Here is a 65,343-nt window from a genome sequence, read left to right as displayed (position 1 = left end):
TATATTATTATATATTGAAGACATAGAAGCTCCAAATGTTTTTATTTAAAATTTAAAAGTAGTTTATGCCATTTATCTTTTAAATTATTACTTCTTACAGTAGTTCTCAAACATATTTTTCAGCTTTCGGAAGGATAAGAAAAAAATATATATAGCCTAAATAAAATACAATACACAAAAAAATAATATAAGAAAAAATATATAGGCCTATATAATGCGAAATTTTAAACCACTCAAAAAATCCATGTAATAAGATTATAACGAGCCAAAAATTAATTAAAATTTCTAAAAAATTCATAAAACGTTATTTTTGGAATTTTTGATTTAATTTTATGAATAATCAAAAATAAAACGTCCAAAAATATATTTATAAAATGAAATAAAATATTTTATTTTTTATAAAAATAAAATATTTTATAATAAAATATAATAAATATAATAAAATATAATAAAATATAATAAAATATAATAAAATATAAACTTTGTATTTCTTTTATAAGTAAAATAAAAGAAATACAATTCTAAAATTGTTTTAAATATATTTTAAATCTAAAAAATCAACATCTTGTTTACATTTACAAAAAAAAAAAAAAAATAATAATAAATTATAATATAAAAATATTATTTGTCTCATTTATGTCTGTTCAAGCAGAGATAAAACTTCAAATTGTCTATTTTAATTGGTTTAACAGGTAGAATTTATAATAAATTTCTTCAAAGTTGAAACAAAAGATATTACAAAATTTTAAAAAAAACTGTAAAAAATTTTAACTTTATATTTTTAAATATATTTTTAATTTTTTAATTTATTTTTCGAATGTTTTTATGAATTTTTTTTCAACGTTTTATAATGTGCAATAACGGAACATTTATGTTATGTTTTATTCTTTACTAACTGTTACCCGCGACTTCGCCAGCGCGGATTTTGCAAGCAAACACCATTTTATATTCAGTATTTCAACAACCATAGTAATTGTTATTTAACACCTACCGCTGAGAATGATGAGAATTGCTGAAAATCAAACGAACTGTTTTCAATTCGATCAATTTTCTGGAACGTTTACAAACATTCTATAATCGAACCAATATGCAATAACAAATTCGGATTTAAAACGGTTCGAAAATTTGGCTAAAATATCGAAATATATAAAAATATTTATAACAGTGTCTGAAATGTTATCAATTTAATACACCTAAGTACTCAATGAAGACTAAACGTAGTTAAAAACAAAAAATCGCATCTAAAATAGTATAGTAGAAGCCGTTTTTCATATTATGCCTTAATGCTCTCCCTCTCCTTCCGCGAGGGAATTTCTAAAAATCCCTTCTTAGTGTGCGTTTTAATGACGTACCCTAACTGTATACCAAATTTCACTTCTTTAGGTTCAGCAGTTTGCTCTGGGCGATGATGAATCAATCTGTCAGTCAGTCAGGACAAGTAATTTTATATACTTCGATTGAAAAATATTTTTAAAAATAAAATATCTAAAAATAATAATAAATATAAACATTTAAAAAATTTTAAACTGAATAAAATCTTTTAATTTACCGAAATTAATTACTTTTATGCCATATTTTTGAATTGTGATGAATACTTTTTAAGCTGTTTTTATATTCAGAATAATTAAAGATAATGAGTATTTATTTATTTGTACAAATAATTGGAAAAGACTCGAAGGGCAGTTGATATCCACTCCCAAAATTAACAAATATACATAAATTGCCATAAAATTACAAAATTTTATTATTAATTATAACTAATGAATTCTTTTTAAAATAAAAATAACGAACGTATTTTATTATTTCATAAATAATAATAATTAAAAAAAAATTGCTTGTAATCAGTTATTATTAGTTGGCGTTTTAGGAATCAATAGAGAGAGCTAAAATTTTCCAAATCGCCGCGCCGTCTGAAAATTAAGGCAGAAACAATTTTCAATTGTTTAATCGATAATTTGCCAAATGTTTTTGATATTAAAGGCATTAAATTTTAAACAATAAAGTATAGTATAGGATACGTACAGTACATTATTTATTATTTTTGTAACTGCTTTATACATGTAATACAGTATTTACATTTTATCCAAATGATACGCTTTTTCTTGCAAAATTTCTAGAATTTTTTTGTAAAATAAATATTTTAAAAATAATTTATTAAATTCACTTACAATAATCCGAGGATTAACATGAACTTCGTCTCCCTTTACCCGTTTTATCTTATACGTCGAGTGACATTTTTCTGCAAGAAATCAAATTGTTATACTATTTTCAATAAATTATTAATATTAAGAATTTGCATTATATATATATTTCATTTTTATCGATATTGTACGAGAATTCTTTTAGATAATTATTTAATCTTACATTCAATACTTCCATAGAAAAATTCATATTTCATTGTTTATCATGAGTAGCGACATCTGTTAACGACGTTCGTAATTTATTAATATTTTTTGCACTATTTTTGGCTTTATTAAATTAAATAAGCGACGGTAGGAATATTAGAAGAGAATTATCCGATAAATTAAGGAAAAATAAAAATTGAGTAAATAAATAAATATATAAAATGCTCTCTAAACAAACCGTTACATAATTTTTTACTTTATATCTATGGCAGGGGGCGGGGAACTTTTTTAGCCATTACCCCAAAATATATTTGTGTAAGTCGACATTACCCCTCTCATTTTGAAATGGAGGAAATCGATACAAATTTAAATTAAACACTATTTATTGAATCATTTTACACTGAAAATAATAAATAATAGACAAACCAAATAAAATTATCATTTTAGAACACAATAATTTCATTGAAAACTTTTACTCTTTAGGTTTTGGAGAAATTCTTATTATCCCCAATAATTTTATTTTTACCCCATTTGGGGTAACTTACCCCGGTTTCCCGACCGCTGATCTATGGTCTAATAAATGGTACAAATGAATCATTACTTAGTGGTATTTCAACTGTTTCGGAAGTCATTTTTAAATATTTAATGTATTATTTAATATTTCAAAAGGAGTGTAGTGAATAATTAGAGACTCTTTTAGATTTTTATAAAACGTTTTCCGCTCTGTGGACTTCCTTACTAAGAAAGCCTATAGTCATCGTTATACAGTAAGACTCCGCTTAACGCTGCCTCGCTTAACGCTGATTCAATATATCGCGGTCTGTTTGATGCCTAAAAACGCTCAAAATTTACGCTGATTCAAATTAACGCGAAATTTCATTGATTCGTATATAATACAACTAGCTGACCCGGCAAACGTTGTTTTGCCATATAAATTATTTCTAGGTAATTTCTAGCTGACCCGGCCACGCGTTGTTGTGGCTCAAAATGTATCTATTATAAATGTATAACACTTCCCCCGTGGGGGGAATTTCAAAAAATCCCTTCTTAGTGTACATTCTCTTGACGTACCCTATTAAAACGCAATCAAAAACGCATCTAAAATAGTATAATAAAAGCCGAGTTCTTCACAGTAAGCCTTAATCCCGTCACTTTTCCCGCTGGGAAATATCGAAAAATCCCTTTTTAGTGTATATTCTGTTGACGTAACTTATTAAAACGCAATTAAAAACGCAAAAAACCGCATGTAAAATAGTATAATAGAAGCCGAGTTCTTCACGGTAATCCCGTCCATCTCCCCCCACTGGGGGGAATTTCGACATGTATATTATATAAAAACACGTGCGTATTCGAATGCAACGTTGTGTCAAAATTTCAAAGGAATCGGTAGGAACAAACGAACGTTATATTTTATTTATATAGATAGATAGAAAATGATCTGCTTCAGTCCATTCTCACAGAAAAGCAGAATGCCTCACAGAAAAACAAACTTAGGTCGTCGGAAGTTAGCGCCATCTGTTGGACATAAAAGCCTTAATCCATATATAAATATATTTTTGAAAGGGGGGAAATGGTGTAGGGGTATGAAAAATAGATAGTAGCCGATTCTCAGACCTACTGAGTATGCATATCAAATTTGGTAAAAATCGGTAAAGCCGTTTCGGAGGAGTAAGGTAACTAACATTGTGACACGAGAATTTTATATATAAGATTATTTCCAAACACGAGCCAATCAACAAAAGATGGCAATTCGTCATAGCGCTGTATGTATTATAAACGACTCAACTGACCAGATAATATAATACAAACAATTCTTTATTAACACAACTAAAACACTTCTACATCCGGCTGGTTCTCTCGAGCGCCTCCCGCTCCGTTTGTTTTTTTCTCCCCTCCTTTTCGTTCCGCCACCTCGGCACCTACACGATTACATTTCGTTTATCTGAATCATCAACAATATATTACATTATATTTAATGTTTATTCAAATCATCAACATATATTACACTGTACTTCCCTTAAATCTATGTTTGTTTTGTGCAATTTTGGGAAAAATATAACATCACGGATGCCATAAGAAATATCGACTTCGCTTGGCAAGAATTAACTGATAAATGCTTAAACGGAGTGAGGAAGAAGTTATGGCTGAAGGTATCCATCGAGAAGAGCCTATCGCTGCATCGTTAAGTTGACAAAATTGTCAACTTAATCGATACAGGAGATGTAGACGAACAGGATATTGGGGAGTTACTGCAGGTTTCTGGTAAGAGCCTTACCAACGACGACCTTCAAAAACTGGCAGAACGAGGAATTCGTGTAGAACTGGAAAATAGAGATTCTGAAGACGAAGAACTCAAAAACTTTTTCTACAGTTTTCCTTAGTAAAAGTTTGGTAACGATAACTGAAATCGTTGATCAAATTGTACCAAATGATCCAGAGTTTGATAGGAATGCCAAAGCAAAACGAGGCATTTGGATGCGATCTTCCGCTACCGACATTTGCTTAAGGAAAGAAAAAGAAAGCGACTAATGAAACTACACGACTTCATCGCAAAAAACAAGAATTTCAGAAGAGCCAGGACCTTCGTCACAAAAAATTAACTTTACGTTTCTGCGCGCATATGTTTATGTGTTATTTAACATATATTATTATGCAAAAATTTATATAAAAATAACTTAAAATTATAGCAAAATTTGCTTATTTTTTTGGACGCGTGTTTCCCTATCCCTATTTACTCTATGTTAAAATGGTCTTGTTTAACGCTATTTCGCTTAGAGCTTTGTCGTCCAGGAACGCATCCCCCGCGTTAAGCGGGGTCTTACTGTATATTATATCTCGAGAGGGCTCCAACTTAATGAAGATTTTATTCGTTATTAGCATTTATCATTTTTTTTTTAAAATTAAAACTCATCATTGCCCTCAAAATTCAGTTTTCTGCCATTTTATAACAATAAAATAGAAAAATCTGATAACAAAATTTCATAACAGATGGCGCAACACACAATTTTATTTATTATGATTAATAATATGAAAGCTATTTTTTAAATAAAATCTAACAACAGCTGGAAAAGACACATAACTCATTGTTGGATTGTTTAACTTTACTCAACAAAAATAAACATCGATAAACATCGATAAAATTTCGATGAAAAACGATCAGCTAGAATGGAATGAATAAGGGCCTTTCAATGGCTGAGTGAATAAAACTACTGAACATTGATAAATGGTCGCGGGTTCGTGCTCTACAAAATAGAGCTGCCAAAAGTTCAAAACTAGAAATCGGAACATTGCAAGAAAGGTATAATTGTAATAAACTTTGATGAATACTCAGCATTAGGTAAGCATTAGCTATTCTGGAAAATAAGTGAATAACTGTAAATTAAATTAATTATTTTGAATTATCAATTATTGAACATTTTTTATTATTTGTTGAACCAATAGTCTTTGTTTAACTTACATATTTCAATTAAGTTATTAGAAAACTTGGATGCTCCCATTGTGGACATGACCGAGCCCATATGAGATGAACAGGGTTAAAAATAAAAGTCCTCTTATTGCCCACAAGACGAAAATAATAATAATAATAATAAGTTACACTAAAGTCAAATATAACCAGTTCGATGATTGCACGAAACCTAGATTCATCAACCATCGATAGAGAGGTTGCGGCCGAAATTCAACCGTTAAACTTGTACGGCAAGCAGAAGTACACGTTTGTCGTTTGGACTCAAAGTAAAATACGTTGCGGCGCACGTTCACAACAATATCCCATGAGTCAGTGCGCGATGTTTACGTCGCGCACTGACTCATGGGATATTGTTGAAAAATGGTGGAAACGTTTAACGACGAGGAATGTTACCAGCGAAGGTAAATAAACAAATTAAACTATTTTAAAGTGTTTATAGGATGCTTAATAACACCAAATAATTATTTTTAATTAGCGTCGTGTCTCCAACCGTATGATAGCACTACCTCATACTTTTGTCGAGGTAAGTAGTGGCTTATGTAAATCCGAAAGCAGCTCGGAAAATAGTTTTAGAAAATTTACGAACGTATTACGCTGTTGATGGTAGAAGATGCTGTGAAAGAACAAACTTACTCCTACAGAATTATGATATGCTATTATGAAGACAAATATATGAGAATTCTATAGGCACTTCACATCTCTTGCAAAAACATTGAATAATTAAATAATTTCTGGGTTAAAATAGTCTGTTTCTTTACAATATTATTCATGAATGCTTAAATAATCATAAATTTTAATAAAATTCGTCATAATTTTAACCCCAAACACAAAAAAATGAAGAAGTTTAGGCCGATCTTCTACTTGCCATGCTAGACGTAGCGAACCCTATTATCAACCTTCTAGAATTGCCAGATGGCGGCGTTCGAACGTCTGACGTACACGTTTTGGGTTGAAAACGACGGCCGCAACTTCTCTGATATTTTGAAGTCATGGTACAGCACTACACAGCGCCAATACAACATGATGTGTGCATCACAAATTACTAAAGGCGTTGATGTGTGAGGACAGGTGATGTATGTATGCACGACATCTGCAGACACCTATCATCTATAATTCTTATTTGACTGCTTTTAATACGAATAGGAATATTTTTGGTAGAAATAGATAAATAGGTACTTACTTCCGGGAAAATTTTCCGATAGGGACGAAGTGTTCCAAATCGGACAATAAGAAAAAATCAGGACGTATGGCGTCTCTACCACCAACGGACTGACCACGAAGAGCCCATGAGTTTTCCGGGTTTTATTCACGTGTCTAACACCTAAATAGAGACCAATTTTTCATAAAAATTAGTCCCGAAAGGCATCTCTTCCTTGGCAGATCGTCCATGTCGTCCCGGAAGGCATCTCTTGGCAGATCGTCCATGTGTTCTGTTGTCTTATCTTACTAATCTAATATCCAATACATGAATTGTGAATTTGAAATAAGATATTGCCATATTTTCTCTAGTAAACAGAGAATCCAGACCAGACCCTATTCTAAACTTTTCCCTTAGATTGTCTCATTACAATTAATTCATCGAGTACATAGAAAAATTCGTAATGAATAAATAAATTATAAAGAAAAAATCCAAAGCTATTAATAAATATTTTACAGAAAAATTTAATACACTTAAATTTCACGCAATCCAACTTTCAGTTTCAGTATGACGAAAAAGCAATACGCACGCACAAAGAATAGTTAGCCACTGACTCAAGGAACAGTACTTTTTTTTTTTTGTAACTCTTTCCGCCCTGTGGGCACTAAGAGAGCCTCTTACAGCAAGCCCATTATGGGTTCGGCCAGGCCCACAATGGGGCGGCCGGGTGGTAAGGGACGGGAACCGACATATCCGGACGGACCACCCCCCGAAAAAATTCCTGTGGATTTTTCGACCTGTCCGGATTCGATCCCGGGTCCCCCAGGGCGGCAGGCTGCTAACCTTGACCGCTCGGCCATCCGGCCAAAGGTACAGTACTGTACATGGTATCCTTTCTTTAATATTATTTGACAGGAGATGTGGAAGGCGGTAAGGGTGCGTTGGAATAGGAAGGGGTACCGCTGTCGCTGGTTTGCAAGGTCAGGCCGCTTTACAGCCACGTTTCTTGGCTTAGAGTGCTTCCGAAAGTTCTCCTCTGTATTTCCAATTAATTTACATAATTTTTGTATACCTTTATATTCTTCCTCTAATCGGCCAGGACGACCCATTTAACATAAGCTTTCAAAAGAGTAAATAAATTTCTATTTTCATACTCGTCAACTACTCCTGCCCTCTGGTGATTGAAAAATAGTTAAGACTAGAGTTTCTCATTTCCCGGTCTTTTGCTTGTCCCGGGATTCCGGAATAAAACTGAACTGTTTCCCGGTATCCTGGAATTTCCCGGGATACCGGGAAACAGTTCAGTTTGGTCGTCCTGGCCGGGAAATTCCGGAATAGAATTAATTATTTTTAAGATATACAAAATATCTTGAAATCAAATTATATAATTATTTTTTATTTTTTAAAGTAATTTAATACGTTATGCAACCTCCAAAATCATATTAATAATGCTGTGTAAGATATATATTAAAAATTACCTTTGAATTACGTAGAAATTTTCACAAATAGAAAAAATTTATTAAAGTTTGTTGGAAAATGCTTACAACAAAAATGCCTTTGAACTGAGTTGAAAATTTAAAGAAAAAAATGAACTTAGATCAAACTTGTAACTTAGAAGGTAATTTTCGTTATTTAAATAAAACAATACAAAATATTGTGAATTTTTATAATAAGATTTTGAAAAGCAGAGGGTCAATACTCCAATCACTCGATCTGGTTCTTATTTTAGTAATGAAAAGTCCTGCTACCGAGAATGCCCTTTCCGATTCAATTGATGTCAGTGGAATCGTCTTAAAGACGATTCCACTTGTACGTTTGCATTAAAGACGATTGCATTTAAGAAAAGACGGATGTTATGTGTTTTTTCACCTGTAGCCTGGAAGATTTCTAGTTCGTTTTCGGGATTGTAGTACTCTTTTGCTCTCTAGTATTCTTGATTTGTCTTCCTCTGCTGCTCTAATAGCAGCACCAAGCTTATAGCACCAAGCCCGATAATTCGGCAATTCGTTTGGTTTAATAATTAGGTTTATTAAAAAAAATTTCATACTTGCATACTTCGTACTCGTTTGTATCCTTGCCCAATTTGCACAATCTTGGTGTTACAGTTATGCAGTTATTAAAGCTACTGGGCATAGTTAAAAACTAAGACAGTATAAGCACAATTATTCCAGATATTACAGGTTCTGACAAATAAAGAATTTTTAGACTCCTGCCACAAATAAGCTACATGATTATTGACCATTTGTGAAATGCCATAACGAAGAAAAATTTTAAAAAACTATTAGTTTTTTTTAATTTTTAATACTTTAAATTTTAAGTAGGTTTAAAATTAATAAATACAAATGAATTCTGACAGTTTGTGAGTTAATTATACTTTCTATTTGCAAAATTTCCTCAATCTTAACACAAAATAAGAAAAATGTGAATTTTTAAGAAATTTGAGGGATTTCCCGAGATGGGAAAAATTTCCCGGGATATTTCCCGGGTTAAAAAAACAACCGGAATTTCCTTTGAGAAACCCTAGTTAAGGCTACATTACCTGCAACACTTTTAACTCTGCACTGTACAGTAACCAAAGTAAACTTAGTTAAAATATTGCTTCTTTTTTTCTAATACTGTAAATAAAATTATAGAAATGTCGAATCATTCATTTATTATAAAATAATGTTATCTGTATTTTTGAAAATCCAAAGAGAAATTTGTAATGATTGTCGCCCTTTGCACCCCAGATAATGCTACCTGGATGTCTTAATTTCGGTACTAACCATTATGTCAGAATACTCAACATGTTCGGAAAGACCACTTCTACAGAGAACATTCAGTGGGAAAAAAATTAAACTGTTTCGGAACAGTTTAGTCTGCTGAACGCAGCATTGTCAGCAAAGTTCCACCCTTCTATCTTAATTAGAAAATTATAACTAAGGATAAAATTATAATTTCAGTATTTGAGAACGTGATACGAAGCAAGTTAATAATCTTCCTTGCGAATATAGGTGAAGCCGTGCTTACACTCCTCTGACAATGGCGTCTGATGCATAAAATTCCGAGCTCTCGTATGAAATTAATAACGTAAAGTTGATTGCCCTTTTGTTCACGACTAAACGATTTCTTGTCTGTAATAATAAACTCGATTTTCTTCTTATCTTCTTACAAAGCGTTCACACCACTTTTATTGTCTACATTGCGCAAAAAACATCTAGAATTTCGTTTTTAACATGTAAATTTGAGCCAGGAATCTTCGATATGTGTTTTGCTATATCTTTAGGGGGGTAGGATTCCACTTGCTTTGTTACAAGTGAAACGTAAACTTATTTTTACTGAGTGAACCTGCGGACGAAGCATCACTGCGTTTGCAGATTGTGCAACAGAAATAATAAAGTGACCAATCGTCCTCCTTTTGTAAGTTCTGTCCTCCCTCGAAAAGTGTCTTCCTACATGTCCTCCTTTTCGATATTCGAAGACTGATCTGTAAATCTCCGTATTCAGTCGACACTGAGTCGATCCATTGCGTGTGATGTGATGTGACGTGCTTGTATTTGACACGACGATTCGTCAAGGCTCGGTACAGTGCAGTCAGACGCGATTATGAGACGCGTGTGCTCCGCACATGAGGCCTTGAGTGAGCGCGCCGCGCGCAAGCTGCTTTGTTTACTTCTTACCGAAACACTACCCGGCACATACACATGGAGTAGAGATTATTATAGTGTATTATTGTTGCAATGAATAAAAAATATTTCTTTTATTTACGATATTTTTTCCCCTTTAATTTATTTGTGTCCTTTTCATTGTAAAAAAGTTGGTTACCTTAGAAATACGTCATCCAACGAATGTTCTCTTTGCTGTAAATTCAAGAATTGCGAATTTAGTCTAACAAATTATTCTATGCTAGAGACTTCGCCCACTTGTTTCCAAAATTTGCAATTTTTAACGTAAATTTCATGACGATTGCTCGATTCTCGGTGCGCTGATTTTGCTTTCTGTCTCCAGACTCGAATCTAACCTTTGCCGAAAGCGAAACGCATAAAACACACAGACACTATTGGAAGGTTAATTACGTATTGGATTATCGCGTGCGACGTTCGGGATCGTTTTACATTCGCAAACGAGAATGTTGGTAATTGTTAACATGTTCGGGAAACCATCGTCCCCAGTGGCGCAATTGGTTAGCGCACGGTACTTATAAGCAGTACTTGTGAGTTATGCCGGGGTTGTGAGTTCGAGCCTCACCTGGGGAATGTGACAAGTTCTTTTTTAAATTGCTTTTCGCTTTCGGTCAATTAGTTGAGCTGGGCGCCCTGCTTTCGCGTATACTTTTTGCGCTGTTCGGTCTTCATCACAGCGAGCAATCGTCGATTTGGTGTCCGGCGCACTTGGCATGGGCGCGCAATTCTTACCAATTCCAGCGAATTTAAGGAAGCACGGAGTTTTTGCAAGCAGGTGAAATGCGTCTCGGTAAATTGGCTCAAAACTATAATAAAAGTGCTAAGGAACGACGAGCGGAGTTTCACGCAAAAGTCCGCCAAATTTTCCAAAAAACGTAAAAAATTTTTTTTTGTGCCTGCCAGAGATCGAACCTGGGCCCTTCCGCGTGTTAGGCGGATGTGATAACCGCTACACCACAACCACTTGCTCCAGATGATCCTCATATCTGATCAATTACGTGCCTCTGGATTACGTCCACCGTTCTGACCCAGATGCATTTCTTTCCATCGGATGTACCGGTTGCGTCGTTAAGCCGCTATTCACGACCTGACACACACCAAGCTTTCAAGCGCATGGCGTTTCGAAATTAAATTTAAACTTAAACGAAAGCGTTTAATAAAAATATCGCTTGCTTGTGATGGTATCTTCTAAATTATACCTCCGTGCCAAGTTTTTCGGAGAATCGAAATATTCAGCGGTGAGGATTACACAGAATATTTATTTTCATTCTTTTCTAGTCCGTATCCCCGAGTGGATAAAATCACTAAACACTGAATCATGTGGTAGTTGGCCGTGGGTTTGCGCCTGACCAATGTGGCGGCGATGTAATGTTCTCCGGGTTTTCTTCTAGTGTCTAACAACTAATAAACAAGTTTCCTATAGAAAGTGTTTCCGAGAGGTTCTTGGCAAATCGCCCATGTCTTGTTTTGCCTTATCCCATCAATCCAGTCCAATCCAATATTTTCCGTCTGGCAATTTTTCACAGTATATATGTTGCCGCGGGTAATTGGCACAAAATTACTATACTTATATACTTGAAAAATGTTTCTTCTCCCATTATATGTTGATATCTGTCATATTGAGCAGAATAAAAGATTCTTTCGTTTCTGCACGGCAAACACTGAAATTGCCTGGAAAATCTAGTATGTTTTAATAAGTATTTTCTCCTGACGTAGGCATATTCGAAATATCACGGACGTACAGTACAGCACAGTATGTATATGGTATTTTGACTGGAATAAGAAAAAATTCAGCAACGAGTTGCTTAACTTTCCCGACAGCATTTGGTGGCGCCATCTATTACGACATTTTATTAGAACAACTTTTTATATTTTTAATTATTTTAAAATGGCAAAAAAACTTAATTTTCAGGGTAGGAGTGTAAATAATAACGAGTAAAATCGTCATTAAATCTGACCCTATTGGAGATACACACGACCCCTTTTACCTCTCTAATCCTCGACCTTCAATGAGTCGATATTTTAAAATATGAATTCATTTCCTTTATTGTTATACTGATTTTGTAAAATCTTTGAAATTGTTACGTTTTGAACACTACAGCCTGCTATATTTTACATAGTAGAGAATGAAACTATTACGATCATAGAAATGGGGAAGTCATAAATAATGGTTCTTTGCACCGCAGTTTTTTAAATAAGATAACACGTAAATCTAAAAATCACTAAATATTGACTTATATTATTCTTGCACACAACTCCGTGGGTTCTCGCCTTGTCAACGGGCTAACCATGTGGAGTTTTTTGGTTTTCTTCATGTTTTTAGCACTTAAACAGGGGCCAATTTTCTGTAGAAACTTCTCCCGGGAGGCATCTCTCTTCAAAAAATCGCTCGCGAGTTGCGTTTCCGCATACCAACAACAAGAGAAAATTTTGCACATATCTCTTTAATTTCAATTATCTGAAGACCGACTAGTGATCGAGTGAATAAAACCACTGAACACTAGTATTTGGTTTCGAGTTTACAACTTATCAACGGGGCTGATCTCGTGGAGATTTTAGGGTTTTCTTCATGTGTCTAATACCTAAATAGGGGATAGTTTCACATACGGAGTTGTCGCGGCCGCGAAGTACTCTTGCGAAAGAACATTAGATCGATCGGAAGCGCTAAGAAGATTAGCACACACAGTGTTAAGAACTAGTTTTCTTCTTGGACTCAGAGGACACAACACAACGTGTGAATCGTGCTTCTCTAGTCGTCGATAGTCCAAACTCTATTAGCTGTTACTTATGTATCTCAGTCTCTTAGTGTTTATAGAATTTAAATAAATATGTGGAGTTAGAAAATATGTTAGGTTCCTTTTTGTATCATGAACCTGAATAATTCCTACTCACCACATACTGGCAAGCATCCACCAAGGACTCTCGAAATCACACACTCTTGGCAGATCGTCTAAAGGTTGCATTACCTTATCCATCAGCCAACAACCAACCAACCAACCACCTAAAACTCTACGATGTCTTATGATCAGAGCCGTAACCAGGGTATGGCCAACGTGGCTCTCGCCATAGGCGCCGATTTAATAAAGGCGCCAACGGTTTCAGAAGGTTTCAGAATAATATGTATTCGAAATTAATAACACAAAAAAACTTTTATATTAATATTTATGTAGTAATTATTATCTGTAATTTTAATGAACATATATTTCAGAAATAAACCACCATTTTTCTTTTTATTTAATAACAAAAATTAAAAAGGCGCCATTTTTATTCTTGGCCATAGGCATACAAAATCCTAGTTACGGCACTGCTTATGATTATGTAGAGAATAGTATTAAATTGGTTAATTTTATAATTATATAATTATTCAAACTGTTACTATTTTTTAGATATATTGTATACGAAAGCTGTCGCATACGCTTAGAAACTTAAACAGAATATAAATAATGGTTTATTGGTGATTCTTTAGTATATAGGATGAGTCACTAAGAATCAACTGTTTCAGAAATTTGTTAATCTTTTACTATATCAACTTTATGAATGAAAATATAGTAGATTTTTGTGCTAGAAAAAGTATACAAAAGCGAACTAGTAGACGTAATCGTGATGTAGATAAGTTTCAAAGGTTAAAATATTAAGCAATGATGATATTACACTTTTAGAGTAAATAGTATTTACTATATTTTATTAAAGTTGTAATTCTTACGCAATTATTTATTTACGTTTTCCCTGTTTATAAACAATCCTAAACATTAGAATTGATATATTTATCTCGAATTTATTAAAACAAAGCTAAATGCCACTGAAAACACACGAAAATACTTCGAAGAAGGTTGAAAATATGGATTCTTTTAGAGACCTTCACGTTTTCAATCCAATAACTAAATAATAATAAATATCAGTGCATTTTAAGCAAAATATAATGTATATATTACTAGTTTTAACCCAGAAAATGTGATATTTTAAACAATTTTCGAGAGAAAAATTACGCAAAATTAAAATTTGAGGATAAGAATTAGACAATAAGTCGTTTATTATTACGAAAATATTACAGAATATAAAATTAAAATTATTTAATTAATTTTATAATAAATTTCTAAGGAATTAAAAACGAATTAATTGAATTTGGGGATATCTATGTAACATGTCTTATGATTCAGCATAATCTTAATAAATGATAAAAAGGATGGTGAGGCGCACCCTGGTATCAAATTATACTACTAAACTGATAATGGTTGACGTTCTGGAATTTTTATTTTGATTAGGAATATCAAAGAAAGAATGGAGAAATTAATGAAATGAAGCGTTGTATCTATATAAAAATTGAACATAATCGATAGTAAAGTATGTAGTTTTATAAAAGTATTGCTTTATTATATAGATTTTACATATATTAACACTCCGTATGTTAGAAAATTAGTCCTAAAGAGTTGCGTAGTAAATTAAAAGCTTGAAAATCTTCTTTTTTAATTATTATTTTCTTAAATACATCGATTTAAAATTGATTTCTGTTGTTTAAATTTATATTTTATCATCTGATAACATTAAATAGATTAGTCATTGATTTAAAAATAAAATTCTTTTGTCTGACTCTATGCATTGGCTTGTATGTAAATCTGCTATTTTTTCGATCAAAATATCCATCTTTATGCTAATTAAACAAGAAAATTAACGTAAATATTTCACAAAGTTGCTTGTTTTTAATTGTTTTTCAGTTATATAACGTTTCTGCCTGGCTGCTTTTTTAGTAAAGTTACAAATTAAAAGTTAATTTAAGTTTAAGGAAACGTTTCAAGAAATTTTGCTTATTTTTCTGTTCTTTTTTATTTATAAGTATTCAAAATTAAGTTAGGAATTAAATCTTTGCTTTTCTGTTTATTATTAATGGTTTTTATGAATTCGTGAAGCTGTTTTTACAATTTACAAAAAATTTTGTGTAACATGTATATGTATGGTATGCAGTGTTGTCTTGTGGTATGGTCTAGTGAAACTAAACTATTTACTAAATATATATGTGATTTGAGAGGTTCCTTTCAGCAAGTGCCCTAGAGGAACTTTTTAAAAATGTGGTGTGTCTATTTAGATATACCTGACCCAACTAAAAGGAGCATAAAGGAAGTTTGGACAAAATATTTGGTAAAACATACTCCTTTTGCTCATACTCTTAGTACAGTATGGTCTGCATTTGTTCTAGGATATCATTGATCTGAAGCAGAGATAAAATTGCTACAGGCCAATGCCATTTGCTAATTTTTAAATTATTTTATAATTTAAATTTATCTTAAAGTGTGCAGAATATAAGAGTTTAATATTGTCTTCTTTTAAAATATATGTACGTTATTTGATTATTAAATTTTTATACGAGTAGAACAAATTAGAAGAATGAACTTACTTTTCAAGAGATACGTAACTAAAATATGTATAGCTTTATTAGTATAGCTTTATTAGTATAGCTTTATTAGTATAGCTGAGTTTATTTGATATTTTTAGTTCACTAGTAAAAAATGTGTTTTCTATACTCATTAGACTACTATGTTTTTGGGTAGGCATTTTATCGTAAAAGGTTGAATCAGATTATGTATTATTTTTCAGTTATGTATTTATATAGAAGAATGTAGAATTAAATACTTATTATTTCAAAATATTACACAGAAAGATACTAAACAAAATATATATAATAATTGTGGTGGAACATAAAACAAAAACATATGTTAAGCAAACAATAAAAATAAAAAATAATGCATATTGATAAGTTGGTAGCTTGCTTTTTTTATGTTCAAAAATATATTTATGCTTATGATGCTATGAAAACATTGAAGGGAATAATACTTTATAACATTTTATGTATTTAAATTAGTAAATTTTATAAATTTGTTGCTAAAATTAATCTGTTTGGAAAAAGTTGAGAATTTAATTACAAAATTTTCAAAGAATAATTTTGTTAACATTTTCATCATATAAATTTATTAACATTTGTATTTTAATCTGTTTTAAAAAAAATAATTCAATTATTTTAACTAAGAACAATGCAAATATAAAGAAAGCAATCTTTCGTAAACAAAACTTCTTAGAAATGATTGACAAATGTAAACATTTACATGCAAACCCTACCATTTAAATATTTAGTCTGGCTAATCTACTACCTCCTAGAGCTCTAGATATTAGAATGAATGGATATGAAAAAATTTTCATTGTGTAAATATATCTATTTGTGATAACAAGAATTTTATTAAAGTTCATTATGAATTTAAAATAAAAAATAAAGCCTAATGATATAGATAATGAATGGAAATTTATAATTAAGTTAGAAGCCGATTTGAAAATGTTTCTGCTGATGTTACTGAAGTATTATTAAATTTAATATATAAATAAAATAGTAAACATTTTTTCTTGGCAACAATTCAAACTTTTTTTTTAACCTTAAAGGAGCAATAGCATTACAATATTAAATTAAAATCCAAATTTTAAATACAGAAATTATTATTGTTACATGTAACAAAATCATTTCAATTATATTCAAATAGTCAATTAAAAACAGAAAAAAATATAAAGCAGTTTAAAATTAATAAGTTAATTTTTGGGAGAGTTTTTACAAGTAGATTATAGAATATAATATAGCATCAAAGCATGGTGGATCAAAGGTGTAAGGTTACATATCTCAGTTATTATTATGATTATAATATGTGGAATTTTTTTACTCAATTTCATGTTTAAGATAAAAATTCATAGTTTTATTGATTGATGTATAAAAAAAGAATGTAGCATTCTATAGCAAAGTTCTTCCACATGTATTAATGTTACTGTCAACTTTGACCCTTAATATTCGTGTGATTAACAAATCATTTTGGATGAAATTTAAAATAGTGTTCCTGATGATTACTATGGACATCTTAAATTTTGAATAAATTCATTTAATCATTGTAGGCTTATGTGATCAGCATTTTGTCACCTAGATTTACAATGAGAGGGAAAAGTGATACCAAACTGCTAAACAATCTAGGAGTCTTCACATGTTTAATAGTTTGTTGAAGAGGTGATTGCCTCCTGTTTTGTCCTTTTTGAAGGTTTTATTTGAAAATATAGGGTATTTACAGGGTGACAATAATTAACCCGTACAAGTTTTTTGTATCGTAAATTTATTAAAGAAATGAAAATTAGCAAAACAACAGCATATAACAGTGACAATACTTTACGTATTAATCAGATATTCAGCCAGTTTCAAAGTGGCCTCCTGTTGCTTTGATGCAGAGCCCCAAACACGTTTTGAAATTCTCAGCGATGGGCCGCACTCTTCTGGAGACAGTTTGTCTCACTCCCAGCGCAAGGATTGCTTCAGCGACTCCAAACTTTCATGGCACTTAGAACAGGCCCTGGCCTCCAAAATGGACACTGTAGTCCATTGGGTTCAGATTCGGCGAATACGGTGGCCATTCCGCAGACGAGATGAAATCGGGAAAATGAGCCTTGCACACTCCCGAGTCTTCTTCGCCCTGTGTGTCAGCGCCGAGTCCTGCTGAAACGTCCATTTCGCACTGCCAAAATGCTGCTGAGCCCACAGAAGTACCACAGCCTCGAGAATGTCAAGGTGGTACACATCTTGATTGATTTTGGCCCCTTGATCGACGAAAACAAGGGGTGTCTTGCCGCTCGCACAAATTCCGCCCCAAACCATGACTGACATTGGATTTTGTGATGTTCGATGACGGCTGAGCATCCAGGAGCCCCCGCGGACCAGTTCCTGTCGTTTTGATGGTTGTACAGAGAAAAGCTTCTTGTCTGTGAAGAGAATGCACTCCCATTGTCGACCTGCGGCCCGACGCTTGAGTTAACGGGATCTTTGGAGTCTCACGCACTTGTTTTCATCGGTGAGGAGCTGAACCTTTTGGAACTTGTAGGGCTTGAATACGAGTTCCTTTTTCGCCATTAACCGCACCGATTCGCAATTGATTCTGATCTCACAAGCAATTTTTCTCATGGAGACCTTCGCATGTCAGTCAACTCGCTTTGTGATGATCTTGTGGTTCCTAGACGTGTTGACAGTGCGCTTTCTTCCACGTTCGGGACGGTCACCATTGTGGCCAAGCTCCTTGAATCGCCGAACTGCATCTGAGACTGTCATTTTTGGAACACCGAGCAGACGAACAATTTCACATTGATGCTTTCCTTGCCAGAATAGCTCCAAAATTGCACAACATTTGTTCGACACCATTAAAAAAATAAAGAACTAACCCTTATTACATTGAAAGTACATCTACACGGGCAGGAAATCATGGAGAATTAAACAATAGTATGTAAATTGGTGACAGTAAAAAAGTTCAGGTGCAGCATTGCTACAAACTTTGTACGGGTTAATTATTGTCACCCTGTATAAAATAATAGCCCATTTTTTAAATTTTGACATATTTATTGGTCAATCAGTTATCATGTGACTGTTGGGTAAATACAGAATTATTGTGAAAGATATTCTGTTATGAAGTTATTGACGACTGAAAAAATACTTGAAACCCCCATAAAAAGACTGGTAGAACCAGATTGAAAGGTAAAAGCTCAGAGTAAACATCTAACTAAAGGAAACTATTGAAAGTTGTGTCATAAGAGGAACACTGGAACTAGATTTGACAGTAAGACTCAACATGTGAATAAAGTGCACATTACATAGACTACAATTACACAAAGTTTTGGATGAAACAATGTCACTAAAATAATAAATCAGGAAAGCAAAGCTTCATTACAGTAAAAAACTTTAAGGCACTAAGCTTTACTTTGTGCCTTAAAGTTCCTTCACTAATATTACTCAAAAGTACTCTGATGTTTAGACAAATTATTGTAGGTGCAACGACTTTAAGGTACTATGTACAGCGTGAAGCCTTTTTCTATGATGATTGTTTTTCTGTTTTATTGTTGTGGTGACATTGCTTCATCCAAAACTTCCTGTAGTTGTAATCTATATGAGGTGCACTTTATTCACATGTTGAATCTTGTTGTCAAATCTGGTTCCTGTATTCTTATGCCACAACTTTAAAATATTTCCTTTATTTAGATGTTTTTACTGAGCTTTACTTTTTAATCTGGCTTTTCCAGATATTTATGGGATTATTGTACTTAATTACAGTGGACCCCCAATATAACGTGCATGTCGGGCGGGAAACAACACCTGTGTTATAAGGTGAACCGCGTTAAACCAAGCAGCGCGGTGTAACATGGTTCACCTCTTTACTTTAGCAATATTGTCAAGCTTTTCTTTCACACTGTAAGCTTTTCTATTACTCATCATGCATACAATAATTAAACACTATTCAAACTACATGCAGAAACTAAATATATGCACAATTACTCAATATGCAGTAACAATAAAATGCGCTACTCACTAACACCGCATGGACCTTATAAACGTGTTTGAGCTTATCATGTCACGAACATCGCCCGCACTATAACCGAGTGGTGGTATAGTGAGCAGTGCTATAACGAAGGTCCACTGTATTAAGCATTGAAGGACTACTGTAACTGGATTAATTTTTGGTCAGTTAAATTATTTGATTTATTTGAATAATAAGGTAACAAGTCATCATTTATGGAAAAAGAAGTTTTATTTCCAAATTGTCATATGGTAACATTTAACAAATGATTAATGTTCCACAACATTACGCCCGTCAAATTGCCTGCATTGGAAATATGTTAACATTTGTCATTGCTTTATTTTTCAAATAACTCAAAAAGTCATATTATCATACAGTGGAACCTTGCTTATTGGGCATCTCTCATAATGGCATTTTTTCAAACTTGTGTTCAGACGTATTACATATAAACATAAACAACCATAGCCCATTATATAATAAATATGCCAAATGATATGCCAAATTCTTGGGCTATGTAAAGGCTATAATTAAATATTAGAAATTACTGTATTTCAAATTTTTTTTTCTTTTCTGCAAATCAAATTTGCATTTTAGATAAAGATGTTTCACACTTCTTAATAATGTATATTGTAAAATTTTTTTTGAATAAACATAACATAAAGTATTTGAGTTTTTTTTTTTTTGGCATGGAACACATTATCATATTTTACATTAATTTTATATGGGAAAAATTGTTTTGCTTAACAAGTGTTTTGCATTACGAGTAAGATTCTGGAATGAATTATGCTCTTTAAGCGAGGTTCCATAGTATCTTATTAATTTCACCAATTTATTATTTCTTAAATTAATATGATAGTCAACAAAGTTATACAAATATTACTTAGTTATTGCAAGGGTGTTAAAATAAAATTTTGGACATACTCTGTTAGGGCTTTAAGTTTTGCTATAAAGATAAAACAAACTATTGTTATATTACAACCAGGATAAACTTTTGACATTTACCAGTTTTGATAATTTATTTCTTTTAAATACCAGTTTGTTTCCTTATGTGATTATGACTTGTTCTTGCTGTTGTTCCTTTATCAAATATATTACAAATTATTAGATTTATTAATAATAATTTACATATTCTTGTCCCTTCTTTAAAAATAATATTGGTCAAAATTTTGCATAGCAAAAGATAAGTCTTCCTCACTGTTAAGGTGAATCTGGAAAAAAATTATTAAAAAAAAGTGTAAAGGAAAAACTTTAAATGTGCAAAGAATTAAAGACATGAACTTTGGCTATTAAGCTCATATCTTTAATTCCAAGCATGTAAGTTGAAAAATTAAAGTCTTAGGGACTTATAGATACCTATAAATATTCTATTATTTTATAATTTGTAAAAGTAAAGAACTTAAAAAGCAGATTGAATATGTTTAAAAAACACATTCAATCTGCTTTTTACTGTAATTTTATTTTTACAAAAATTAAAATAATGAAGATATTAAACAAGTTAATGTTGTCCAATATTTCTCATCTAAGGGAAAAAGCATACCTTCTCTTTTCTAAAATGAATTATGAGTTGTTTTTTTGAATAAATTAGTTTCTAACTCTCACATCACAACCTTTGTTTGAAAGAGGAAAAGTAGAAAATTAATAGAAACTTCTTTAGATTGGTTATAATACCATCTGTCAATAAGAAAATCACTGTTGTGTGAGTGACGCATTTCAAATTTTATATACAAAGTCTTTGTAATATACAATATATCCAGGAAGTTCATATACATCTATATAAATTTTTTAAATAATGAACTCACTGGACTATTTATCTAAGAGTCTCTACTTACTCCATTTGGTCACACACACACAAATTTATATACTTCAGGACATTTTTGTAAGGAACAGGAACATGTATACAAACCTTTATAATCAACTTCTCAACAGAAAAAGAACTCTTCTGCTATTTTAAATCTAATACTGAAGTGAAAAGTCCCAGCTCATGCAAATTAGGTCTGCACTCATGACTCTCCCTTCCAAACATTAAAGTTTTATAGGGATATACAGATATTACCATGGAAATCATAAAGATTTATGATTAATGTTATATGGACTTCCTGGACATACTGCATATTTGAAACATCTGAAAACTCATTCAAATATAAATTATTAAATGAAAACTGATTTAATAAAAGAGGATGTATTTAAACAAAATATTTCAATTTTTGTCCCTCTGATTTATTAACAATTGCAACTTACTAAATTTATATTTGCAGAAATTTTATTTTAACTTTTCATTTATAAAGTTTATAAACTACATTTTTTATTTTATTTATTCAGTTAAGCATCAAATGACATTCAAAATTACAAGGGTCAATAATTTAATAGTGAGAACTCAGTTACACTGCAGAAATGAAGGGTGAGAATATAATGCAAGATATTCAGTATAGTGGTCTGTTTCCTATGTATTGGCTAAATGGTTCCTCTCTGTATATTTGAATTGAATGAATTAAAATTTGAGTATTGAATGAATATTTAGTTCAAGATTCACATATTTTATGCCATAATAAATTGTTAAAATCTGAGCATGTAAAGCAGCAAGACACTACATTGTATAAATTGTAGAATATCAGTTTTCTATGCTATCTTATTTGATTATACTATACATTTAATAGGAACATTTTTACATTTTAGGCATTTATTAAAGTGGAAAGAATTTCATACTTTAAATCCTTTGACTTTAATTTCATAATGATTATTCATACATAACAGTCATTGGTATAAAAATCAATTCCAAGATGGACAGCCATAAAATTTATACACAAAGTTTTTTAAAGATCACTTATAAAGAGAAAGAATACTTTTATTATGAGTAGTATGAGATAAAGAACTATGTAAATAGTACTGTTTAGAATGTCTCATTTGAAAAATAACATACAAAATAATCCAGACTAAATCATTTGTTTTTACTGTATAAAGAAAAGGATAGCAGATTATGAGATTTGTCTGTTTGTCATAGTTTTGTGTGTGTTTTACATAGACGAAACTATGTTGCATTATTGACCCTACTTAGGTCAATAATGACCTAAGTAGGGTCAATTTTCCATAATCTTTAAATTAAAATAACTGTTATGTAAATTTAGATGATTATTTTGAAAGTAGGAAGAATTCACATAATCTGTGTCTTTGCAATTAAGGTAGAATTCTTTAAATTTTTATGTAAACAAATTACAAGAGAATTTTTAATTTCTTCTGAGATAGAGAAAAATTTATAAAAACAAACACACAATTCACAGAAACAAACAAATGCAAGATAAATTTTAATTCTGAAAGCAAAAAACTTTTTATTTATTAAAGTTTTTAGTCAATTATGTGACTATTTTTAGCATAAAGACACTCATTACTAGAATAAAATGATGTAGAACATCATTAATATGCAGTAAATTATTGTTTTATATGATTGATCTCAAATTAAATAAAACAAAACTTTGAATTGATATTATTCTTTGATGTTCTACTTGTATTAGCAGGTCCTTACAGCACAAATTTTTTTCACCTCTTCGTTGTTTTGAATAGTGCTTTTGAGTTCTGAATTGAATTATAACAGTGAAGGAATAATTATATAAACTTTTTGAAACCAAATATCCTACTTATAGAAAGAAGTATTAAATGAATACAGTAAATAAATCTGGATATTTGTTAAGTGTCATGTTTTATTTATGATGCTAAAATGGTGGTTTAAAAAACAGGTGTAAACTTATTTTAATAACTGAGTAGGAATAAGTTCCGTAAGATTTTAATTTTAGGAGCATTGCTAAGGAAGATATTAAAAAGTGTCACTTTAATACTTCTAAAAGGAACATGAGAAATACTATTTCCTTCTTAATTTGGACTCTATATTCTAAAACTAAAATTTTACAGAACTCATCCATGTTAAAGAAATGACTAGTAATATTCCTATTAAGATATTAGAACAAGTGTGCATATTTATTTTTTAAGCTAGCTTTTAACATCATTAATGATACATGAAACATGACAATTAATATAAGTAATGCAGTCCTTGGATTTGTTTACTGTATTCATTTGATATACCTTCTTTCTCTAGGAATTTAATTTCAAAATTTACATAATTATTTTTTATTTATTATATTGTATTTTGATTTTTGTAATATTATAATTCAGTTTTAATCCTTATTCCTTTCAATTTTATGATCTAAAGTGAGAAATTTTATTCAATTTTAATGATCTACATTATTCTATTCTATTTGTGTGTGTGTTGATGATAAAAAATATTTTATTTATTAAACTTTTCCATTTTCAGAACTAGTTTCATATATTTATATAATCAAGATAGATAATTTATTTTTATTTGACTATCATTTGAACTTTTATTTGTTAGTTTACATTAAAATAAACAAACAATCATTTGGTACAAAACAAAAATATTAAATTTTTATAGTATTTTTATCTTGTTTATATATTAAAATTTTCTTATAAAGTATATCTTCATTTATAAAAACAATAGAAAATACAATACAAGAAAATAGAAGTACGGAAAGAAGTTTAGCAAAAATATTTGAATGTGCTCTGAGTTTTATTGAATTAAAAATGTGCAGTTGTTCATTTTTCAAATCCAGTTAGTCTGAAGATTGCATAGTTTTTGCAAGCAGACATCTCTGATAAGTCAATTTTCAAGTCATAGTCCAAAATATTATTTTGGACTATGACTTGAAAGTTGATAATTTTTGTCTCCTATACACTGTTATTTTCTTTCAAAATAGAAGATAACTTAGTCAAATTTATTTGTCCAGTTTAGAATTGTCCTCTGACAATGTATTTTGGCTTGGAAACTCAATGCAAATTATTAGTGTCCACACATTTTCTATTCACTGAATGACAAGCAAACATTTGGAAGGTACCGAGTAGTGTGGACGGTTTACTCATGATGAATGTTCAGTATTTGCTGTTTTCCAATTCTTGTTGGTAAATTGTGCCAAATCAAAGGAGGTAAACATTTGTCTCCATGCATTTGTGTTGTCCATTCACACATTATACTTGCATTCTTGAATTTTCTTATTTTTGGTCATCAGTATTACTATTTGTCTTTTTTAAACTATCTGTAATCTTTTATTTTGAATTTATTTTTTTATTTGAATATTTTCTTGTTTAATTATTTCATTTTTTCTATGTACATACATTTTTCTGCTTTGGTAAATGCTAACATCCACTTTCTTCTGCTTTTAGGCTTTTTTCATTAACAGATATGAACTACTTGTAACTATAAAAGCAGTGGCACAAATTATTGCTTGAGAATTGTCCATTTTCTAGATGTCAGATGAACATTTGTTTTTACAATGCTTAGCAAATAATCAAATGTGTGTAGGTGTGTGCTCACCAAGTGACAAATACTTTGACAAGTAGTTTGGTAAAAGGAGAAATTTTTGCATTTGGTAAATAACAGATGTGTGGATGCACTCTTAGATAAAAGGAATATATATTTATCTTTATATAAAATAGAAGTACACAGTCTGTTCAAAAAATAACCAAACTTTTTGAATTAGGTGGAAACAGTGTCCTAGCATTGTGAGGTTGACAACACTACTGAGTAAGCTGCTTTTTTTAGATTGTTGATATCTTGTTTTGTTTTCATTTGTGTTTGTGGCAGTTTTTTGCAATGTGTGATTTATGGGAGCAATGGTGCAACATGAAGTTTTGCACAAAACTTGGAGAAAACTTTTACAGAAACATTTCAACTTTTGAATCAAGCTTATGGAGGTGATCTCTAGGTTGTATGCACTGTTACAAATGGTTTATCCGATTCAAATGTGATCGTCAGTCGATTTGAAGATGACCCTCGACCAGGAAGGCCTTCGTCCTCAACTGATGTCACTTGCATTCAGAAAGAATGCAAGTGACATCAAGGATCTGGTGCTTGCAAATCATCATCTGACTGTCAGAGAATTTGCAGAAGAGGTTGGGATCTCAATAGGGTTATGCAATGATATGTTAATAAAAAAATTGAACATGTATTGAGTTGCAGCAAAACTTTTTCCTCATTTGATGACCAAACTACAGAAGAAAAATTGAGTGGATGTTTGCCTGGAACTCCTTCAACAAGCCAACAATGACAAAACATTCAAGCAAAGGATCACAACATTGATGAGAGTTGGGTTTACAGTTATGGAATTGAGACAAAAGTTCAATCATCATTACAGTTGACAAGGGATCTCCAAGCCCAAAAAAGCACGAATGTCTTGATCTAATGTCAAGGTGGTGATCACTGGTTTTTTTCCCTTCTTTTCAATGGAGTTGTGAACTTGGAATTTTTGCCTCCAGGTCAAACAGTTAACTGTCAGTACTATGCAGTGTTTTTAAATGGTTGTGTGAAAAAATTTGCAATAAAGATACCAGTTGTGGCAAAACAACTGATTGTTCCTCCACCATGACAATGCATCTGCTCATTCAGTCTTGTCATTTCACCAGTTTTTTTTGCCAAGTTTTGTGCCAAAAATCATATGATTGTCCTCTCTCAGCCTCCCTAACCTCCAGACCTGGTTTAGATTTTTTCTTGTTTTCAAAATTAAAATCTGTTCTTAAAGGATGCTGTTTTGACTCAATTGATAACATTAAAACAAATTCATCACAAGCATAGAAGGACGTTCTGAAAGAAGCTTACCAAGATTGCTTTGTAAAGTGGAAACACCGCTGGGATAAGTGTGTGAATAGAGGAGGAGGGTACCTTGTGAAGGGGACAAAGACCAATAATCTGTAACTTGAAGAATAAAAATTAAAAAAGTTTGGTTATTTTTTGAATAGACATCTTATATCTATCTTTACATAGTTTTTGTTTCTTGTTTAAGTTGCTAATGCTGAACTGCTCAAAAATAATAGCTTACCTTTCTATCAAACAAAAAAAAACTTATTTTTGAGCAGTTTAATTGAACAAAAGTATAAAATTAAATTTATTCTGTATTTTATGATGATTTATTATAATTTTATCTTTGAGAAATTGTATTTAACTGAAACATTTATACTGATAACTCTGAACATTTTTATTCTTGTGGTTCTGTTTTCAATCAGATTAACATTAATATGTAGATAATGGAACTATTTTTAATCTCTTTTTTGCTTTATAAGTGTTTTAATTTACAGAATTTTGACTTTAAAAACTTGAAAAAAGTCTGTTTGACTTTAATAATAGTAATTTCCACTTCCCATTATGTAAAATGAGAGAGACAAATGGAAGGAAAATGGAGGTTACGTAACTTTATTCCTCAATTAAATTCTTTGCACTTAATAATGTAATGCTTATTAAAAGATTCTTTTAAACATCTCTTAAAGCAGTGCTTCTCAAACTGTGTTCAAGGACCATGAATTAGTAAGAAAAATAAAATAACAAGATTTGGTTTTAATGATAAAAAAATTTGCTTGTGGCTGTTTTCAAGTAATTTCCCAAGTCCATATAGATTGCTTGCCTGCTCTTGGCACTAAGTGTTTAAATAATAATAAAAATTGAAAGTAATAAAATAACATGTTTTAAAAGATGTTTTAAAATTTTATTAATGCAATATATAAAATTATGAAACTTCTGCTCAGGTCTTTTTTGATGAATTAATAATTAATCAACATTTACATTTTGTCATAATTTTTATGTTTCATTTAATTAAAGTTATCCTGTACAATCTGTTTACTATTTAGAATTCAATTAAAATGTGATTTTTGTAGCTGAAAAGATAAATAATATACTGTTTATATACACTCAAACCTGTTTTTGTGCGATTTGTTTTGTGTGATTTTTTTGTGTGCGGTATATGAATTTCAATCAAATTGATATACTGCACAAAAATAATTGCACAAAACACATTGCACGTATAAAAAATTGCACAAAAAAAAGACCGCACAAAAACAGGTTTAAGTGTATATTAATTATATATGCTATATATACTTTTTGGTATTTTCACATTTCTAATGCAAATTTTGATGTTTTTGTAATCCATCATATTCTTTACATTATAATGACCATGTTAAAATACAATATGGCCACTGGCATGTATCTACAAACAGCGGACACCATTGGGACAAACTTCTTGGTCCCAATGGCATCTGCTGTTTGGAGATTATACTGTAATTTGTAATGTTTAAAGTGTTCACCATGTGCTTTGATATTGGTTTTCATTCTTGGAATCCACTTTTCTACGATGGTGCAGATGCTTTTCAGTAGAAAAGCAACCAATTCTTGAAGATGGGATTTCTACACTAGTGTAGGATTTAGTGCAGATCTTCAGCTTATATGGAGTAAACTAATGGATTGAGGTGAGGCAATGTGCAAAGCATTCTTTTGAAATAAAATCCAGAAGTTTCTGTTAACAAATTCTGTATTGTTTTAGCACTGTGGCCAGAGCTTAGTCTTACAAGTTCTAGTTTGATTTATGAACAGACCTCTATTCAATGATTCTATTCCTACTGGGAGAATTGCAGTTTTTTAGTTCCTGGCACTCACTTCAATCCTTTTTGAAATAAAACAATGAGTCAGTTGTCAAAGAAGGGTTTTGCTTTTCCTTGACACTGACCTGTGCCTAGGCTATCACATTTCTTTAAGATTTCTGGACATGTAAGGTAATATCTTTCAATGATTTGGCATAGATGCAGTCATTTTGCTTGTTGACTTTATTTACTACATTAAAAATTTTTTATGAAAATATTTTTTTACATCATCATCTCCATACCTCTCCAAAAGGCAAATTATGAGTATCTTGAGTATCAGCATTAGTAAGTACAATGTTTTGAAGCCTTACGCTCAAAGTCATTTTTTAATAAGTAACACAAAACCTTTCACACTTTGTTTCTAGCAGTTTTAATCCATAAGAACAAATGTTTTTGGCCGTTTTTATGGATTAAAACTGCTTGATTAAAACTAAATGTTCTTATGGATAAAACTGTGTGAAAGGTTTTGTCTTACTTATTTTAAGTAGTTCTAGCATGGAAGGTTTCATGCATGGAAGTCGTTTTTTAATGTTAGATGAATGGTTTTTCTTGAGACATCTGTAAGACCAGCTTTCTTTTGTATTGGTAAAGATTTCTTTTTATTTAGTTTTAAATTAATCCATAAGCAATTTTGTTCTTTTATTCCTCAGATGACCACTTTTTGGCCAATCTGCAATACTACTAGTTTCCTTATACTTCGTAATGGGACGATACATCAAGTTTCTTCTAACATTCCCAGGTTTTAGTAGATAGCAAATAATTTTTGAAAAGAAGCTGTCGAATTTCTCTTGTGTTTTCTTTGAAGTTTTTTCATGGCTAACAGAACAAAGACTAAAACTTACCTTATGTAGAATTTGAAAAACTTCTCAACAGTGAATAGAACATATGTAGAAATTTAAATGATGTGCTTTGTGCATATCATAAGTGCAAAAACTAGGTTAAATTTTGTACCAAAACTAATTACATTTAGATAAATATATATAAGGCAGCCGAAATGTCAATTAATCAACATATGAATTTCTAATCTTAACTTCTTAACATATATACAAAATGGAGTTAAATATATGTATAATGGAACTAAGAAATTACAGTTAGTATCCTATCTGACAATCACTGTATAAAAATAGTTATTCTAACAATATTTTTATATATGAATTTATTAATATAGTTAAATTTGTATTAATAATAAGTATAGTTTGATATTTAAAATAAAAATATCTTAAAACTTAGTTTACAATTTTCTTATTTTGAAATGTTTTATAAAAATTATTAAATAATTCTGTTTGTTTATAGCTACTTTATTACTACATTCAAAATGGATTCTATGGATGAAGTTGATGAAGTTACCTGCCAGTCAAAATTTCATAATGATTTAGATTTTAGAATACATGACTGGATTAAAAAATTTGAGTGTAAAACTCTTGATTCTAATGAACTGAGAGTCCACTGGGCACAATACGTTCCAGCAATTTATAGTCCAACATTCGATTGTGATTGTTTGAATTTAACATATGATGAACAAAAGGCTGAACATCTTTTATTTAATCCCTTAGAAAGATTTATTACTCAGTCCAATGAACCTAAAAAGGTATTTGAAGAAATTAGAAATGTGGAATGCCCTCCTACTCTCTGTGGACGAGTTTTTAAAGCAAGCGAACCAACATATTCATGTAGAGACTGTGGACTTGATCCAACATGTGTTTTATGTGTTGACTGTTTCAAAAACAGGTAAGAGTACAGAATAGAAGACAGTAATTTATGTAGCTTTAATGTATTTTTTTTTTAAATATAAATTATTGAATTTTATATATAAAATTAATTTATTATTATTGTAAGTTTTACTTTAAAGTACTTAAATTTCATAAATGGTAATGATTCTGCTGATCACTGATATAGCTGTGATACTAGTATATGTAATAACTTCAGGCATTTGTAGCATCAAAGTATAGGATTGATCATTTTCATTACATTAAGGGTTCTTAATCTTTTTGTTCCATAAATCTCTTTTCATTCAGGCAAAGGACATGGACCTTCATGTTGGAATAGTGTTTTTAAATGCATACAGTAAAATAAAATTAGGAAAGAAACCAGTTATATAGAAATGCATTTATTAAAATAATAAACATATGTTACAGTAATATATGTGCTTCTTTCTTAACATAATTATAAACAGTTTAACGGAAGAGTTTTGTTGGCGACTTTTTAAAAAATAAATTTTTAGCGTTCGGTAACTTCGCTGGTTCGAAAGAGATTTAAATCAGCGCGACTGACGGCATGTGCGTTGAAAAGCAAACATGCTAAGTGTGCGACTGTCGGCATGTTTGGGTGTTTAGGTGCTTGTAAAGAGTAACCCATATTTCGGGCAAGTCCAGGGTGGGGACATTGCATGCATCTGATGTTATTGTGAGGATCGTTTCCCAGATGAATGTAATCTTTCTATTGTTGCAGCTCTTGAGGAGCGCTGTTTCTGACCATAACAGAGTGTAACCTTGTTGCAGAACTTTTCTGGCCAACTCTGTTGTTTGTCTTCCTTTATTTATATCATCCTGGTGTTCCGCAATACGGCAGGTGAGCATTCTTGTTGTTGCCCTTATATACTTCTCTATTGCTCCTGTTGTTGGATTTTCTAGTGGCACTGCATAAACCCCCGATTTTTCTATTGCACTGATTATGCCTCGGTCGTTGCATATGCTCCTGCATAGGCTGGGTAGAGGGGTTGAGGGAAGCACAAAGCCATACCGCCGGAATATATGGCTAATGAGTATGGATCGTTCTCCTAGATACAGCAATGCTGACGGTACTATTGACATTTCTTTTTTGTTGTGTAGTGTAGTGAATGGGTGGATGGAATCGTTCCCTCTACGCAGTACATGCGTAAATTTGGCGCCTGTAAACCCAGCGTGATGTACTGCTGTTTGTATGATCTCCAATTCAGCGTTTATTAGGTCTTGCAATGAAGGAAGTAGTATCGCCCTTCTGATGAGAGCTGCTATGGCAGCATTGATATACCACGATGGTTGGAAGGCATCAGTCGGTGTGATGTGGGGAATCATGTTGGACTTGTGGTATACCGCAAACTGTGGTCCTTCCAGCGATTTCTGTATCCGCATATCCAGAAACGTTATGGTTTGGTCCCGCTCCTTTTCCCAAGTGAATTTGATGGTGGGATAAACGCTTGATAGTTGCTGCATAAATCGGATGAATTCTTCCTCCGAATTTTCCCATGCTAGTAGGATGTCGTCTACATAGCGTAGGTATAACAGAGGGTAGCAAATAGTGAGCGGGGCATTGAAAGTTTTTTGCTCCATGCCCTTCATAACGAGCTCGGCCAAGACTGCAGAGAGAGGAAAGCCCATGGGGCACCCTGTTTCTGAAGATAGATTTTCTGGTTGAAGCGGAAATAGTTGTTCTCGGTGACGAAGATCAGCGCCTCATGAATATCCAGTACCTGCTGAACCGTGAAACCTTTCTTAAGGAGCATAGCATTGGCTAGCATTACGGCTTCAAACATGGGGACGGAAGGATATAGAGATATCACGTCCATTTTGTAGAAGGTGCAGGTATTAATGTTTGCTCTTGTCATATTGGCATCAATGGTGGTCTTGGCATCTATGGAGGAGGGAGTGACAAGTGGTGACTCCGGAAGCAGCTCTCATAGAAATTTTGCAAGAGCTTTTTCCAGGTGGTAAGTTGGATGTGACCTTTTGTTTACTAAAGGTCGTAATTGCCAGTTCTTACTAATGGCCAGTTTTGTTTACTAAAGGTCGTAATGGCCTTATTCGCCTGAGGACAACGAACATAACTTCGTTGAAAGTGCTTGCAGTATAAAGAAAATTTACTTTATAAACAGTTTCACACAATAACACAAAATTAAGATAATAAGTTGATTTTTACCTTTTCAAGCCCCATAGACCTCTGAAAACTTTCTGTGGACTCCTGTTAAGAACCACTGCTTTTAGAAGAAAATAATCAAAAACAGATGTAAAAAATTAGTTATCATATAATTTAGATTTTCATATATTGCTGAATTCATATTATTTTTAGATTTTAAAATTTCTTACTATAATTTTAGGTGAATAGAAACACTTCTTTCTCTGCATAATTATGGAATGCCAATAATGTAAATTTCTTTTAAAAAAATCAGAATCTAACAAGAAATTTTCAGCTTTATCCACGTTTTTACTTGTGTTGTTCTGCTTATGATTTGGTATGAGATTGAAAAACTTTTAAAATCATTGTTTTCACTTTTAAAAGAAAATATAGATAAATTAAACTTTGCTGATGTTTCTTGTTGCAAGTTAAGTTTTAACAAAAAGGGTCAGAAAATGCCCATCTGAGCAAATCTGTAAACCAATTTGTGTGTATGCTTAGAAGAAATCTTTCATCTGTAATACATTATATAAAAAAAATGAAAGCTAGGATGCACCCAGAAGTGTGACAAAACTTTTTCACTTTTATAAGATTTGAAGATAAAGGCACGACAACTAAATTGTACATTTTTTTACAATATGTCATTATCTTGACAAAAACATCATATCATCATATTAAAAACTTCATATTATCATATCTTGCAAAAACTTACTGCATTTATCAATAAAAATTTTATAATACATTATACCTACCTCTCTCTGAAAAATCCATATTTAATCACTTTTTAGTACTTTATAAAAATGTTAAAAAGATTTCTGAAATTTTACAGTTTTAAAAAGCACAAAACAGATGACAAATGCATGAAAATATTTAGTCAAATTCACACATTGTGAAAAACGGTTTAAATTCATCATAGCAAGGTTAAATCGAAAAAAGCATTTCTCCATCTATTTAACTACCTTATGGATGGTTACATTTTGGGATTTGAGAATCAACTTTTTGCTAAGTTTTAAATGCAAATACCGTACAAAAAAATTTACAAATATATATAAAATAATAATAACTCCAGCCTTAGTTATTGATGATAGACTATTATAAGTTTCTCTTGCAAATGTTAATTGAGAATAATATTTTTGGATAATAAGAACACTTATTAAATACTCTCAAAATACTCATATGTGCACTTTCATTACATTTTCATAAAATTGAAAGAATATAATTTATAAAATTTAGTATGAAATAGTTAATAAAATATTTATTTTGGATTTTATTTGGAAGTTTTAAAAATTTGACTCCTTGATTCAAAAATTAAAAAAAAATTACAGTTTACTATTATTGAAATATAAAAAAAAATTTAATTATTCATCTTCAGATCTCTTTTAGAACATTTATTTCAGAAGGTAGGAAAAAATTTAAAATAGTATTTGTTTTAAACATATCTATTCAAACATTTTATAATGTCATCTTTTTTTTTGGTCATTTGGTATGACTCATTGAATCTAGCAGCAATCTGTATATCCTTGTCTATTTTTGTTTGCAAATAATTTTTTTTGTGTATAAATAATTTTGCACTGGCAATTTTTCAAAATGCTGAGAGTAATTGAGCAAAGAACATGCATTAAATTTTGTTCTTGTAATGGAATTACTGCTACAAAAATGTTTGAAATGTTGCAAAAAGCCTTTGGTGATGATAGTCTATCAAAAACAAGATTTTTTGAGTGGTACAAGATGTTCAAGGAAGGCAGAGAATACATTGAAGACGAACCATACTCTGGTAGACCATCCACTTCAACTGATGAATAACACATTGTTCATATCAGAGATTTGGTGATTTGGTGCTCAGTGATCATCATTTAACAATTAGAGACATTTTTGAACATGTTCCAGTATCATTTGGATTTTGTCAAACAATTTTTAAACATCATTTGGGCTTGCGCCACTTTGTCTCTAGAATCGTTTCTTAAACCTTGGATTTTTCAAAAAGCAGTGTGTTCAAGTGGCCAAGGAAGTGCTTTCTCAAGGCAAATCATTCTTAAAACATATCATTATGAGTGGTAAAACATGGATCTATGCTTTTGCCACTAAAACTGCTCAAGGATTAAGTGAATGGTGTTTGAAGGTGAAACAAGACCAAAAAGACCACATCCAAGTCCAAGACCAAAGATAGCCAGGGTCATGTTGACTATTTTCTTTGATTGTTGTGATGTTGTGCATCACAAATTCCTTCTGACTAGCCCATCTAGCAATGAAGAATATATTTTGAGTGTTTTGTCATTTGCATGAAGTTTTGTCATTCATAGAAAACAGCCTGATTTCTGGTAAGAAAATTCATGGATTTTGCACAACAAAGTCCCTGCTTTCAATGCTCTTGTTGTTTGAGAATTTTTGGCTAATAATTCAACAAATACAGTTTCACAAGCTCTATATATCACTGTATGACTTTTTCCTGTTTCCTTGATTAAAATTTCTGCTTTGTGATCATCATTTTGATTGATGCCATAAAACAAAATTCATTGTGAATATTGAAGCGGTTTCACAAAAACAACTTTAAAGCATGTTTCAAGAATTAGAAAAAATATAGGGATAAGTGCATTGCAGTGGGAGGGAATTACTTTGAAGAGAAATAAATTTTGATAAATAAATTCAAACTTGCATTTTATTGGACCATTCCTGATACTTTCAGATCACAAGTGATAAGTTTAATATGAATGTTCTGTTCCAAATTTATATTTGCTGTTCTGAAATCAATTTTCTAGGAGAAATCTGAGAGAGAATGTTAATTGTAAAAACTGAAAGATACTTCTTCTAATTATTTAATCTGAATTTTTAAGAAATTTGTATTATATATCTAAAGATTTTTTAACTTTATTGATTAAATTCATTTTTTTTTCCTTGGTAAAAATGGAAAGTCATGAAAAAAGTCATGTAATTAATATATAATATAAAAGTAAATAACTGTTGTCAAAGAAGCCAAACCAAACATCCTGGAAGAAATGTTATTGATTTATTGATAAAACATTTTCTTATGGAAATAATTTCAGTTCTTAGTATTAAATTTAGAATATTACTTTGATTTTTGTTTAAAAAATTTATATAAAAAGTAAAATTGAAAAATTTTATTATGTAAAACAGCACTCACTTGTACAAAGAAATCAAAAAGCTAGTTTCATTTTTAACATTCAATGGTAATACTCATCAAAAGTTACAAACTTTCTATGATAAAATAGTACCATTAACTTGTAACAAGAATTTAAATAATAATTAAAAATTTGATGAATTTTAAATGACAGACAAAAATTGTATCCAGTTTTAAAATGTCAAATTTTTTCTAAAAATTCATTTATTATATAGAAAGAACATTATTTTGGGGAGTAATATGTGGTTTATAATATGAAAAAAAAAATGTATTCACTTATATGTCATACACCATTTTATTAATTTGCTAGTCTTTATTTACATTTCATTTATTTTATCTTATATGATTTTTTTTCATAGTCTTGCATAGCTAAATTTTGATATTTTAAAGTTGAAAATAATTACTTAGATATGAATCTTCAATTTAAAATTTAACTTCAATTTTCAGCAAAAATTTTGTGTATGATTATACTGTTTGATTTTATTAATGACAAATCAGTTTTTTGATAGTCACTTATTTTAGTTGATGGAATTCAGTTTATAAAAACTTGGAAAAAATTCTGATCAGAATCGTGCAGATATTTCAATCAGAAAGTTGTCGTACTTTATTTACACATTTCATACCATTTATTTTCATCAGTGTACAACACATTATCAGATTTAGTTTAATCAATATGCTGCACATTGCACTCAAAGAATTGTTTGTTATACTGTACTTGATTCAAATATTAAATATAACAAAAGATTAGCACTATTTGACTTTTTAACTGTATCATTTTAATTATCGTGAATGTGCATTAGTTTGAAATGACTTTTATAATTTGGATACATACATCTCAGCTTTACCAAAGCACTAAAAGTACTTTAGTGTTATAGTGTGTAATATGTATAAACATAACTTTTTGTAATAATTTAAATATTAGTAAATAATTGATGTTTAACCTGTATTAAATATTTGTTGTATCTCTTAGATTTTTACAGTCTGAAGATTTTTATAATCTTATTATTAAGTATTTATTATTATTATTATAGTGCACACAAAACACACAGATACAAAATGAGTATGAGTAGTGGTGGAGGTTACTGTGACTGTGGTGATGAAGGTGCCTGGAAAGCTCATGCATTTTGCGAAGTTCATCTTCAAGCCAAAATTCAGGTTTTAGATATATATCTTAATTAATTTTAAGTCAAATGAACTTTTGTTTCTTCAATTATATGTAAACACTTAAAAATAGGAATAACAGTAGGATTGAACACAAAAATAGAATATTTTAAAATGTAATAATCAGTAATTTATTATTTCAGAATTGTTTCTGACACAATGAATTTCTGACTCTTATTATTAATAAATTATAAATTCATTCAGATTTGTAAAATAATTTTATAAATTCCTCTATCCTGTATTAATTATTAATTTAAAGCTATTTTATAAAATAAGACAATTAAATTTTGTCTAATAAATTTATAAATGCAATTTTTTTAAATTTTTTCATAAAACACTAAAAATTATACACTAAAAATCACTTTAATCTAATATTGACTTGTTCATTAAAATTGCTAATTATTTGTTTAATCTTATATCAAACATAAAAAATTAAAATTATAAATTCCTATTTCACTTCAAACATTTTTTCCTATTTGTTTATACTTGTTATAATAAATCTAAAACTTCAAGTTTATTAGAAATACCATTTTTCTGAATATCAAATTTAGATCTGTTTGTTTAGAACCAAAATTTCAATACTTTTGAATCTGTTCATAATAAGCATTAGTAATTTCTGAATTTTAGCCAAATTGTGAATAATAATTTCTAAGTCAGTATTTTTGTAGTTTATAACTGCATGTTAATCATAGTTATGCAAGGAAAATGATTCTTAATATCTGTAATGATGAATGATTTACAGAACAGTTATCTTTCCAAAAAGAGAATACCCAAGTTTTTGGAAAAACTTTTTATTTTCTAATACGGATTTTTGTATCTGTTTTATTGTGTCTCCTCTTTTCTGGAGATTTGTATTAGAAATTTTTAAATTGCAAAGATTATCTAGAATTGACAAATTTGATTAAACTAATTTGTAGCTGTTTGCCCCAATTTCTAGTGATATTAAATAATGAAAATATTAAAATTAGTTTCTTTGCCACCTTATGCCTTTTATAATAACCTAAATTTTAAATTTTTTTCATCAATTTTGTTTTTTAAAATGTTATATTAACTAAACTTTGATTGTATTAGTGATTATTAAAAATGTTAAATGCTTTTAGAAAATCAAAAAGTTTTGCTAGATTAATTTTAAATTGTACTTGTAATATCAAATGTCTTAAATAGCTAATGTGTTTTCATTTAATTTTTTCACAAATTATTAACAGCTATCAGAGCAATAATGTTAACAGTAAACTATCTGAATTGTTTTGACAGTCACTCTTATGTTTATAATCTTAAATAATATAACTTACATGAAAATTTGTCTCAAGAAGTTTTCGACAAGAAGGTTCATTATCAGATGAATCACATGTGGAAGCAGAAGACATATGGTTTTGGAGGAATGTATTTCAAACATGGACAGGTTTAAATGAATAATTTTGAAGTTAAGAATTTCTGTGCTAAGAATAATGTTATCTTCTGATGTTGGACCTTAATGATCAAAAGTTCTAGGATTAATTTACTGTAAGTTATATTAAAGTTTAGAGTATAGAGCAACTCTGATAAAGCAGTTTGTATAGTTTATCAATAATAATCATTATAGTAAGCAGAAGTTTAGGTTGTTTTAAAAGTCAATACATGAATGTTTCATCTGAAAGTTGTCTATTTCTATATCTTTATTAAGGGTTAATAATGTAACATAAAAAATTTAAATAATACCTAACCAAAATTATCAAGTGCAATATTAGTAAAGAGTGAAATTTAGTGTACTTTCTTTGTATTACATTTCCACTTTGAAATTTTCCTTTTAATATATTTTATTTTTTACTAAAAATATATATTTGGTATATTTTTTCCCTCCCCTGTAATTACTTTAATTTTTGTTTATAAAAGTTGTTAGTTTTTGACTTTACATCTGATATAATTTTCTGTTTGTTATATATAATTTAAAATTAACATAAGATGAATAGGATATATTCTACATTCTTCAGGCCAGTGAGGGAGCTACTCCAATGGACAAACTTCCAGTTGATTTAGTTGAGAGAATGCGTTTTGTAATGAATACTGTATTAAAATACTCTTATCAAATGCTGACTTGGGAACATGCAATCAATCTTCCTGTTGATTTACAATCTCAAAAGAAAAATGATGAAAGTAATATGACTTATGCAGCTGTGTTATTTAATGATGAAGTACACACTTATGAACAAGTAAGTATAATAAAATTAACTTATTCATATTTAAGTTAATCACTAAATCTTAAAATGTTTTAAACATATAAATATTTACTTTGAGGAAGAATAATACATATTTTGAAGCTAATGTCAACTGGTAAAATTTCTTTATTTAAAACATATGTTAACATCTGTTCAGTTCTTCCTAATTACATGTTTAATAAAAATTATGGTTGGGACAATAAGTAATAAGTATGAACTTAGAAAAAATTGTCTAATTCAGATTATCATCATGACCAGATTTTATAATTTTAAAAATAGATATAAATAACCCAAGGAGTCAGCTGATAATTACCAGTAAGCATTTTCAAAGTTTCTATCACCTTCAGTCCATTATTTTGTAAAATTTCATTGTTTTATCACCTTTAGCCATTTAAATTGGAACACTATTCAAACAGATTATAATTTATAAAGTAATGGTCTGAAGATGAAGTACACAAGCTTTGAAAATGTTTACTAATAATTATTAATTGTGAATCCTTCACATGAGTTAGATACGTTTATAAGATTATAAATTTAAAATGTGTTTGTCAGCCTGTAAACTAACCAGTTTTTAATGTAGCTCCTCATATTTATAAAAATTAACAAGATTTTCTTACAAGACTTAATAAACTTCACACTGGACTTATTGTATAACAGACTTCATAAAAACTGCATGTGCATGAAAACATTTTGTTAATTTGTATAATTTGTCACTGGGTACATCAAGGTTTTAGGAGGTGTGTCTTACAAGACTTATTTTATGAATTACTCTATTTTATGGCATGTAAGACCTATGGCATGTATTGTCCAAAAAATTTCCCTCCATTCTATGTGAAGTTGCAATCCTCCATGTTAATGAATTCCTCAAATTATCTTTAGTAGGCAACATGAAGACACTTTGACCTGTAACTAACCCAAATCTTGAATAAAAATGTTATTGTTTAATTAAACTTATTATTATTATTTAGTATAGCTAAGCACATTTTGCATGTATTCATTTGAACAGTTTAATAGTAAATTAAGTTCTTTTTAAACTACTATTTTTTTCATGATAAATGAAAGTATGCATTTTAGTTTTTCTTTCTTCAACCAGAATACAGTTTTAAAAAAAAAGAGGAGTCGAGTGCTAAAGGCATGGGATAGCTTAAATACACTAAATATTTTCCTCTATTTTGTGCAATGAAAAGTGTCTTATATGTATAAAATACAGTGTGTTTTTGTATGAATGTTTAGCAATTCTTAGGTAATTTACCAACAGAGAAAAAAAAGTAAAAGTTTAATAAACCATTATATTATTAAAGAGCTTCTTGTCTCAAAAATTGTTGAAACTAATATCTCAAATACTATAGTAGTGATAAGAGACTTATCACACTGCTACTGGTAACATCAAAATGACACTTCTATAATCAGAATGCAACTTTATTTCTGAATTACTTATAATGCAATCCTCATAGTACTGTGCAGTGTGGGTGCAAATAAATCTTGAATGTTTTAAATTGTAGATTAATGTCAGTTTCTCTGCAAATTTGTTCTACAACATACAGCTATATATTTTTATGTATTGCTGATGGTGGTCTTGTGTACTGAAATGCATACCAGTAATAAAGTTGCACTCTGAAAATAGAAGTGTCATTTTGATGTTACCAGTAGCAGTGTGATAAGTCTGTTATCTCTACTATAGCATTTGAGATATTGGTTTCAATTAATAAGCCATTTTTATATGATAAAAAATTGTTATTAAGAATAATTTCATTGTTGTTATTTAAAACAAATATGAAAGGTATTTATGTAAACTTTCAAGTTAGACAAGTTTAGCATCAATTAAACTACTTAGTGACGATTCTACACGATGATTCTCTCACTAGGAAATCAAGCATTCTTCAATAACCATTTTTTACTGTATGGCTCTCTATGGGTTATTTTCAACATTACTTTAGAAAAATCTTGTCTTGCCATATACAAGGTAAGTGCGTGTAAATTTTCATAAGAACCATAAAACAGGAAAGAAAGAAAACAGTTATTGAGGAATGTTTGGGTATCCTAATGAGAGAATTAACCTGTATTATTCAAAAAGTCCTTGCTAAGTACTACAGTCCTTGCTAAGGTAACTATTGATAATAAATTAAACAATTACTGTTGGTTGAAAAATTTAATACTTTCAATTCAAAACTGCAATAACTACCACATTTTTCAATGTAATAATTTATACACACTGGTTTAAAAAATTAAGACACAGTTGTTCCGGAAAAATTTCTTCCCTAGACGATCTCCATTTTTTCTTTTGTTCTAGAACAATTTTTTTTCCTTAGATGACCAGACCTTCTTTTATAGGCTACTTAGCCATCTAATATTAAAACGTTCTTTAAAAAACAGAGTTAGTCCAATTAAAAGAACAAAAGAAAAAATGGAGATCGTCTAGGAAAGAAATTTTTCCGGAACGACTGTCTTAATTTTTTAAACTAAAAATTTAACATCCGACGGAACTTCAAAAAAAATTATACACACTAGTTACTAATGGATTAAAATGCTTATTTTTGTAAAATTAGTTTGTTTCAAAGAATATATAAATGCTAGAAAAGCTTTGATTTTAATTATATCTTTTACAGAAGTATAATAAAATTCATAAATTTTCATTTGGAATTTTACAATCGCTCTATTTTTATATTTTTCTCAATAATTAAATTTGAATGTATTTTAAAGTATATAATTATTAATCTGGTTCTTAATTATGAACAGGTGATTCAGACATTAGGACGTGCTATTGCCTGCTCACAAAAAGAAGCAACTGATTTTGCTACAATTATTGATCGAGAAGGTAGAAGTATCGTAAAATGTTCTAACTTTACAACTTGTAATTCGGTGCGGCATATTATTGAACGTGTTACATCAAGGCATGGCAGTCAGCCTCTGAAGGTTATAGTGATGCACACAGATGTTTTGGCTCATCAAACTTTTGCAATGCGTTTATTATCTTGGCTACAACAGATACTAGCGTATAGTGAAGGTATGTAAAAAGAATTATTTTTGCAGATTAATGTTAGTTTCAACACAATATTCCAACCACCTGGAATATGACACAGCACAGCAGCTATAAACAACAGAATTGAAAAGAAATAAGCTAGAAATAAAATTTATTTTTAAGATATGTTAAGTATAAACATTAAACACATCATTTTCATAAGATTTGAGATTTTTGTATAAGAAGTTAAAATTTAACAGGAAGTTTTTGTCCTAGTCTTTAAAAGCAAATTTTACAATTATGTTGTTCTGTAGACATAATTTTCTGATGAAGTAGTGTATCTTCTTCTAGGACAACCATTACTTCAAATTTATATATTAAAATAATTAGGTGAATATAAATACAAGTATTCTGATAAACTTTCTTAATTATTTGTTCACATTTGTTATGTAATGTTTGAAATCATGGGCCATGAAAAGGAACTATGTAATAATATAAAAAAACTAATTATCACAATATTACGAGAGGGAAAATTCCACAGACGTTATAAATCATCCACACACTGGTCATCATAGAAAAACAACTAAGAAAGATGATTAAAATTTATGAAATATTTGTATAAGAAATTTTAAAAATACTGCAAAAGAAGTTAACGAGTGGAGGAAACAAGCTTTCAAGTTTAGTGGCAACTGTTAGAAATGAAATTTGAAGTTTGCAAAGCCAAAACTAAGCCATTGCTAATGGCTGTACTGTAGAAACCATTATATAATGTTAATAACTATAATATATTAAACTATTATATATTGATTGAAGAATGTAAAGACTGGATGAATAGAAAATAATAGAATTTAGTGAAAAGTCAAGAATTTGTGTAGGATCTAGTGATTGTGGAGACAAATTTGTCTGGAAACATGCATTGGAAAAATTCAATGATGACTGTCTACTGAAGCCTGTTAAATTTCATACAAGTTTAATGGTTTGGAGTTGCATGTACTGGGGTGGTATTTAACAAAAACCAGAGTTAATGCTAAGATTTATATGAAAATAGTTGAGCACTCTTTGACTATCAATTGATGATCACTTTGGTGATTCCAACAACTAGTGGTTTCAAGATGACAATGCTAGTTACCATCAAGAAAAGTCAGTAAAGGATTTGCTATAGGAAAAACAAATCAGGTATTTAAAGTGGCTTGCCAACAATCTGGATATAAATCCTATTGAAAACTTGTTGGTGGAAGTTAAACACTAGTCACTTCAAAAATGGCAAAGAATAAGGAGGAATTGACTGCAGCAATTAGAGCAGGTTGACAAGAAATTGATTAATACCCAAACCTGATACAATGAATGCCAAAACATATAATGGCTGTTATACATAAAAAAAGATGGTGCTTCAAGATTTTAAGTATTATTTATTGAACATGATCAGAAAATTTTGTCTTTAATTTGAGTACAAAAACTCTGTTAAATTTTTATTTTTTTATACAATGATTTAGAAACTAAATCATTATGGCAGACTTCATATCATAAATGCAGGAAGGAACTGGAAAACCTACAAATAGTAAACCTGAGTTTCTCTTACAGCCATGTCTGTTTTAACATGTTGATTGCCATAATATTAAAAATATTTGCAATCTCTGGGACCAGGCCTTTTTATTCATTTAATAATTTGAACAATATAATAGGTTAACAACAGTCATACTCAATATGGCAATTTTTTTAAAACAAGATTTTGAAATGTGAAGCAAGTGTACTTCATGCGGCCTAGATAAGAACATTTTTATGTTGATGCTATGAGGTGCACATGTGCCCTTCAGTTAAGCACCTGAAAATTTTAAGAAGCTGCTTTTATCATAAACTATATATTTGTTTAGTTTATGTAGATCATTTGTATCAGTAACATCTGGTATCTAAATGAACATAGGTAATTGTGAAAAAGAACAAGCTCGTTTGGAAATGTTGCTGAACAAAATTTTGTCAGATCAAAAACCTTTTTAAAGTTACAAAGCAAGTAGTGGTTATTCTGGTTCTTCTAGCTCTCCTGTGCAAAAAAGAAAAAAAAGGTATGCAAGTCTTCAACTGCTGGTCTTGTTGAACCCAGTACACAGGGCCGGATCATTGCATAGACAAATGAGACAAATGTCTAGGGCCCGGTCAAATTGTCTATTTTGAAAAGATTTGTAAATAAGATAGTTTACTTTTCTGAATTTTTAAATAAAGTTTATTTATATTTATATACTTACTTTTTTTGAACTTTCTTGGCTTTTATTTAAATTATCTTTTTCATTATTTGATTTACCTTTCATGGGTAAAATATTATATTATTTAAATAGTAACCAAAAAAGTTAAATTAAACAATTAATATTTTAAGGTAATATTGTTATTGTATAACAACTTTTGTTAGATATTTAATAAAATAAATTTCAATTTTTTTAAATTTATAAACAAATTGTTCAAACTTTTCTAGAAAAATTAAAATTTATTGTTGTATATTAAATTTTTTATTAATAAAAATTTAAGATTTTTTTTTTGTTTTCACATTATTTAGTTTTGTTTTATTTATTGTTTTTATTTTTTTGTGTGCTCTATTTCTTGTGGGAGAGGGAGGGGGCCAGGTAAGAAGAAAATGTTTAGGGCCTCAAAGTGAGTTAATCTGGCCCTGCCAGTACATTATTTCAAACATCTACCAGAAATATTACTCAATAAGGCAGCAGACAATCAGATGGGTTCTGGTAGTGGTGCTTCATCCACATGAAGAAACAATTGGAAAAAAATGTTATCACGAGTTTTCAATGGGATAGTGATTTCTCATCTGATGAAATACTTAGCAAATCTGCAGATTTGCAGTGAAATGAGTAACAACAGACCATCTGAAAATTTTTACTGCTTTTCTGCAAGATTTGAAAATAAATAAGAATATTCAAGATATGCAGATAAACAACCTATTGATCTATTTTTTTTATTATTTGTGGACGAAAATCGTCTAAATCTGATGGTACGAGAAACCAATAAATACGCTTCCCAAAAGACAGAAAAAGAAGAATTCAAAATTAGAAAGACACTAATATTCAAAAAATAAAAATATTTTTGGGAAGGCAGTTATGGATTAGATTAGTTCAAATGCCAAAGCTGTTATGTTATTGGTCTAATAATGCCTTTTATTCTAATTAAAAATCAGTTATGTCTCAAAACTGATTTGAGCAACTGGTATCTCTTTGACAATGAAAGTGCAAATATTTCAAATAGGCTTTACAAAATAAAACCCCTTCTAGATTACATAAGTCAAAAATTCTGTAATGCCTTCATGTAACATCTGTGTAGATGAAACCTTAGTGCCTTTCTGAGGATAACTGGTTTTTCTGCAGTATATAAAAAATAAAAAAGACAAGTTTAGAGTAAACTTGTCATTTTTTATTTAAAACTCAGACTTTGTATTGAAGAAGGTTATACTTATGATTTCTAAATATACTCTAGAAGGAAAAAATAATAATTCCTCTGACAGTGTGCCAACATCCATAGTTATGGGACTTTGCAAAAATTTGTTGGACAGTGGGCATACTATATTTGTTGATAATTATTACACCAGTATTGAACTTGCTCATAAATTGTTGGACAGACAAACTCATCTTGTAGACACATTGAGAAAAAATCAGAAGGGAAATCCAAAAGATGATGTAGGAAAAGAGCTGAAAAGGGCAAAATTATTGTGAAGGAAAGTATGTACTGTACCTCTGGAGAAGTGATACTAAAGTGATGTGATAATTACAAAGTTTTGATTCTAACAACGAAATGTATAAATAACATGGTTTCTGTCACATCGAAAAATGGAACTGAAAAACAAAAGCTGACAGTTATCAGAGACTATAACGAAAGTAAAAGTTTCATTGATCTATCTCAGTGTTTTGCAACCTCTAACGAATCATTGCCCCTTCAATAAAACTGTTACATAATAGCCAAAGTTCTAAACGCAAAAACGTGTACGTCGGATGTTCAGCACTGCTTTCCTGTAAGCCCAGAAGTTTGACAATGGTGTTTGGAAAGTCAGTGGAATCATGCTCGACATTCCAAACACCATTGTCAAACTTCTAGGCTTACAGGAAAGCAGTGCTGAACATCCAACGTACACGTTTTCGCGTTTAAAACTTCAGCCTCAACCTTGCTATTATCGCCCCCTTCACTTCGAAAAAAATTTTGTTGGGTGTTAGCCTTGGCTCTCAAATTCTTATTGCATTGAATAGACTAGTGACTAGTATAATATTATTTGTTTAATTATTGTACAATATAACAAATAAAATATCTAATTATTCTTAATATAATGTTTTACTATAGTGCCCAAAAAATTGTTTTTTGCCCCCAAAATATAAATTGTTACTAATTGCCCCTGTTGAGAAACACTGATCTATCAAATAAAAGCCTATGTTTCTTGTCTCAGGTGTTCTATCAAATGGTACTGTAAATTGGCTATTAAAATTCTGCTGGATCAACAATCTTGAATGCATTCATATTGTACAAAAAGGTTACAGTTAAAAAAAATATCAGTATTACTCAATTTAGAGAAGATATTGTCAAAGACTTGTTTCAAATAACTCCAAAAGAATAGCCCACTTTAGCAGAAAAACCATTTCATTGAAGATGAATACCATGAATAGATGAAGATGCATAGCTTGCTATAAAAACATGGCTGAGCAATATGGCAAGAAATATGCAATCTCAAAGGCCACTGTGTCTCATTATAAGTGTATTCAGTGTGATAAATTTTATTGCATACCTTGTTTCACTGGAGTTCATACATGCACATAATAAATGTGTTTACAATTGTAATTGTTATTTTTTAATTCTTTTACTTATATTCTCTCACCAATATTTTGCTTATTTTCTAAACTATAATAAAGTTGCAGACTCCAAAACTTTGTCACATTTATTTATTTATTTTTATTATTTACTGAACAAGATATAAATACAACAGAGTAAAACAAATACAAATAAGCCAATAATGCAAAATATATATTATTTTTATTCTTATTATTAGGTCCTAAGAATTCCAGTTAGAGTCGGGCCAACACAAATAATATGTTCATTAGGCCACCTACTTTTGTTTCACAAACCACTTCTACTGTAACATGATGCAATTGTGTGTGACTCAGCTTGGGGTAAAATACTACATGCAAGACATGTGTGTGATAGCCTATTCAGTTATGAGCACTGCATATCACACAGCAGTCAACACATTAATCAGGAGACAAAGTTCAGTTGGCAAAAGAAATTTTTATTCTCTATGCATTTGTGATTAAAACATCCCTCTCCATGTGGGAACACTCCAGTTTTTTTACATATGAATTTTTCATTAAAATCACAGTATGCTCTTCAAATCGTATTGAGAAACTATTGGGATATTAATGAGAAGTGTATATGAAAAAACTGGAGTATTCCTACCTGGAGAGGGAATGCATAGAAAATAAAAATTTCTTTTGTCAACTGAATTTTTTCTCTCAATTAAAACAGACTTGGTTGTAAAAGATTTACTGTTTGATATTCTTAATTGGAACACCAGTAGGGTTCTTGTGTATTTTTTTTTATATTTCTTATACAAAAAGCTTAATTCTTATGGAAATAATTTGTTCATTACTTGTACTTAATTTATGTTAAAATAAACTTTATTCCTAGCATATTCTTTTTCAGTTTTTTTGTTTATAGTTGCTGTGCTACGTAATATTTCATGTGATTGGAAAATTATGTTGAGAAGACTGTAATAATTTACTGTAAAATTCATTGATTAGATGGCCATATAATTGGGGGATCAGCCTATTGTCTTGAGGCATTGGGTTTAAATGTGATCCTATCCCTTCTAACTTTATGTAGATAGTATGGTATAAGATATTAAGATATTCCTCATTTTTCATCAATGCTGGCCAAATCCATTGTGATTTAGAGGTTATCTGTAATATTTATGGCCATATCACATAATTAATCACTTATAGCAGGGATGGGCAACCTTTTTCTACATAAGGGCTGCATTTCAAAACTTTTGAACTGATGCGGGCCGCGCACAAGAGAAAAGAGGAGGAACTGTTGGTAAATCACGATTTTTTATTCATATATAATTATAAATTAGCATATGTATACTTAATATAGCTTCTGGCACCAATTTAAACGTAATATATCGGAAATATTTGGTTAAATATTAGTCACCGCTAGTTTTAAATTAGTTTCAATGTGTCTGTTAGCCGGTTTCTTGTTTTAATTTTTACTAAATTCACTGCGAAAAAACTTTTCACAAATATAAGTTGTAGAAAGTAACATTTGAATTTTTGTTGAATATATCATTAAGCTGGGAAATTGATATATTTATTCATATTTTATGCCACGCGGGCCGCAAAAAATACTACTGCGGGCCGCAGGTTGCCCATCCCTGACTTATAGTATGATTTACTAGATGCTGTTACTATGCATTAGTAAACCATAGAAAATAAAACACTTCTAACAGTAATTATAAAAATGAAAAATATGTATTTATAAATTAATGTTAAAAAATTAATTTAAATAATAATTTTCATTTCACATTAAATAGAAAAATCTATTTTAATTCTAGGTTTTCGAATTATATTTAGTGAAGTTATGATGACTCCTGCAGATTCAGATTCTCCTTTATTAGAAAATGTTTTATTAAGTGATACTCAGCTATGGAAAACTGCTCGGAATCAGTGGCATCAACTGTTTATAACTGGAATGTTAATGGAGCAACAATGTAAAAAGACTTTTGCAAAAGTATTTACTAAAAATTATCCAGTTTTGGTAAAAGATTTTATAGCAGATGATCATGAACACTCAATGTCCATCACTTCATTATCAGTTCAGGTATTTACATTACCTCTTGCTCACACACTCATTAGGGAAGAAGATGCTATGTTTGTTCTTTTAAAAACATTTTTATCAGAATGTGAACGTAACCGAAATGAGGATGGTAAATTAGCATTTGAGAGAAATCACTCAAATCCTAGCTTTCGTAGAGCTCAGTATGTACTCTATGATGTGAAATATTTACTAACTGTGACACCCGAAGAATGGACAGATGGAATGAGAAAAAATTTTCTTCATGGAACCCATTCTTTGTTGACTTTATTAAACTGGATGCAAGGAATGGATTCAGTTGTAAGACAAGTTGGTCAACATGTTGAATTTGAAGCAGAATGGGAAACTGGAATTAATCTACAACTGAAATTAGCATCTGTTGTGACTTTAACTTTAAAATGGTGTGGATCAGACAGGCTTGTTTTAATAAAAGCACTCAGAGCTGCCCAAAGACATTTTGGAACATTACAAGATAAAATGGTTTATGTTGATAGAGAAATTCTTGGACACAGTGCATCCTGTATTGATTATGATATATCTAGTATGCCTGTAACAGTTCACATTCCCTTGTCAAGATTCATTGCTGGATTACTTCTACATTTAGAAAAGTATGGATTGAATTACCATTCTCCTGAGTTTGAAAATAAATCAAGTCCTAAACAATTAATGGAGCTTCCTTTGAGGACACTTGTAATGATGGCTCAGTTTCGAGCAGGAATGTGGAGGAGAAATGGTTATTCTTTATTAAATCAAGTTTATTTTTATCACAATGTGCGTTTACGTGATGAAATGTATGATCGAGATATTATGATGGTACAAATTGCAGCTTCTATGATAGAAAGTAATGAATTTTTAATTCATCTCATAAACAAATTTAATTTATTGTTTTGGATTGATGAATGTTATGATGCTGCTCATCGAAAATCTGAAGATGATCTTACTCGACAAACTGTAACTGTTGCTGAAGAATTTTTAGGATTGATATTAACAATTGTATGTGAAAGATATACTCCTGGAATTGGAAATGTTACTGAAGCTGATAGAATCAAAAAGGAGATAATACAATTATTATGTATTGAATCAATGCCCCATAGTCAGTTATTTAAATTATTACCTAAAGATCCAAACTATGAAACAGGGATGGAAGAAGTTATCAATGAAGTTGCTGTTTTCCGTAAACCTCAAGGTTCTGCTATTGGAAAGTATGAAGTAAAACCAGAATTTTATAAAGATTTTAATCCATTTTATTATCATTATACAAGAGAAGACCAGTCAAGAGCAGAAGAAGTTCAATTAAGAAGAAGAAGAGCAATTAATGAAGAAGAATGTTGTCCTCCACCTGTACCTCCTCAATTTTGTTCAAATTTCTCCTCAATTATTAATATTCTGCAATGTGATATTATGCTACATATAACTAGACTAGTATTAAAGAGAACTATAAATCTGCAGTCTGCTGCCTACTCAGAAACACAGTTTGAAAAAATATTACATTTGATTGGATTGGCATTACATGAAGAACAACAAGTTTTGGAAGGTAAAGCAAATATAGCATTTTCATATATTGAAAAATCTCAAAAAATGGACATCCTTCAATATCTAGAAGAATGTTTGAACTGTCCTCGAATTGAAGTTCAGAAAGATCTTTTAAAATGGACTATAAGAAAATTTAAATATGTTCAGAGTCTTAGATCAAAAGGTGATTTTAATACTGTTGAAATGGAAGAATCCACTTCAAATGTTTCTCAGATTGCAGAAACATCAAAGAGAGATAGGAAACGCAATGCTGAATTAGCTGCTGCCCGTAAAGCAAGAATAATGGCTCATATGTCAGCAATGCAAAAGAATTTCATTAAAGAGCATGCAGAATTGTTTAAGGAAGCAGAATTAGAAGAATTATCTATGTCTGGTTCTCAGATTGAAACGACAACAGAAATGCAAACAGATAATCCAGTTGCAATTGGAAATCAACAAAAGAAACGAAGTGTTAGCAATCAGGTTTTCACTTGTATTTTGTGTAGAGAAGATCAGGAAGTAAGCTTGGCAGGGCCGGCATTAGTTTTAGCTGCATTTGTACAGCGATCTACTGTTCTGTCAAAAAATCGAAAACACATTTTAAGCGATGCAGAAAACTATGATCCTTTACTTGTTCCAGCTGATTTATTTTCAGGACCTCATACTATAACTTGTGGACATGTTATGCATAGTGATTGTTGGCAGAAATTTTTTGATTCTGTGCTCAAGAAAGAAAGACGGCGTCCATTGAGGTACAGCTTTTTTTGTCTGAAAATAATGTATTTCATGAATAACAAATTTATACTAATAGGTTAGTTATCTTAATACAAACAGATAGTTCTGTTAATTATTTACTCAATTAATTTAGTATATGAAATAGTTATCTGTAGCATCTGTTTCTTATTAAAATTTATTATTTTTTTTAAAGTCCATCATCCTACTTACAAAATTTTATAATTTATTTAACTCTTCTCATAATAGAACTTTAAATTAAATTTAAGAAATTTTCCTAAACAATTAAAAAATTAATCATTATCATAATTTTTATGTAAGTAGTAGTGTTTTTTAATCTTCTTGTTATACTGACATAAAATTTAAAGCCATAAAATCAATATAACAAAAAACCATTTTTATGGCTTTTTGTTATATTAATTTCTGCTTAAGCAGTGTTTAAAAAATCACAAATGATTATGATGATCAGGGTTGAAGTTGTATATAAATTACAAAAGTTTATTAAAAATAATAAAATATTGGTGAGTAACACAAACATAAAATCTTGAGACTGTTAATAAATTAAATTTCTAAAATAAAGCTTATTACTGAATTTGAGTTAAAAGTATCAAAATTTGCATATAAATTTAAAAAATTGATTTATTTGTTTACTTAAATATAGATTTGGACGTCATATCAGTTTTGATGTTGATAAAAACGAATTTTTATGTCCCCTCTGTGAATGCCTCAGTAACAGCGTTATTCCATTAGTTCCATCAATGTCATCTTTAATTCAGGATGATTGCTTAAAGACTGTTGATATTTCTATTGATGATTGGATCTTTGCAATGCATAAAGCTGTAGAAAAAGTTTATGTTCATCAGATTGAAGATCCTTCTTCTGATGGTAAGAACTTAACATTGATGTTTATAATAATAAGAAATTTTCCTTTTATTAACATTACAGTTACAACATTCCTCCAGATTTGACTCCATATTGATTAAATTAAGAATAAAAAGATTTTTTATTTTTATTGATGTCAAAATTTATTACTGGATGTTTTTCACAATGCTCTGTTCTATCTTTTACATGCAAATACAAAAAAGTTTGAATTTAATAAAATTCCATTATGGTTCCATTGATCTGATTGAAATATTTCATATTTTTATGTATTTTTTCTTGTTAATATACATATTTACTTACTTATTTAACTTTTTCAAACAAGTAAGTGATTATCATATTTCTCAGTTAAAAGTTAAATTCTTTTCAAAAATTATCTGTTATCTGTGCCAACTCAAACTATGTATTATTTGTGAATTTGTAACCTGAATTTTATATTAGTAAATTCATAAATGTATTGTAACAATTCTTCAGTTTGTTTTAATAATTATCATTTGTTTATTAATAAATTAAGACAAACATTTATTAAAAATATTAATATACAAATTGTAATTTTAAAAATTTAACTAATGCTAAAAAGATTCTTTTAGCAAATCTACAAGTTTAGGCAGGAGAGAGCCTAAAAAGAGGAAAGTTAACTTTATGTTTAAACTTATCTCGTTTACTAGTACTTTATCAATTAACAGGACTTATCATACTGTATTTATGGATGCAGGAATTAGGTCTTACAGATCAGAAATAATAATGTTTATTTAAATCACCTGAACACATACACTTTAACATTGTGTTTTGGACCTGTTTGTCCTTCATCAGCAGGCATTTAAAAGACATTTTCTACAATTAAAATAAAGTTTGTAACAATCATAAATAAACATAAAATTCCCAACAATAAAACAATAAAATTCTTGCAAATTCTGGGTTTTTAAACACATTCCTAATTCCGAGCATATTCAAAATCAATATTTATCAAATAATTCCATACATATTCTCATTTTTTTAAAAACATAAATAATTAAATTAAATAAATTTTTTGGTTTAAAACTTACACCAAAACTTATATCATTGATTGTTCGCATTCACTTAAACTTTACCCCAATCTGTTCCAATCTTTTTTGTGTATCTCCCCCTCCCTTTTGTCAATGATTCCTCTCCATGATTGTTATATCTCTCTTCCGGTATTGTTATTTATTCTATCTGTTTGTTTAATTATATTGATGTGTTTGTATAATTGTCTTTTATAATTATTTTCCTCTTTTTTTCCTTATTTTTGTTACAGTGTATGTGTTCAGGTGATTTAAATAAACAATATTATTTCTGATCTGTAAGACCTAATTGCTGCATCCATAAATCCAATATAATAAGCCCTGTTAATTGATAAAGTACTAGTAGACGAGATAAGTTTAAATTAAGTTAAGGACACAAAGGCATATTAATTAATTAACTTTATGATTTGTTCTTGTGGTGTTAAAAAGGAAAAATTGTGACATTATCATTTGTTTCTTCTGACTATACATTTTTAATGATTTATCATAACAAAATGAAAATTATGATTTGTTTTAATTGTGCTAAAAGGATTCTTTTGTTAGTTTTTAGTTTTATTATTCTTAAAATAAGGTTAATTAAAGATGCACTGTTGATAATAAGAATATTAAAACTATTACAGTGAAATGTTGACTTAATGTGTGTGGGGTGTATAATAGAAATATAAAGAATGCACAAGTGCTATTCATGAATTTTTATTTTTTGATACGATACCCTAAAGACCAAGTTTGTAAGTTCTCCAAACTTTGCAAATCACATCAAATGAATTAATTTTAATTTTTACATTTTTGTACAATTCTAGATTTAATAAGTAAGACTTACTATTCTATTGCATAAGATTGTATTTTAAAATCACTCAAAATTACATCTTATAAATTGTAATCACTTTGTGTATTTTTTTATTTTATTTTGTTTAATGTTTATACAATTATTACATATGTTTACTTCTTTTACTGATAGTGCAGATTAATTTTAAAACTAATATTGATTGTTTGTGTGGCAAATTATAAAGTGCAATAGGGGATCAAACTAAGTTCCAGATATAATATATGGCAATATCAATTGTCATTTGTAAATTTTAACACAGCTGTATTAATTATGCAGTATTATGAATTTCAGATAAAAGTCTGTAATACTCTTAATAATCTATCATTTTGTATAAATAACAAATATATATATATATATATTTTAAAAATTCAATCCTTTAAAAAACCTTCTTAAAAAATTTAAAAACTTTCAGGGTTATTACTGAAGACAACTGTCATTTTTTAGCTATAACCGCATTTTATCAGAGACGAAACTACTAAGGATTACAAACCGTTAGCCTTTATTACATTACAATGCATTTTGTGCAAAATTTGTTTCACTTGCACCCCTCATCAGGTAATACATATCTACAATAGGGAAACATACAGATGTTACAAAATTATTACAAATTACAGCATTCAAATGATTTATATTATAATGAACTAACCTCTTTTGCTAAAACATACAGCGCTCCACTATATTGATGTCCTATTCTCGAGGCATCATTCTAACAGCGTTTTGTCTGTTACATGCTACTTTGCCCTTACCACTTCTGCCCATATGTCATCTATCTCCATCCCATTATTTAAGTTAATGGTGTTGTGTGCACTTACAATCATGAAATATTCCTTGAACCTTCGTAAAAACTTATCTTTTTCTTTGTGGATTATTTTTATATTATTATTATTGATCACACATCCATATTTGCTACAATGATCTGTCCATAGTGATTGGTTATTTTTTAGCCGGATTGCTGTTTCATGCTCTCTTACTCTAGTCTTGAGTTTCCTTCCTGTGTAAATGGCTTGTTATTGCAAGTACATTTTAACTCATATACAACACCTGCTTTGTCTAGTTTTTCTTTATTTTTAATTTTATTGATGATGATAATATTTTTGATTTTATTTTTTAGTTTGGCTGCTAGTACAACTCCATATTTTTTTGAAAACATTTCTATAGAAATGTTGGAAATGTTTTCAAATAATTTTAATTTAAATGGTATTATTTATCATTTTTTTATTTTAATAAAATTTTCATTGTGTAACAGAACAATTTCTGATTTTTCTCCCAGTTTATTAATATTTTATAAAGTTCAGGAAATTAATGTATTAAGAAATAAATTTAATAAATATATACTTTTGTACGTGGATTATACAGGATTTGTTAATGAATAATAAATAATGGCTTCTTTTTTTCAAAACCACATAGATATATGGTTATGGATTAATAACAGGATAAACTGTTTTAATTTAATAAAACATTTTTTATTTTTTATTTTAATTATTGAGCAAACATAAAAATTATGTAACTGTTAATTAGAAAAAATAACTAATTAATTAAAAAGTCAAAGAAGCAATAGCATGTTTGCATAGTAAGTCATAGGCTGTTTTATTTTGTCAATGTGCTGTACTGGATGTGAGGATCAAGGAATTTGTACAAAGTTGGTCAGAGAAAGACAAAATTTAAAACAAAAATTTGAGTAGGAACCCTGTATTTAGTTTTCCTGTTTGATAATGTTTGTTAGTTATTACCATTAGTATAGGCAAGTCCCTAAATGATTATTAATAAGTAGATCTTACTGTAGTATTCTTTCATGTTAAAATCACTAGTTGAGCAGTGGACAAAAACTGTTTTAATGAAGATGAAAGTTAAGATTTATTATATGAAATACAGTTGAGTCCACATAAGTCGACACCTGGATAACTCGATACCATTTGTTAAGCAGTCAGTTTTCTGTGGTCCCGGCCGACTTACATAGGCATTAATGTTAAAAAACTTTGGTTTACTTGACACCATTTAACTCATCACCATTGGATAAGTCGACATACTTTTGCTGTCCCACACTCCGACAAGTCATCATCCCCTCCTGAAAAAATGAATTCACTCCGCATGTGTGGTGTGAACTCATTTTTTTCAGGAGGAGTCGATTTATTTATTAATATATAATTAATATATTTAATAATATATTATTATTATTAATATATATATACATACATATACCGTATTTTACGGACTATAAGACGCACTTTTTTCTTCGAAAAATTGCTTCCAAAATTCAGGTGCGTCTTATACTCCGTAGCGTCTTATGGGTATTTTTTAAAAAAAATTGCTTATAAATTAAGGTGCGTCTTATAGTCTGTAGCATCTTATAGTCCGTAAAATACGGTACACGTATTAATTAAAATGCCTTAACATTTTATGTATTTTTATGTATAAAATAATAACAGATAAACAAAAAGAAAATATACAATCTACATCAACGTCTCACCAGAATCCAATTTTGCATTTTCTCATGCCGGAGGCATTAAGAATCCTTAGACGTTATTTGCCAACAATTGACAATTGCAAAGATGATGTTTTCAAGGCATTCCTGATCCTTGAAAAAGAAAGCCGAGACAGTTAAGTGCTCAAAACAAACAACACAAAACAAATTTTTCAGTTTTTCATCTACAGAGTAATTGTAAATGGAGGACACAATGTATTGTAAGCCTATACTACTGTATAATGCACTATAGTATTTTATTAATTGAAGTTTTGTGGGTTTTTTCCAATTTCGCTTTAGTTGTCACATCGGATAACTCGACACATTTCCACTTCCCCGTGGGGTGTCAACTTATGCGGAGTCATCTGTATTTCTATGCAGTGATATTATTGAAGTACTCTCAATATATAATTGAATATGGTGGTCTTTATCTCAGTTAAAATAGAAACTATAGTATTGTGCTGTTTTCACAAGCAAATCATTGAAGTGCTTTTGAATGTTTTAAATGAGTATGAGTTAACTAATTTAAATCTAAAGTTGTTCATTTTACTGTGTTTGGATAAAAAACTAAACTACTTGAATAATAATTTTTATGTATTGTATTGTTATATTATTAAGTATCTTAACTTAAACTACAATAATTAAATTCTTTAATTTTATTCTTTAAATAAATTTTTTAATGAATGATATCTTTATACATTTTTGAGATAATATAATTGATTAATAATTTCAAGTATGAATTGTTCTTTATATGTATTTTTTTTTTTTTTTTTTTAATTTTAGCTGACAGTGGAGAAAAATTCATTACTCATTACAAACCAGCTTCATTGGAAGAAATAGCTCCTAGTTTAAATTCTGAAGTATATGAACAGTTGTGTACTTTATATGAATGCTATAATCAGTTTACGGAAAATAAGAATATTGTATTCTCAGAAAGCTTACTAGAGATGATGAAGTTGTTTTCTCAAGCTACATATATTGTAAGTATTTCTAATAATTTACAGTGTGTACAGATTGAGACTGATGCTTTTTAATTTCTACCAAAATTCAATGCATAAAGATAAATGTATTTAACACATTGCATGAAGAAGAGCAACTGTGTAAGTTTCCATAGAATTAATTGAAGTATGCAGAATAGTTAGTAGTAGCACTCCATGCCTCCTGTGTTCCTCTAACATTACATTTCCCGACTTCTTCCTCTGGGGGTATTTTGAAGTATAGGATTTATACTGGCATCAAAATCAATGATATCAATGATCTTTGTGTGCCTATACAAACAAGGGACAAAATTCCTACAACAAACAATTTTTTTGAACTACAGTAACTTTGTTGCCATATTCAAAAAAAAAATCTATAGATTCCTGCTTGTGCCTTTTTTTTTTGTTTTTTCTTTGTCATTTCTAAGAAGTCTATAAATGTAAATGGTGGGTGCTCTTTTGAATACTAGTTCCAATTTTTTATGATTCTCAATCTCATTCATGATGTTCTTTAAGTTTTTATTATGTAGGAACTTAGATATCCTATTGCTTCTTGTTTTCTTTCCTTGTTTGACTTCCTTAACCGATTACAGACTTAGGAGCTTACAAATTGTGAAACAAAACATTGATTCATCACTTTGCATTAAAACAATGGCTAAAAATCATACCAACAGCTAAATATTACTTTTCTGTCAGTGAATACATTTGCCAACAGGATAGTGCCTGCCTCTGTCCTTACAACTAAGAAAAGAAATCATGTTTTTAAAACATGGGAATAGAGGCATTAGATTGGCCTGGCAGTTCTATGGGATAGACATCAATCCCATAGAAAAAATATGGGATAAACTGAAGATAAAACTGAAACAAAAATATATATTAAGTTTGAAAGATTTAGATGAAAATATACATCTAGTATGGAAAGAAATTACCATTTAAGAATGTGAGAAGTTAATTTAGTTCATGCCACAAAGAATTGAGCAGTTTTAAAGGCCAAAGGTGGAGCCATACAATACTAAAATTGAAGTTGCAGGACTCTTGTCTCTGTTTTCCTGTGTTGCAAGATTTTTGTCCATGTTATGTTCTTTACTTTTTTGTATCACACTGTGAAAATAAATAATCTCATAATAAAACTTGCCATCTTTTAAAACAAAAAGAATGTCTCTTCCTATTTTATTAATAATTTGCAATATGAATTTGATTAGATTTTTTTATATGGTAACAAAGTTACTGAGATATGAAAAATTTGCTTGCCGCAGGACTTTTGTCCCTTGGTTGTATAGGAGCTGTTGCTCTGTTTCACCACAATTGTTGTCAAACACATGATAGGAATTGAATATTATTTGGAAACTCTCCATGCAATAGGAGGAACACACAGAGATGTTATAATTTTGTATAAAAAAGTAGTAAAGGTAGAATTTACTAACTTTTGCAAAACTTTAGTATTTGTCTTCAAATCTCAATATAATACTTTTGGTGTAGTTCTTACCTAATTTTACTTATAGCTTTCAAAATGTCAGTTTCAGTCCAGACGCTCTGTATAAAATAAATCTATGAATTATTTATCATTGTTAATTTCAAAATTTAATTATATTAATCACTATGAAACTAATCTTGTCTAATACAAAATATATTTCAAAAATTTTAATATTCTCTATCACTTTTATAGATTGGTTTAAATCTCCATCCTTATCCAGATGATGATCGTGTACCATTGACTGCTTGGTGGTCCTGTTCCTATACAATTCATGCTATAGAATGGCTCCTTCGAGATCAGGGAAAACCATTGTTTGGTGAACTGTCATCCCGCAATTCAAACTGTCTGCAAGCGATAATTCGTTTTGTTAGCTCAAGTTTGCAAGTATTCGATGCTCAAACAATTCGAAGCCATGGTGTGAGACTGTTGCGTTTTTTACTTCTTAGTGAAAATCATTTGTACAGTCCACAATGCTGTATAGAAGTTGATGCTTTCTCTTTGTTAATATCCCTTGCTTTAACTATGCCAAATTTATTTTGGTAATGAAGAAGCCAAATCTACATCTAAACCAGTGCCTTTTCCTATGGGCAATATTTTAGATCAGCATATTTTACAACTAGTTTTTGTCTTTCATCTTGTTCAATTACTTCTCACATACCAGTTTCCTGATGAGGAACTAATGGAAACAGATTCATGTGATGAAAGTAATCAAGATATTGAAGAGAAAGTAACATCTCACTTCTATAAGGAACTTGTATTTGCAGCAGGAATGACACAAGAGAAACCTATGCCATCTGATATACAAATCGTACAATGCATACAAGAAGGAATGCTACCATTTCTAAGATGTAGTGCACTTTTCTATCATTTTATTACTGATATTCCTCCTCCACAGCAATTACAGCAGTTAGATAGTAATGAATATCAGCATTTATGCCATTATTTAGGCCTCCCTATCTACATCAGTGAAATATTAAAGTCATCCTCATTGAAACAGCTAGCTCTCAAGTAAGATTCTTTATCAGTTTTATTTAAAATAAGTATTATATAATTAATTTTCTACATATATTTTCAGTGATAAATTAATTAGGTGTAGGGTTATTATTAATAATAGCAAGTCTAAAAAAAATTTTGTACTGAACATTTGTATTTGTTTGGTTTCTAATGTGTATGTACTGTACAATACAAATAGTTCAGATGTAGATATGTTTGGATTAACATTCAGATATATATTTTCACTATTATATAGTACATATTTAGATATTTAATTCAGATAGTTATATTCATTCACCTTAATTTCATACACTGTGATTCAAGCACACATGATTCTATAGTCACACAAATTATTATATGACAAATTATTATTTGTCATATACTTGTGTGATTATAGAAAATATTTTTTTAAATGTCTATAGTCACACACATACTTGTGTGACTATAGACATTTTTAAAAATATTTTGTTAAAAAATGAGAAGCATAAATGTCCCTAACCAAAGTGGAATATGAACTATAATTTAGCAAACAAAAAAATATTATATATACATGTAAGTATTTATTTCATTATATATTAGGTGATCTAATAGTCATAATATTTTCAAAATACATTTAGAATATATGTTTACGATAACATTTGAAATAGAATATCTGATAATGGTGTCTTATTGCTTTTTATGATATATAATAAGGTAAGTCTAGTGCAGTTGTTATATGCTTTCCAATTTGTAAAAGATAAATGTAAGTGAAGAAATCAGAATTTAATTTTGAAATAAAAATGAAATAATATCAGCTATTGTTGATATCAGATATGAATTTATGTTAATTATATTTGATTTAAATTTAAAATTATCATTAAAATTGATAAGTTGTAACAAAAGTTTATGCTATCCCCTTACATTAAAGAAATAATGGCCTAAATATTTGTTATATAGTCACTCTAATTTCTAGCTTGGAATAGTGTGTTGTTTCTATTTATTTCCTTATAGCAAAAAATCCATCAAGTCTGAATATGATGATAATTTAGAATTTTCAGTTTAATTGGGAATAAGTGAAATGTGGCTAAAATTTCTAACTTTTTATTCATGAAACTGTGGGAACTAATTCTATAAATAATATATTTTCTAATGCAAAATTATTAAATTTTTACTACTATTGCATACAGAAAATGAATTTAAAAAACAATTGAATAAAATTCTATTTAATTTCTTATTAAACAAACTAAACTTTTGTTTTTCTTATAAAATTAATAATTGGTTTATGTATTTAACATTCAATTAGTTGAATATTTATTTATTTATCTACTACATTAACTAAAATGTTTCTAGTACGTAAAATAATTACATATATATTTAAGCTTTTATTTTCTTTTTTCAGTTGGGCTAGACATCCAAGAATACTGCATCTTTTAAATATGAAAAGAAATAGGAGTGAGAATACAGAGGTTTCAACAAGTGAATCTGTCACCAACAGTTTAGTAATCCATCCACTAACTGTTAACCAATTAGTTGATTTACCTGCAGATTATAGTGAACTTATAAATGGTGTTTCGCTATTTACCTGTCCAAATTCCGATGGTGATGACAGCAGATCTCCAACCATGTGCCTTGTATGTGGGGAGATTTTGTGCTCACAAAGTTACTGTTGTCAAACAGAACTAGAAAATGACAGGCTCGGTGCCTGCACTTATCATGCTCATTTTTGTGGTGCTGAAGTGGGTATTTTTCTTCGTATACGAGATTGCAAAATATTACTTTTGGCACGCAAAACTAAAGGTAAGTGATAAAAGCTGTTTAATATTGATTATTTATTTAAGTAAATATAATAAAAGTGAATACAAAACTTGAACCCTATTCAGAAACAACAAATAACAAATAGTTACTAATACATCTGAGATGATTATTTTCAAGCCAGCAGATGTACAGTACAGTTATAATCCAGAAAAGCTGAAAGCTTGGAAATAAGATTAATATTAGAAATATTCTGTACTGGACAGATAATTCACTAATGACAAAATTTGTTTCATTTTTATAATAGTAATAAAAAATGCACTGACATTAATGATATTAAATGTCATCAAAATTTGTAAAAGCTGCATAGGATGCATATGATTATTAATTGAGCCATTGAAAATGAAAGTGATGTCAGCATTATTTACATGCTTGTTGTAAAGAGAAAGGAATATTTACATTACTTACCCATTGGTAAAAAGCACCTAACAATAAATCTATAATAATTTTTAAATTGGTACTTAACTTTAGGTCTAAATTTCTCAATACAAATGAAAAATGAGTTTCACCACTTTCACTTTTAATGGCTCAGTTATAGAAATACATTTTAATTTACTTATAATTGACAAAATAAAGAAAAATATTCTTTTAGCAGTAATGGAAAAAGTTCATATTTTTATAAATTGATTTATGAATCAAATCATGTATTAGTGAAACTTTTAGATATGCATATATATTTAAAACAAAAGAAAATCCCAATGAAATTATAAGTTTCCAGTCTTTAGTTATGTGTAACTTTCTAACTTTTTAAGGGTAATATTAAAATGATTTAAGTATCATTTGATTTTCCAGAAACAATTTAATATGCATGCAGCAATTGATCTGAAATAAATTATGCTCTTGTTAACTACTACAGAAATAAAACAAAATTTTAAAATAAAATAGTAAAAAATGTTTTTAATTCAAATATAATGCATTTTTCATTTCTAGTATATTTCTAAATATTGTTTTCAGTAACATTTATTTTAGCTGATCACAAAAATTTTTCAGATAAATTATTCTATACAGATGGCTTCCATATGACAGAATTTTGTATTTAAGAAGAGATTTTTATCTGCTCTTATATGAATACAGGACATGTGTGTGAAAAATTTATTCTTACATCAGAATTCTATCCTAGAGAATCTTCATGTGAAATAATTTATGTGAAGAATTTTATAATAAAATTAGAAAAATTTCAAAATTGTACACTCAAACCTGTTTTTGTGCGGTCTTTTTTTGTGCAATTTTTTATTTGGGCGATTTGTTTTGTGTGATTTTTTGTGCACGTTATATGAATTTCAATCAAATTGGTATACTGCACAAAAATAATTGCACAAAACACATTGCACATATAAAAAATCGCACAAAAAAAGACCGCACAAAAACAGGTTTGAGTGTATAGAATTTTGGAGTTACATTGTAACAATTTGTGATGTGCATAATTCTTAGTTGTTTACATAAGAGAGAATATTTTCCAATTAAAATGCATTTATTCCAATTTTACAGTAGAATAGCTCTACCAATAAATTGTCAAATGTTTTTAAAATAATGATCATTGAATAGATTAATTGATACAAACAATCATACTTCTCTACTTAATAATGTATAAATTAGAAATTTTAATTAGATCACCAGTATATTATTTATTTAAAACTTTTGTTTATAATTATTTTAGGTTGTTTTATGCCACCACCATATGTTGACGATTATGGTGAAACAGATCAGGGATTAATAAGAGGAAATCCACTTCATTTGTGTCACGAACGTTATAAGGAACTTCATCGACTCTGGTTAAATCACGGTATTCCTGAACAGATTGCTCATGTGTTAGAGCAGTCAACAAGTTTATCTGTAACTAACTGGCAACTATTATAAATGAATAGGAACAACATGGTACAACAAGTTTTTTAATCAGTATATGTTATACATATTAATGTGTAATTTTAAAATATAGTTTATACAGCAAAAAAGGCTTGTTTAAATTATTATTATATTATTTTGTTCATATTTTTATCTTGAAGTATAATGTGATAAAAGAATAACTTAATTATAGGTCAATTTCTGTTACATATCATTAAAATATTTCAGTTGAAAAAAATCTTAATGATTATATTATTAGTTTGCAATTCATTCCTGATGTCATTATTTATATCTTAGAAAAAAACTTAAAAATTATCTTTATAGAAGAGCATCCCTGCATTTCTGTTGTTTAATATTTTAAATGTTACAGATTAGAATCTCGGGATGCAGATTCATGAAGTGTGTATCAAACAGAATATTTAAAGATAAATTTTATTATATTCTGTGAATGTAGTATTTCATAATTTGTTGATATAATTCATTAATATCAAAACTATTTTGAAATCTTGGCTTCTCAGCATCAATAGATTCTAGGAAATAGGAATTTTTTAAGTATTTATCATTCTTCTTTGTATTGCAAATCATGCTGTATGAAAGAATTCCAAGAATTCTTCCTTATAGCAATGCAGAAGGCTTGCTGGCATAATTTATTTTAGCACATGAATCTAGCAATATATACCAGACTGAACTCTATACCATGACATTGCCATCATATTTGATCATCAAAATTGTATTATTATTGTTTATATCAATAGGAAACTTCATCAAAACTATTTAATCTAAAATCTTTGCTTCTTAGAACTTTAATAAACTAGTATAAGAAAGGAAAAAAAGAAAAATTTAAACTTTTTACTGGAAAAAATGATATGTAAATAATATATATGGATAATTTTGTCAAATGTCGATCTTCCGCACATTTGTAGCAAAATGTTTATTCAATGGATTGTTGTTACAAATTTATTTCATAATGTTAAACATAGAAGAAAAAGGAAGAATATCAAATAGTTTGTGTGATTGCGAAGAACATATTTGAGAATATACAAGGTTTTCTTTTGGCAATTACATTTATATGTTGTTTGTGTAGTTGTAAATTATTAAGTTCTGCTTAATAGGGAAATTGTATGACCTAAAATCATACCAAAAAATTATTGAGAGAGAGAGAGTTTTCGACATTCAAGTGTCATCACTTGAAATTTTAATTCATTGGAAATAAAATACTGTTGTAATTTGATATTTAAGCTTTGATTTATTTTATAACATACAACATCAGTTTTAATTTATATTTCTTAATGGAAAATAAAGCAAAGAACATTAAGATCTGACTAAACTTAAAGTGTATGGATTTTATACTGTAAGAATATAAATCATGTATTGCAGGCTAGACTGCTATAGAGTTTGCCATCTCAATAGAAATTGATAATAAATCTATTGATTATAGTAGTGCTTAAAGAAAAGTATATGACTTTCAACTACAGTGTAAGTCCTCACTTAATGTCTTGTTCAATGCAATGAAAGTATATTTGTAATCATTTGCAATTATTATTGTTGAATTTTCTTTATAAACAGTAAAATTGATTCTATGAAATGGGAATTAAATGCTAACATGATATAATAAGAAAAATAGCTGAATTCTTTTCTTGAAATCTGATTGATCTAATTTTCACGTAAACGTTATATCTGCATTAATAACACACAAGACCTCATTTAATGTCAATATAAATTGTAAACAATTTTTTGATTGCATTCGCCATTTTAAATTTATATTATCTCTTGTATAATTTATTGGAATTGCCAACTGTTTGTTTTTGAATTGTGTGGTGGTAGGAAATATCCCTTGTAACTTTTGCTTTGGAAACACTTATTCTTTATTACTCATCACCAATGATGATTGTTTTCCTGTACTACCACTCATCATCATGACAATTGCTGTCACTCACTGATTCATCAAAAACTGGGTAAATAACTGTCTTACTTGTCACTTTCCTGGCAGTTATTTATACATAATGTGAGAACAGAATCGACTCCAGTATACCTCCCGTTTCACTGAGGATGGCCGTTAAATATCGTTGAAAGTTGATTAGTATGCAAATACTCCTCAACTCTCTCCGATTGTCGACAAGATTCCTGACAACACAGTCTGATTAGCGGACTAAGAGGCAAAGTAAACTTGGGTTACCGGGATTTAAGGAGGGTTTGAATTAATACGTGATTTAAGTGAG

General features: G+C 29.7%; 1 protein-coding gene and 2 non-coding genes across 3 annotated transcripts; 2 read left to right on the top strand and 1 right to left on the bottom strand.

The window, feature by feature from the left end:
- The first annotated feature begins 11,093 nt into the window (after positions 1-11,093).
- Positions 11,094-11,184, top strand: TRNAI-UAU (transfer RNA isoleucine (anticodon UAU)). The gene is given in 2 exon segments: positions 11,094-11,131; positions 11,149-11,184. It is a non-coding gene; the product is annotated as a tRNA-Ile (tRNA).
- Positions 11,185-11,502: 318 nt separating this feature from the next.
- TRNAV-AAC (transfer RNA valine (anticodon AAC)) lies at positions 11,503-11,575 on the bottom strand. The gene has a single exon. It is a non-coding gene; the product is annotated as a tRNA-Val (tRNA).
- Positions 11,576-14,797: 3,222 nt separating this feature from the next.
- On the top strand, positions 14,798-64,355 carry Ubr1 (Ubr1 ubiquitin ligase). The gene is given in 12 exon segments (XM_067267429.1): positions 14,798-14,952; positions 29,721-30,155; positions 36,465-36,588; positions 38,565-38,783; positions 41,526-41,793; positions 48,335-50,858; positions 51,500-51,723; positions 56,831-57,027; positions 58,691-59,031; positions 59,033-59,506; positions 60,870-61,267; positions 62,940-64,355. Coding segments are annotated over 11 exon segments (5,382 nt in total). The 5' UTR covers positions 14,798-14,952; positions 29,721-29,742; the 3' UTR covers positions 63,140-64,355.
- Positions 64,356-65,343: the final 988 nt, after the last annotated feature.

Source organism: Centruroides vittatus, unplaced genomic scaffold (genome assembly GCF_030686945.1).
Source record: "Centruroides vittatus isolate TY-2023 unplaced genomic scaffold, ASM3068694v2 contig_301, whole genome shotgun sequence".
NCBI classification, from domain to species: Eukaryota; Metazoa; Arthropoda; class Arachnida; order Scorpiones; family Buthidae; genus Centruroides; species Centruroides vittatus.
Note: the sequence above shows the minus strand (reverse complement) of the source record. Positions and strands in the feature narration are given on the sequence as shown.